Raw genomic sequence first — 72,089 nt, 5'->3', positions numbered from 1 at the left:
TGAACAACCTTATTTGAGGCATAAAGTGCAGAACAATTAAGCCCATGCAAAAGGTAGCGGTTATTTAAGGATTCGCGTTATAACCTTCTGACTCAGATACATAACTTAAGCGGGATTTAACCATGGACAAGTAAACGTTCATTCCCTTTACCATGTATTCAGGTACAATAGTTGTCAGCTAAGTGACAATACGTAACACTGTTCTAAACACTTTGTACTGGTACAACTGTTAACAGTTTTCCTGAACAAGTATGATTAGTTTGTTAATATTGCCTTATGTATACCTTTCGAAAACATGCACATTACAACAAATTGATTTTTCAATTTATCAAGATTCATATTAAATTATTAATAATGTCTAAATGTTAAGCCTCTTGGATTAGGAGAGGGGATTCAGGTCATCTTTCCCACAATAAGTGATCCTTTCAAACAAACAAACAAATATTACCTAGATGTAAACAGTGCTTATTTACATTGATTTTATATTCATTACAATGAACATAATTATTTGGCACATTTAATGCATCTTTATTACATTTATTATCATTTCGTTGACACTACTAAAATGAATTTCTTGACCGAGTCAATTACTCTACCTAATCTACAAGACATGACGCTACTAAGAACCAATTGATAAATGTCAAAACTTGTTGTGACTAGCAAGGGATATAATGTATACGCACCGGATTGAGAATCGACCAGACATAGCCATGAAATACCGGGGTATCCAGGCGCCTGAAACAGCCGATTGCCAAGGTTAATCGAAAAATGATTAACAAGTTAATTGTGATTGTATGACATAGTGCAATTAATGTTATCTAATATACCGTTGCTAGGTATGATGTTTTACCATCTCTAAACCGAAACTGTGAACTCGGTTGTGAATGAATTACGATTTAATAAGGGTGCTATATCACGACATTTAATTAATTAAATACGTCGGGTACATTTTCATTTTACCAACGTATTTTATTTATATTGGTTATGAGCTAATAACACTTTTTCATTAACATGCAATAAGTTATCTTAATAATTAAAAATAATGATTTGTGGAAACAGTAATGGATTAGGAATACTTACCTTTCATTGTAATCATAATTATTGATTTTTTTTTTTAAATCATGTTCGGAACATGTTTCTCAGTGGTTTGATGGCGTAAAGTGATTTATTTTAGTAAAACGTTGAACTGATGGGTTATCCTATTTAGGAGGCAGCGGTACTTTCGATATGCTGGAATCTGCATCATTCACTAGTGCTTAAGACATAATTCGTAATAAAGAGTCGTAACAATAAAGTCATGTTGAACGATTTTAGCGCAGTGGGAATCCATTTGAGTATTTAGAATACCCAGTTTTAGATTGCCCAGTTACAATCACGCTTTAAAATCCTTGTCGCAGAATTACAGGGTCAGAACTCGGTAACTAAATTGTTTGGGGAAGACATGATTGACTATCAATAAACATATATAATACAGTATTGCATTCAAGATGAGAAAACAAAACTAACGAAATAGTAGTGTCATGATAACAGGGAAATACATAGTTTAATTATTACTAAAACACGTGTTTAACGTATTCGATCAAGGCGTCTTGAAATCGTACCTAGAAATCTCAATATGCTATATATTAAGCTTTAAATAACGAACTTTTGCCTCAATTTGGAATCGAAAAGTTTTTTGCCTAGATGTTCCATTAACAATAAGAAATGAATTGTCTAAGACCTGCGTCAAGCAAAATGGGTCTTATGCCATGTGCGATCAGCCTAGCTATAGCCCAGCATGCAATCTCTCAGTCTGATCAGGAGATATATAACTAAGCCATATATACTTAGTGATCAGACACCGATTGCGAACATGCGCAAGCTGGGCTGAGAGCTACGCCGGCCGAAATACCATAATTACAATTGTCGTATGACACTGCTCTTTTCGCGTGATTTCAATTTGTCGAAATCAGCGTGTCAAATTTTACTATGCTATATAACGAGGAGATAAACCTTTGAAGAACAGATATGCTGTGATCTCCCGTAGAATACTTTTGTATCCACGAATATTATCGTGTGGTCTATATAAAACGTGCACTTAATGACACACATTTCATGCGGTGGGTACACGTCTTACAAGTGAAACGAAACAACAGCATTTACACATTTGTTTTCCAATCATTTATTTACAAACTTAAATTTTCAAACTGTATTTCAGGATAAACGTCGACTATACATTTTTAAAGATATATCTTGCTTCCAGTCAAAACAGGTATGTAAGGACTTATTCGATAATAACTTACTCTATACAAAAGGAAATAGTTAATTTTCTAACTGTACTTTAAAGTATATTCTTCCAAATTGCATACTTACTAACACATTGGACAGTTCATGAGTTTGAACTGACACTGCTCTATGTTCCTAATAGTATATGCTAAAACAAAGATCGCTCCAAAACTCTCGATATAAGTGTTGCTTTGTTCCTGAAATTCACAGAGCACACAAACTATTGTTATGGCATGCTTGCTGCTGTAAGATTTTCATAGAGGATTTGTGGGAACACCAGTATACCAAAAACGTCCCTGCATGAATCAAGATCGACACATCCTCTTTTTCTCGCGCCGGAAGGGAAAACTTCCGTAACGCTCTTCCGGTCCACAGGAGCCACTCTGAAGACTGTTCCAGACAACCTGAGAGAAAAGCAAGAAACTTAGGACGGACAGACAGACAGACAGACAGACAGACGGACGGACGGACGGACGGACGGACGGACGGACGGACGGACGGACGGACGGACAGACAGACAGACAGACAGACAGACAGACAGACAGACAGACAGACAGACAGACAGACAGACAGACAGACAGACAGACAGACAGACAGACAGACAGACAGACAGACAGACAGACAGACAGACAGACAGACAGACTGCGAAACACGCTGAGAAACATACATATAAACATTGACACAAAGACAGACACACAGACACACACTCAGTTTCTAGTACAGCCACATTACCGCATATCATACGTTACAATAAAAGACTATCGGATGGATTGAGAGTTTCTCATGTGATGATACCAATTAGTTGCAATATTCAAATAATAAGTAAATTCAAAACCAAGCGTTAATCATATCAGGTTTAATAATCTATATACAGGCACTTAAATTTGCGCTTTGAAATGAATGCAATATATCAATCGAGCATTTGAACTGTCATTGAAAGCCTTTCAAATGTGTGAAGTGCTTAGTTTATGTTACATCGTATTTTAAATTGATCAATATTACAATGCACCAACAAAGGCTATTGTTTAAAATTAAATTATTTAAATGAATGCAAGACCACAAGCGCGTTATTGTTCGATGTTGGATAGTTGCCGTGGCGGAGATATTTAGCCTCAAATGAAAAAAATGCACACAATACATAATTATATGTCCCTCTAAAACGTTAGAATTAGTACCCGAACAGTGTTACACCTTGTTATTTCAGCAAACGTTAAACGAAAAATACATAGCCATCATTTGCTAAAGGGATGGAAAGACTAATAACTATATGCTACATACTGCTAACAATTTCTGTTATTAAGTTTTAACGGTTAAAAGATGTATACATATACAGCTCCAAAGCTTTACATAGAGCTGTGTTTATATAATTTGCATTGTAGTATATGCATGCATTTATTTTGTTTTTAACCTAAAACAACCTGATTGTGTCGAAATAAGTACTTAACGTTTATCAAAGGAATCATATTGTTTAACACGTGTTCGGTCATTGTTTTCGCAGGCTTTCTCAACCGTTTTGCAAATTGTAAAGTAATTCGTTGTGACTCGTTCGTTTCCCGAAATTGTTACGTGCAAAATCAATGCGTTAAATAACTATTCCGGATTGCAATGTAATACGAAATCACGCTTACAGTCAATGGATAATTTGTTTATATGATGTCTTAGTCGTGTTTTCGACAATGAGCCCATTTGTGGTATTTAATAATTCATCAACAATGTTAACAAGGCCAAACCCGTTAAAAAAGAGAAGTGATATAATACGAAACTCAATTTCGAAATTTTTGCTGCACATATCAGATACAACATACGTTGCGCATAGTTTCTGCATATCCGAGTACACTTAACTACATCGTTGTCGTTCCAATGGCTGGGTTTAAATAAAATAGCTGCCCCTGCTGCTGATGATGATGTTATATTTACTTTCTAAGCATATGCCCACATTAATGATGAAGAGGTTAGCGCAGTACATACACTTTTATAATATTTGAATATTTAATTTGACATTTGTGATGAAAACCATGTCCGTGTCAAGTTATTGCAGGTAATAAGCATTGGTATCATAGGACGGGCGCGAGAACGCACTCTTTAATCGGATGCATGCACTCTAGGACGGCAGACACAAACATTCGTCGAAGCCTTTCGCAACCTGTACGAGCTTATCACCTTTCAGCTGAACACAAATGGGGGACATGTACAAATAATTAACGAACATGCCGTTAAATTTAAGTATCAGACTGTAATGCTTTTCACCTGCATTGTTCTTGTATTGCGTACCCGAGCTAAATACCATACTTAAAATGCACTACGGAACCTAGTGACATAGTTTTTAACCCGGCATGACCCATATTTAAACATGACCTAGATATTGTCTAGACACAAATTCTGACCAAGTTTGGTGAAGATCGGATGAAAACTGTTTGAATTAGAGAACGGACACTGCTGTGGACGCCGCCGCCCGCCCGCCGCCCGCCCGCCGCCCGCCGCCCGCCCGCCACCCGCCCGCCACCCGCCCGCCACTCGCCCGCCACCCGTCCGCCCGCCACTCGCCCGCAACCCATCCGCCGCTCACCCCCGCCCGCCCGCCGCCAGCCGCTCGCCCGCCGCCTGCCCGCCGTTTTCAAAAACGAGCGTATAAAAATGGTTACAATAAAACAGCATATTTATTTAAACTTAAATGTCTACATCAAAACAAAAAGTTAACATAGAACACAAATAAAATAATTTGATTCTACTTGGGCTCGAACCTTGGGCCCATCACATGTGAAGCCAGCGTGTAACCACTACACTACGGAACCGCTTGAAAAATCACTTTGTAACTAAGATTTTCAGGTAGTGGGAGCCTTATGGGTACTTTTCCTGAAACACTTTTTGTTATTATTTCCACATACTAAATTGTATATCACAACTAATTTAACATTTTTTTAACCATCCGGTTAACTTTTTATACTTGGTTGAAAACACCTACCCCTTGACTCGGTTGGACTTTTTCTATGGATTTACCCATTGTTGTAATGGGATTTACATTTATTTTAACAAATTAACTTAATAAACGAACTCGATTGGATTTTGTTAGTAGAGACAGAAATAAAAAAAGTGTCATTGAAAGAGAATTGTGCCTTTGATGTCCAATAATATATGCACTGATCTGGATAAAATGGCAAAAACGACAACAAATGGTTCAGTGACATGAAACTTAATTACGTATTTTGTCACTTTTTGCGTGATTAAATGCAGGAAGTTTTACCGTTTCTATCTCAAGAAATTTTACTTTGAGGATGCCTACCCCAATTCATTTTCACGCAATGAATATAAGTATAAATTTGTATATCATTTCTTTTTGGGGGTTTACTAGTTGCTTATTAAAAGATACAGTTATAAACAATGACATGTGAAGAAAATGACGGGTGCCACGTTCGGCTGCGAAAGCTTGTCAGAATTTTTTTTAGAGGTCACAGTGACTATGACCTTTAACCTAATGACCCAATATGCGAGTGGCGTGCAGAACTCATCAAGGTGCATCTACATATGAAGTTTCAAAGTTGTAGGTGGAAGTACTTTGATGTTATAGGCAAAGTTTAAGTTTTATATTAGAGGTCACAGTGACCTTGACTTTTTACCTAGTGACCAAAAATTGGGTGTGGTGTGTAGAACTCATCAAGTTGCATGTACATATGAAGTTTCAAAGTTGTAGGTGGAAGCACTATGATGTTAGAGGCAAAGGTAAACTTTTATATTATAGGTCACAGTGACCTTGCCCTTTGACCTCGTGACTCAAAAATGGGTTTGGCATGTAGAACTCATCAAGGTGCATATACATATAAAGTTTCAAAGTTGTAGGTGGAAAGACTATGATGTAAGAGGCAAAATAAAAGTTTTATATTAGAGGTCGTAGTGACCTTGACCTTTGACCTAGTGACCCAAAAATGAATGTGGCATGTAGAAATTATTAAGGTGCATGTACAAATGAAGTTTCAACGACGTTTGGGGAAGCACTTTAATTTTAGAGCCATTGTAAAGGTTTACGCGCGACGGCGGACGTCGGACGGCGGACGACGAAAACAGCCGAGCTAATAATACAATCTTAAGGTCACCTAAAGTCAAAAGGCAACATATGAATACAAGCGCAGTTCACCACAAAATGTCAAAGTTGTCACAATATTACGTTGCATAAAGATGTATAAGTTATCATGTTTCTTTAAACATGTGGCACAATAATATACAACTTATATTTTAATAAAAACAGCCAGATTAATGACAACTAAATGTACATAATTTACGTGATTTGCGTGATTTTGACTGGCCGCGTGTCATTTGAAAGCCATATTATCTCGTTCCGTCACGTTTCGTCACAGAAAAAACTGACCGATTTTAGGTACCACTTAAGATGAAATATTATTTTGCGTTTGTGACTTTTGGTAGTCCCTCATTGTTTTTAGCAATGAAAGTATCCCTAAAGTCATCCTCTCCGGAACTAGAAAATATGGCTTTCAAATAACACAAGGCCAGTCCATATCCCGCAATGTTTTTAGCTGTTGGTCGCTTTAGAGTTAATCTTTGCAACAGCACGTCTAACAATCTAATGTTCTTTGCCTTTAAGGCTTTTCATGACTTAAACAAACTGAATTATGAATTGCAGTAACAGTAAAAATGTGGGTCATATTGTCAGTACTTTTACATGTTTTAAGCAAAGATCCCAGTGCTTCAACATCATCAGGTGCACTGTGGGCGTTGCAGGTTGCCTGGAGAACAAGTTAACTAGATCTTCCTGTTTGTGCGACTGTCCAGGATTCGATTTTTGAAAACCGGCAAAGAGTCAACAGAACTGCTTACACAATTATAAAACGTTTCAAAACAGTGTGTGTTCAGTAATGCATTAACCAAAACCGATATTTCAAACCTGCGCCCATTATGAGCATTTAAAAAAGGCTCTGAGAAACTTTGCAAGCCACAACATACAATCATGTAGAGATTTTTTAATTGATACACTATGAACACGCATTATGCCATGATCATCAACAGAGATGCCAATCACTTTCTGAGCTTCTGAAGAAATTGGCACTGTTGTCTTCACATATGTTGAGAACTCAAAACCCGTCATCAAATGCGCAGCAGCAATCTGGGCATTTCTGCACCTCGAACTGAAATACAAAATTAAATTCACACAATGCTTATTTCATGAATTGTATAATTCCCTTTTAAATTTCATTCTGATGCCTTATATGATCTTTGGTTATGAGACAAATCAATTTTCAGCACAACAAGCACATTACATATTGAAAGTCGTTGAGCTCAAATGATCGCTTGTGAAAAGAATTCTCCATTTATATGAATAGGTCAGAATGTTTATATACCCATGCTCCTTCATAAGATATATTACTAAAAGTAATGAATTCCGTTTAAAACAAGAGATCTGTTTGTCAGAAACACAATGCCCCCTAATGCACCGCTTTTTTACATTTGACCTTGAAAGATGACCTTGACCTTGACCTTTCACCACTAAAAATGTGCAGCTCCATGAAATACAAATGCATTCCAAATATCAAAATGCTTTGTTAAATATTTCAAAAGTTATTGCAAATCTTTACTATATTAAAGTTTTAAATTTTCGACCTTTGACCTTGAAAGATGACCTTGATCTAACCTTTCACCACTGAAAATGTGAAGCTCAATGAGATACACATGCATGCAAAATATCAAGTTGCTATGTTCAATATTTCCAAAGTTATTGCAAAACTTTACAATATTAAAGGTTTAAATTTTTCACCTTTGACCTTGAAGGATGACCTTGACCTTCCACCACTCAAAATGTGCAGCTCCATGTGATACACATTCATGCCAAATATCAAGTTGCTATGTTCACTATTTCAAAAGTTATTGCAAAATTTTACTATATTAAAGTTTTAAATGTTTGACCTTTGACTTAGAAGGATGATCTTGACCTTGACCTATTACCACTCAAAATGTGTAGCTTTATGAGATACACATGCATGCCAAATATCAAGTTGCTATATTCAATATTTCAATAGTTATTGCAAAACTTTATTATAATAAACTTTTAAATGTTTAACCTTTGACCTTGAACTATGACCTTGACTTTGACCTTTCAACACTCAAAATGTGCAGCTCCATAAGATACACATGCATGCCAAATATCAAGTTGCTATGTTCAATATTTCAAAAGTTATTGCAAAACTTTACTGTAATATTAAAGTTTTGGGTCAGAATGACAGACAGACAGGCCAAAAACAATATATCCCCGACCTTTCGATCCGGGGGCATAAACAATGTAATATTTGGAATATCTTTTAATATTTATAATAACAATCACAAATATTTAAATAATGTGCCTGCCCTGGGGTTATAACCAAAAATCTTTTTAAAAATGTAATTTTTACAAACTATGAACACAGCGCCTTTAATAAAACAATTAATATTAATATGTTGCATGTTCATCTGGAATAGGAAATAAGAAGACAGTTGATGAGAAAAAATACAAACATTTGGCACCAGAATAGTCAATAACATTGTATTACAAGTTAGTTTTTACACTTACTCCATTTCTTTCACATAAGCATCAATGGCAGCCTTGTTAGACGACGCAGTTGAGATTTTCTTGATGGCCTCCCCAGCACGAGCCTCCATCTTCTTAAGATTTCTTTTTGCAATAAGCCTTACGTTTAGAGTGGTTAGCAAGTTATGTACCTTCACCGGCCTGCCCAAACTGACTTTCATTTCTGAAAAGAGAATTGAAAATGATATGAACATGAAAACGAAATAAGGCCGTAGTTATTTAATAATGCCGTCACAATTTATTTTCATATACACCTTTGGTATCATCATTACATTATTAAATAGCATGAATTAGCAATCAATTGGATTTGACAACACAAATGCGAAACTCAATTTGAAAACTGAATATGATGGACACCAGAATGTTTCCTTATATATAACACGATAAACAAATAGTCACTGGGAATAACACTTCGAATTTAAAGGGGTCTGAAAATGTGTACGAAGTCAAAAGATCAATGGCGATTGTACAATGATTAAACATTGATAGAAATGGAAGTTTGAAAAATGAAGACATGCATGCCTGTTCCAAGCTTGGTATTTACGTCAAAGCATGGCATTCCCCTGATCTTGAGATGGTGCTGCTTTCCATAAGCAACACGGATGACTTTTTTAGAGTCATGGTTTTCACATACAACGTACAAATAACCACTGAGGCCATTTTGTAGTTCGCCGGCAATGTTATATATTGTCAAAGGAATGAGACACAGATTACAAAACTGACCATGATGTAATTTGTTCAGCAAAACCTCCAGCTCAACGAGTCAATCAATCTTATTCCATCCCCCCACCAACTTCTGATTACTCTTCTCACGCCATTTAGAAAATGCGAATAGCTTTTACGTGAGTCATTTTCACACAAATCGCCATCGCAGAGCTCGGTAAATGAATAATTGTTATCGAACACAACGTCGTCGATCGGTGTTTGCTTCTTTTTTGATTTTGCCAATCGCTCGCTTTTATTTCGCACTTTCATTTTGCTAAGAAAATGTCAACAACCGTGACGTCATAAACACAAACATTTTTTATGAAACTCATTAATTTAACTTATAGTTGTATTGCATAGTTATTAAATCTTAAAGAGATAAGCAAATTTAACTCTTACATAAAAAACACAAATGTTTTTCGTGTATTTAGTATAATTTCCGGATTTTACCGTAGATATCGCTAATAGCCGAAACGTTTTCCGAATACGGCGATTTCGACCGACTATTCCCGATCTCACTAGGCACTTACTGCCTTAATAAATGACTGTAGTGTAACGGTTATCAATAAAGCAATTAACCGTGTAATCGCTGTCGTCTTGTAAAATTGAAGAAAATACGCGTTAACCAAAACTCGAACAGCAAAGGTCTGCGCTATTGTTAGAAAAACCACAAATACATATATTTTGATTATGTTGTGTTTTTATACAAACTTAAACCAGAAAATTTCGCGTATTTGCCCAGTCCCGGTGATCTTTCCCCTGTGATCAGTTACTAATTAAAACAATAAGCTTTGCATTATTGGCAATACATGTTGTAATAAATGTAATAGGCACAAATGCGGTACTTATTTGCACTAATTTACACAAAAAATCACCACTATGCAATATATTCTTAAAACATATATATTCATATATACATTGATCCGTAAAATAACTTCTCCTCCCATAATCGAAATAAAACGCATTACGTACTAGTCGCCGCACTCCAGTGCGAAGCCATTAATAACAAATGAAAGGCTTACTTGCGTATTGTCATGTCCTTATTAAAGACTCACTCCTCTACTTAGAAGTTCTATTGTCACGAAAAACACAATGCCAAAAATATTATTTGTTGTGAGGCTATATCATGACCGGAACATTGACCGAAATAAAGAAAAATAATAACTGACATTTTAACTTTTTGTACAAAACAGTTTACGTGATGTGGACAGCAAGAACGCCAGAACATATTGTTTATGCTTTCTCAAGGATTTGTACAATAAATAATATCATTAATATGAGTAATGTTGTGCTCGTTATCTGGTTATATTGTAATATTGAAACCTCAGATGCATTTCCTAAGGAAGAAAACCATCCTTTATGTTAAATGTACATGTGATTTCTAAATACGCATGCCGCCTTTACATATTATCAAACCCCAATTTGTTATAAAAGTAAAACCTGATTACGAGTTGTTGAAGTGCTCCTTTTAAACTGCATTTCGTCTGTTAGAAAGAACTCCAGAAAAAGTACAAGGGGATTAATTGTTGTTACAATAATTACCGACCACTGGAAAATATATAAATGCGAGTATTGTCAGTTTCAGATAATGTCCTTCATGCTGTATTATTAACGATTTTAGAATGCATATTTCGATAGTGTTTCGATTCACATTGTGAAATCATAAGCCAAGAATACGATTATTTCCACCATCGATCAATTTATTATAATAACCGCAAGGTGAATTTTTGTAAACCTGGGTAATAAACGATGTGTTTTGTTCTATCAGCTTAAGACTATAAATCCTGATTGATTTACCATACATTTGCTAGCTATTGTTGTTTTAGTAATTGAAGACGACTGTTCGCAATTTTGCTATAAGTTTTGGGGTACTTGAATATTAAGAAATTGTTTAACATGTCGAAAATATAAAGCATAGTAAAGTAAATTGTAAAAATATAAAAATTTGGTGATTAATCTTAAATCATATATCACAAGTGTAAACGTGCACGATTGTAACATTGAGTCCTCAAAATTAACTAAAGACTACTCATCTCTCTATGCGAAGTGTTGTAATTTAAGTTTAGACCACTCAACAAATGTAAAAATAAATCAGTATCAAATTGTACTTATTTTGTTTATTGGTCGTTTAAAAGCGGTCATCTAACATAATCTCTTAAAGTTCCGCCATATTATTTGAATTCCCTTCGAGCTTTATATTTATTGTAATAATTATGAAAATACTATACTTACCGGAATTCTGACTTCTTTAAACATGTCACACTCTGTTAACTTCAATCTAAAAATGTCGTTTTGTAATATTGTATTTAAAGTAATGTTATCATATAAGAAAATATTCCTTTATTGGATTTCAATTATATTTTTTGCTTGGGTGAAATGGTTCTGCGAAGGCTGTGTTTTAATTTACGTGACTACTATACAGTCTTCGACACATGGACATGCACATAGTACCATAGTCAATTTCAAGCTTCTACCTTATAGATTATAACGTTATAGAACGACGAACACATGGGCAGGTGCAATGTAGAGCTTCATGCACAAAGGTCCCACGCTGGGCGCCATTGTTGCCGGGTGGTGAAAAGTATGCAGCCAGTCCGGGATACGGACCCGAACATCCCGCCTTCAGTGCGAGTGCTCTAACGATTAAGCTAACAGGGCCGCTTACGCATATTATCGCGTAGTCTGCTTATATGCAATACGTTGACACAAGATATTACCTGAAACAAACATATACCTTACAATATGCACACCCGTTTTATAAACTGTACTGAAAGCATGATTATTTAATAACTTGTTATATTTTACATCGCTTAATGTCATAGTTTTTCCCCACCAAAACGAAACTGGGACATTACTTTATTATCCGTATATATAGAGTACTCGGTGCAGATACTTGCCCAACACATAGATAGATTAAAGAACCGTTTAATGTACAGACGGTCATTAAACATACAAGGCCTGGTAGTAATTGCAAATTATGATTACATTACGTCCTAAATATTGGGCGGATTTTATTTCGTAATTCGTTAATTCTAAATATGTATTAATTAACTGCATACTATTATACAATAAAATTTATTTCCATTTCTTATGAGCATGTCACAAATGATATTATTATAAATTCAACAAACTTTTAATGCGTAAAGCGTGTGTGTATAAGGCATCGATTGGCTTTTGAAATCGTTGAGTTTCTGTTCAGTTGAGTTCACTAGGATTGCTAAAAATGAGCACTTTGCAGTTTGATGAAAACACCTTGCGACGATGTCTAATGTAGTCAGAAACCCGGTGAATGGAATACTTGCGTAATTGTATATTTTAATTATTGTATTGAAGTCATATCTTATGAAGTATTTTCATAAGTCATTAACTATTTACGAACTACAACAACTAGGACATTAGTGCATTTGGTTTTAAGCAGTTGTGTTATATAGGTGAATTTTATGTACGTCAGTCTGCCACCTGCATGTAATTTGTAAGAAGGTACATCGATAATTTTAAATTGTATGAAATCTTATATATGGGCTATTTTATGTCACTGTCACCTTATATCTTAAATATATTTCCTATATTAACGACATGCGCGCGCTAACATTATATGTGTCGTATTCGATTCCGTTATCAATGTATTGTATAAAAATAATTATTCATTTTCTGACTGCGTTTGTGGATTTTCGTTGTTTGTGATATTAAAACCAACGCATCGGAACGAAAAAGAACGAGTTGCAGACTATGCGAACAGTACTATTATCAACCATAAATGTAAACATTTTTTGGATTGAAATGGGAATTATATTTATCACGCTTTGCTAATGCTGAAGTCGTGTTCTAAATATTTGTTATGGGCTTATTTAAGAAAACGAGTGTGCTAATTATCAAGATTTACAACGAAGATATCCGACAATATCCTTTTCAGTAAGCATGGAGTCGTGTTACTACGCAATCCTGATTAATTCGCCTTGATTTGACACGTACACTTTTTGTAAAAAGAACGAGTCTTTCTAAACTATTTTTAACCTGCCGATTTGTTAAGAAGGAAGCATCTGCTAGCCTACGAAATAAATACTAAAAACGCGTAAACAAAACTGATATTCAAAATGAACATGAAATTATTAATCTTGCAATAATCAACGTTATAATTCTTATTTTGCAAATATCAACTGGCTTTTAGTTAAGATTGAATAATATGAGAAATTATAATAAATACGTGCATTACAATTTAAACATAAAACTTATGATTTGATTTAAAGCGTAATTGTGGTGTACGTATATATATGTTAAACTGCATTATTTAATAACTGAATATGCATTTTGTAAACAAAAACGTGTTTGTCGAGCAACGTGTGCGAGTATAAAATTACAGCTTCTTCACATGGAATATTTGCTGATAGTTTACGATAAAACACAGTTTTGATACCAATTTAATCAATTTAGGGAGACCAATATGTATTGTTTGCAGGTTTTGAATGTAAAGCAAAATATCACAACCACCATCAAACTCCAAACCATGAACCCGCGCTTGGTCTTCCAATTCTGTTTTGTAAAGACATTTCAACAATAATGTTATTCGGTGAATTGCAAAATTGATCAATAACTAGAAATTTGAATACGCTGTGACTTTACAAGCATTTGAAGTGCTTTCAAGCGCAGTTTATTTGCTCAATCATTCTTTCAGCTGATAACGCAAAATTGACTTATTATCATTACGTTCGTAAATCTTAAATGATATCTGAGCTTTCCAAAGGCAAATAAAGGGATATTAGAACACCTGCGGTATCAACAAAGACATATCTCTTATATTTGCCCTTCAGTATATTTTATTATAACTGATAATACTTGAAACGCCATAATTGTGCCAGTGTGTCTGTCAGTTTGTCTATATGTATGTCTGTTTATGTTTCTTTCTGTCTGACATTCTGTCTGTCTGTCTAGACCAACAACGATCCGACTAAAGTCGGTATCTTCAAAGAGGCCGATATGGTGAAAATAGTACAGTGTTGTTCTTCTTGTGAGACTGTTGTGGTATTTGTGCGATTTATTTAGCGGTTTATACTGCAGTATAAGGATTTTACCAATTTCCTGTTTCTAAGGTCATTTGTGACACTGGCTTACACCAATTACTATTGATAACATTTTTTTACGGCTGACATTGTTACAAGCGGCCTTAAATAACGGATTATGATACTCGTCGTATAAACCTACCTAGCTTTAAATATATCGGGTTAAACCAGAACGATTCTTGAATTTGTTTAAGTATACGAATTAAGCAAATGATTCAATCAATATTATATTCAATGCATAGCACTATTTATGATTGGAAGTTGCATAAATGGGTTGTAGATAAAATGTCGAATAGTAAAACGACGGTGAAATGAACGGGCCGAAAGGTTAACATCTTACGCCCCTCTCATATCGAAAGTTGGGGCATATAAAAACGCTAAATATTATTTCTGCGATATACTGGTATTTTTCAATTGTTTCGATTGGTGCAAACAAATGTCAATCACATGCGATCTTATTAATGCTTAAATGTTTTCAGCTTATATTTCAGCCTGATACCCATGTATTCATATTTCGCATATATAATGTTATAGTCATATGTCCTTCAAACATATGTTTCAAGTACTGCTTACTGGATAATATGACCGTAACATGAGCATACACGCTTATATCGAATATTAAAGATTCTTAAATTTCACGCCAAGTAATTTATGAAACACATGCATGAACTGTATGATTTTACAAGATAGACAAAAACTATTATTTGTCACCAGGAGTGAATTGAACCGAACGTCCAGATATACAAATTCAAATCAAATAAATATGCACGTTGCATAATTATGTCAGTTGAACTTAAGTTCCCTAATGTTAGGGGTATTCTAATAAAGAGTTCCTGAATGGTCTATGTGTCTGTTTTGCATATTACAATAAATTGCCTAAACATTCCTTGGCGGCTTGTCAATATTTTTACTTCAAGAAAGACTGTAGCCATGTTAAACAATGTAGATGCATTGCAATTCCTGATAATAACACCATTGGCACATATCCGTGATTTAAGACTACCCCATACGTGGGCCTCATTTCAACGAGGATGACAGAGGGCGCCACGATTCACGTGAGGGGTACGACGGAGAAGCATCACAATGGGTAAATAGTTAGATCAGAAATGCAACAAAATTATTTGCAATTGTATTACACGAACATGATCATTATAAACTCAATAATCAGGTCATGAGCAAGCAACAATATATATGTGACCAATATTTAATGTTGAACATCATTCAATGTTGTCTGTAAATATTTTGAGACTGATGCAAAGTTATGTTCAGAATATTATTTTCCGGATCATTAAAGAACGTGCTAAAATCCTAACGTTAATTTGTATATTGTAATACTAATACTTAAGATTACCGACCCCAGATTTCTGTACCAATACCCAGGTTCCTGATCAGCCTTCAGTGTGGCGGTAGTACGGATCCCAGGAGCGACTGTGCACTGGCCTTCAACCCGCGCTTCAGCGAAAATCAAGTAAAGACGTGATTGTCTATTTCAGTTTTTGATCAACTTGTGGAGTATGTAATGGGACGAATCACTACGAATGTGGGACGTTTTGTCAGAATTGTATTTAATGTGCCTCCTGCAAATTCAAATTCATCTGTTTGCCTGTAAATTGATTGCAGTATATCTTTTAGAGCGAGTGTCCTGCATCCGAAATATCTTGTTTTAGTTCTCTTTATCAAACAAGACTTGATATATTGTAAAAGAACTTCATTACAAAGTAAATTACAATTGTTAACTGAATCTGATATGAAGACGCGTTGGAAATTAATCTGATGTGTGTGAGTCTACGTTCACGTTGAGTATGAATCAAAACAAAATAAAAGTGTCTGCTCTCTAACTTGTCAATTGGTTTAATGATTACGATGAATCGCACCAAGTATATTTACATACTTTAACTAAACATTTAAAATTCGGATCCGGTGCTGAGAGGGGCAATCATTTAATTGGAGAACAATATCAACTATTGAGACCTAAATTCTGCATTTAAATATTGACTTTTGTGATGAAAAGTATGATGACTAAAATATTATCAACGTTTTCAGCATAACTAAATTTCAATATAACAATATATATTGACGATGCATTTAAGCAAAAAGTTGCATGTGCTCTTATCGCGGTTATGTAACTATTCCTGAAAATAAAAACAGTATAATAATTGGTTAATTTGTGTTACTAAAATAAACAAATTTGGTGTTCCGAGTGTTTTGCTTTTCTTTCAGGTCATCAGAAATAGTCTTCAGAGCGGCTCCTGGGGACAGGAAGAGCGTCACGGAGGTTTCCCCTTCCGTAATGGCGAATACGTGGAGGTGTCGATCGTTGTCCATTCAGGAAATTGATCGGTATAGATATACACCTAAATACAATATTATCAATAATTTAAGATAGCATATGAATATGCAATAGTTTGTGCGCTTTTAACGTTGCATCATCATATCGATGGTTTACGCGTGAAACTATTAATCATATAGATAATTATAAAGCACCTGCAACAGTTGCACGTTAAACCAACGTGTCATGACATACATTTAACTTAAAGCTGTGGCCAATTTTGTTAAATGTTTGATTTTTAAGTATTCATATTTACAAAGAAAAAGTATTATACTTGTTTCGAAATATGACCGTGGTAAGTATAGAACACGGCCTCAAGTAGCTAGATAAACTGGAAAATATTTAACACTTGAGTACCTACATGTATCTAAAATTGGCATATATATTGCCAGCTACATACTATATGCTCTTACTGCTGAGCTTAATTGCATCTTCAGGTGAAAGTGGATGGACGCCCTTTCTGTGACTATAACCATCGCATCCCGCTACAACGCGTAAGCCACATCTCCGTCGAACAAGGTATTCGTATTCAAAAAACATATCGAACTTATTTTGTATCGTTTTAAAACGCCCTATCGTAACTTATTCCAAACTTCATCACATACGTTCTTAGCGACTGTTACTAATTAAAATTGACTGATATATGTCGTTTATGCATATTGTCTTATTATATATTAAATATTAAACCCTATTCGATAAACCTTACTAAGTTTTCTGTTTCAGGCCCCTGCATACCCAGGTATTCCAACTGGACTTGGCGGGTCAATCCTCAATCCGGTGCGTATATACTTATATATTTTTCATATCTCAGCACGGGTATCTATCGATTAGTTCATAGTAGCGCCATGTCAATAATAATACAAGTTACGTCTATGGTCTTGATGAGCCTTCAAGTGTATAAATGTAATGTAGACTCATAGAATTGGTCACATATGTGCATTTGAATGAAAACAACATTTATGATTATATACAAAGTGTTCATCTTAGTCATTACCATTATTGTAATTTTAAAAACCTTTTATATAAGTGCTTTTCTAATAAATATTGTATCATGTGCATCTCTTGGATATTTGTGAAATATGTTCATATATATTGCAGTCCATACCGCTCGTGTACAACATGGGATCCGTCCATGCTGGCAAAATGATCTTTATAAGCAGTATCCCTCATCCTAATCCCAGCAGGTTAATATGCAGTTTTCCTGACAATCGTTACAGTATTAACAGTATGATATTTATAAGCGGTACCCCTCATCCTAATCCAAGTCGGTTTATATGTATTCATTTTTAATAAATTTATATACATAACAAATACAAATCCAGGATTAACTTTACATCAGGTTCACCGTAAACTTCGAGAGCGCACCGAACGGGCCGGACATTGCCTTCCACTGCGACTTTCGGTTCAACTTCGGTGAGAACCATAACGTGGTCGTTCGCAACACCAAGACGAGCAATAGCTGGGGGAAAGAAAAGCGCTTATCAGTTATTTCCCCTTGGTTTCCAATACCGTTTTCGAGATGATATTCCTCGTGGAGAATCAAGGCTTTAAGGTGTGTGTTTGTTGCATATGGTTGCATTTTAATGTTTCAGGTACATGTAATTCAATATTTGTTATTCAATCGTTCAGTTGTCATTTTCCTTCATAAATAATGACAACAAAGAGACACCAGGAATGAAACCTTTGTCACCATTCGATATTGATGTGTTTAAGAAAAGTAACATATCACTCACCGAGACTTTAAAATATACATACAAAGACATCTTTACTATTCATAAACAATTATTAAACAAAAACACGCAGTCATGGCACCGAAAAAGATACCATCTGGAAGAAGCCGCGCTACATGGTGCAGAACAGTTCTCACTTGTGTTCATTGAAATTAAAAACATATGTTAAAATACGTGTATAAAACAGTGTCACTAAACAAACATAAACATGGCCTAAATTGTATATGCGATATGTCCATAGTATGTATGGCATTTGTTTAAACACTTGTTTAATAACAACCACAACTATTAATATTGAATTGGTTTAAATTAATTGTAGTGACGATGAAAGAGCCAATTGAGTTTAGCCCGAGTCTTCTAGAAGAAAAATAATTTGCTTTGTTGGCTAAACAAATTTTTGCTTAAGTAACAATAAATGAGTTAGTAGCATACGCATTATTGTTGTTGTTTTATTTCAATTTTGATAATTAATAAACAAACATGTATTTTGTATATTTGTACAAAAGATGTTAATTTGCTTGTTTGAACATTACATACAATGTACTATATCATTTCTTGACCAAACAATGAACGAGTCTCTTGAAATAAATTAAATATCAGTGGATGGCGATAAAACAAAACATATTTTCTGATAATGCTTCTTGGATATCATTATTCGTTTAACAGGTTATGCAGATAATGTTAAACATTATAGCATCTAAGATTTTGTACAGGTTTCATTTGCTTTTTCCTCAAATAAATAACTTTGGATATTATGTAATTCTGTACTGCTAAGAGCGTTGACAAACATGTATTCATATCCCTTGTTTTGCAGGTTGCAGTGAACAACAACCATCTTCTTGAATACAAACACAGGATGCAACCACTGAGCAAGTTAACATGGCTGAGAATAGACGGTGACGTCAGAATCACGCACGTGCGCTTTCAATGATATCTTTATATCATAGCATTCAACTGAACATCCAAAATCTATGGAAAACATTTCAGTGAACTACTTAAAATGTCGTTATTAAGAATGACTTTGAAAAAAGTTCATTATTGAATGTAATATTTGTGTACCATTAGTGTGTTTAATATAGACTTTTGTGTTTTATTGATATACGAGTAGTTCATCCGCAGAATATGTGAACTGTACGTTTATTGTTTCGGAAGCGATAGAGGTAATCATTTGTTTGGTTTGATTTCTTTTGTTACAAATGCCAACAGGAAATGTTCTAGTTTTAATGTAACGCCGAATATCGTGTTGTACATATTTAATTTTTCATTTGAACACACGTGCCTTTGTTACACTACCAAAACATATGATCATCAGAATATGGACGTCAATGTTGGTATGGCATTTGTTCTCAATATAAATTATGCCACATTAAACACGTTTTCTGTTTGCAATAAGAGCAATATTTTTCACGCAAATCATAACCCGTTTCCTCGTATACATTATTGCCAATGATTTAGAATTTAGTGATAAGGCTAACATAATTTCTTACTACGTTATTTATTAAACATGACGCTGATTCCTTTTGCACGTACAATTCATCAAATAAGCAATAGGTGCGCACACTTAGCGTAGTTTACATAAATTGCGTATTCCGTTTCTCCGTTTTTTGTCGGACCATGTTTCGGCGATAAACGCAATCTGATTGGTTACTGTGATTGACAGTTGGCGATTAATCAATTCCGAACGGAAATTCGACCTGAACATGTATGATGCCATAAGGCGGTTTCGCTTTTTCATGCTTACGTTATCATTTTGCTCATGTCATATAAACCAGCATCTGATCAAATAATCTCTACTTTCTGCATTTCATATTAAACATGTGACAGTATTAAAACGACATTAAAGTGGTCATACGATTGCTCATAAATATCATAAAACACGAAGTTGTATTATTCGGTGTAAACGCAGTATTTAATTGAGTGGCAGTGGAAGCCTGTGCGTTTAGACTAGTCGTTGACCCAAATTGCACTGTTTTTTTAACAGCGCTTTGATGAGGACACACGTCACGTGTTGTTCTTTAAATTGTTCAAATGAAACTTCGTGTTTTTGACTACGATTATAAAGCGGCTTTTATACAACCATGCATATTTCGTTTATTCACATACGTATGAATAAAACGATCGCATCTGTCTCGTTTTAAAGTTTGAGGAATACGGCTTAAAATCAAAATGTTCGCCAGGACCACATTTATACTATTTTGTATTAGCTGATAACAATGGACGCATATATCTTATTTTCAAGATAATACCATATACTTGCGTCATATTTATCATCATCTTACTACAAAATAAGACAGCAAAGTGTAAATATAGAATTCCATTTTTTTCAAACGTGTGCGCGATTCATTCTTATGTTTTTGTCAAATAACGTTAGGCACGATCGTAGCTGCCTGTCAAAAACGGAAAACACTTCCTACAATAATAGACTACATGATACTAGTATAATAACAATATCCAAAAGCATAAATTTTATTAAGAAAATAAATACTTTTCGTATTTCAGTCAAAATTCCATCCTTCACAGAAATAACACTGTTTAATGAGGACAAACGTTCTTTCAGTTACATATATTCCTTAAAGTTGTGTTCACCCCTACTTGAAACGGAAGACTCGAGCGATAGAAAAGCCACTGTCAAAATAATATTTGCATTAATACAACATATATAGCAATACAGGTAATTGTTTTTTAAATAATTAAATAAATGGCCGTATACACTATACATTCATTGTAGTCTAGCACAACGTGTACGTGTGTATAATTTATATTCCGCCACTTTTTCCAAGTATATTTACGGTATTGAAAATATCTTCAATAAGGCGATAAAACTGTTGGCACAATTATTATTTTCCTTTATCAGTGTCCTGTTTCAATTTTTGATTAGCACTAAAAAAATAAAATATAACAAAATCTATATTATATGTGTTTATTTTAATAATGATTGTAGACATGGTTCGTTTTTCAATATGCAAGCCCAGTTTGATAGTTAAATCTTATGTTTCGAAACAGATTGGGCATCTCAAAATAATCTATATTAAATTAAAACAAGATCAATGTTTGTGAAACACAATGCCCCCTAGTGCGCCGCTTTGAAGCCGCATGACAGCTATTTTAGAAAAAAAATTACCCTTAACCTTGAAGGATGACCTTGACCTTGACCTTTCAACACTAAAAATTAGCAGCTCCATGCGATCTATTTTCAATATTTCAAAACTTATGACCAATGTTTAAGTTTTGGGACAGACAGACAGACACACACAATGACAGACAGACAGGCAAAACACAATATACCCCCGATCATACAATCTGGGGCATACAAAACAAGAGTCAAGCAACGGATATTGAAACTCGTATATTTATAACTTGATACAATTTTACTATGTTGTCTGTGTTGTTTACGTTTTGTTTTAACATTACATTAATGTAGATATTTTCATATTATAGCTTAATTTCATTGTAGACTAACAGCAAAGAAAATATGTGTGCAAACATATCGCAAAACATCCTAATGTTTTATTTCTGGTTGATATTGGTTCTTAAAACATATTTTACACTGTTGTTTATTTGATGACAAAGAAAATAATGAGACAACAAGAAACGACCTGTGAATCTCAACTCAAATTTAGTGTGCAGATAAGCTTATCTACTTACACACTCAAGATATATAGAGCAAGGTGGGTTTCCTTGCAACAGTGACTCCGACCTATATCCGACTGGGCCTGTAAAAGTCAGAAGCTAGGCCTTTACATAAGCATAAGATTCATTGCAATCTATCAAGTCAAACCCAAGTTATTAAGTGGTAAAATGTTTGTTCTAATATTTTAAGTTACAGTGACCTTGACATATTAAGCCTAAATGTTATGTTCAGAAGCACGGCGGTTAGCTTGTTAGTACAGTCCCCGGTCATACCTATATATATGGGCAGAATCGTAAAACAATATAGCGATTATTGTTTTGGGGTCGAGTACGGTAAAGTACGAAAACAACCTTATATTCATTATTCGACTGACTGTTTAATTCAAACATAAACAAACAAAAAGGCGGATACGGGGGAATTTAGCGGAGAGAAGGTAAGAACACATGCAAATACATCTGTAACAGACGGAAACTTAGTTGCAACTCTGCGTTTTTGCTAAATCTATGTATTTATATTCCATATGCTAGTATTGCTATTAATAGCATTATAATTCACATACCTCGCGACGCTACAATGATTTTCGCCTATTGCATGTATTTATGATCATTTATATATTATTTTATCGATTCAAAACCGATTTGACCATGTGTTCAATATAAACCGTGAGAAAAATATGTTTCAATGAATTTATGTAAAGTTTATTTCTCGATATAGTATCTATATGCGAAATAACTATCTATTCCGCAAACTGTGGCTTTCAGCTTAAACAAACAAAATAAATCTATATGCACAAAGTTGTATGTGAGTGGCGTATACAGCTATGTCCGTTCTATCACAGGCTATATACTGTTAAAGATATAAACCTGGTAGTGATATGCACTTTGATAGTGTACCATTTGGTTTGAAATTAGAATACATTGTATATCGAATTACACGATCACACACTACATGTACAAAATGGATATTATATATATATATATATATATATATAATATATATATATAACTTTTAACACGTGCATATGCAGTCGGACTGTGCCTTATTGCTGAACATTTCGTAAGGATTAAGAAAACTCGCAGTTTTCTATGCGTCTGTTCGTGTCGTTAATGTTGTCACTGAATTGTTTAAGTGTATAACGTTAAGTGGACAGTTTTTAATAAGTAATGATTAATATATGTGTGTTGTGTTAAATATGATTTTCTATCCGTCACTCAATTTTCAATTTGTGGTTAAATAATGTATCATTATTTTATTAGGTAAAAGAAGAAAACTATAAAGCTGTTCGCAGATGTATCGAGAATGTTAAAATGCATTTCAAAGATGCTCGAAATTAAGAAGAGCGTTCATATTGGAGAGAAAACAAGTCCCGACAACGATTTATACTTAACACACAGCCAATATTTGGATTTACCACAAGTTTGGCGCCTCTGAACTAATATCAGTCCATATGAAGGTCAATGTCACAATGTGGTTTTAGTGAGGCGTTTAGTGGTTTAGGTGTTCAAAGTCAAAATCTATGCACGTATCAAAGCTGTGTATGAAGTAGTTTAATGCACTACGGAACGTAATAGTTTTGGTAATTCTCGATAATCGACGGGCGAACGAACGCACGAAAACATAAATAGAAGGACTGACTTGCAAGTTACTGTATACCTCCCGGATTGGTATATGTTCGAGAATTAAATTAACAAATATATTTTTACATTCGACAGTTATGGACTGGAAATTGTAAAGTCAGCAGAAACAAAACTGATTAGAATTGTACTAAATTCAAATAATATAATCTAATAAAATATTAACTTGTGAGTATAATGATTACAATTTAAAGTTATATTATGTGCGTTTTTAACTGTTGAATTGAGCTGAAAAGATTTAACAGGTCAAAATAGTTAAACTGTGGTTACTGACCAATTATCTGCAACTCATCTTGCTACCAGTTGTTTATAAAAATATATTTTATATTCGATATTTTACGTGACTGGTGAGTCCTGTAATCCGAAATGATCCGTAAAACAAAAGTGTGTCTTTGTGTCGTATGAACGAATCTGCACTAAAACTAAATTTAGTATCACATTGTACATGCATGATCAGCTGTCAAACGAAAGTACGGTTGATATTCAAATGCATTACTTTTCTCTTTCCGGGATATTGTTTTCGTATGTTGATGCAGCATTAACAAATATAAGAGTATATGAAGTAAAAACACCAAAACTAAACAACGTTTGCGATAGACGCCTATAAACTGTTAGATGTCCATAATATCACTTTAACCCAAATGAAAATGCAAGTAGCTGTTTTTTATTCAGTGTAATGTCATTCGATTCTTCAGGATAGAAATATTGTTGCATATCAGAGTCCTACCCAGTTAAGTCCAAGAAGAGTAGAAATAAAATTGCAAAACCAGCATCAAAGTTCAATGAAGTTATAACAAGAGATGTGTTCGTCAGAAACACAATGCCCCCTATTACGCCGCTTTGAAATAAATTTGTTTACCTTTCACCTTAAAGGATGACCTTGACCTTAAACTTCCATCAGTCAAAATGTGCAGCTTTTTATTGCGCCGCTTTGAAATTAAAAAAAATGACCTTGAAGGATGACCTTGACCTTGAACTTCAACCACTAAAAATGTGCAGCTTTTTATTGCTTCGCTTGGAATTTTTTTTTTTACCTTTGACCTTGAAGAATGACCTTGACCTTGAACTTCTACCACTAAAAATGTCCAGTTTCATGAGAACGCCGCTTTGAAATTAAAAAAAATACCTTTTACCTTGAAGGATGACCTTGAAATTGACCTTGAAGGATCACTTGACCTTGAACTTCCACAACTCACAATGTGCAGCTTCATGAGAACGCCGCTTTGAATATTTTGTTTACCTTAGACCTTGAAGGATTACCTTGACCTTGAAGGATGACCTTGACCTTGAACTTCCACCACTCACAATGTTCAGCTTCATGAGAACGCCGCTTTGAATTTATTTATTTTGATTTTTGACCTTGAAGGATGACATTGACCTTGAACATCCACCACTCAAAATGTGCAGCTTCATGAGATACACATGCATGCCAAATATCAAGACTATCCGGTGAGAGACTATCATATACGCTAAATATTACGTTCACTACCACGGCTCTCTTTCCGTTAAAGCGTCGACGCAAAGTGGTACCTCAGAGATGAGTGAGCAGATGCATTATCAGGTTGTTTTAATTAAATTGATGACCGCCTGGAATCCCATACAGTTTGAACAATATTTTCAATGAAAATGTTTAGAAGCAATATGACATTATGACTGGCAAATATATATATTAACGATCAAGATGCGTGCTTGTCGCTGCTATTGGTGTCTCCTTGATGAGAGAACAAATCATTTTGACGTATAAAACACTTTACACAATATATCAGGTTATGACAATATTGTGAGATCCACACTTTCAGGAGCTCGTTCCGAACAGGAATTTCAACCATTGTTTAATAACAATAAAACAAAAAAAATGTTATACTTGTAATTTGATTTAAATTAGTAACATTCTTAATGAGTTAAACCTGTTTTAAATAATAAAACATTGCTAGTCACGAAAGGCAAAATCGATATGTCCGTATCAATTACATAAATCGCATGTTAGGACTCATTGAACTTGGCTCCTACACATGTTAAACAAAATACATCGGTTCAAAGAAAACATATCGAACTTATTTTGTATCGTTTTAAAACGCCCTATCGTAACTTATTCCAAACTTCATCACATACGTTCTTAGCGACTGTTACTAATTAAAATTGACTGAAATATGTCGTTTATGCATATTGTCTTATTATATATTAAATATTAAACCCTATTCGATAAACCTTACTAAGTTTTCTGTTTCAGGCCCCTGCATACCCAGGTATTCCAACTGGACTTGGCGGGTCAATCCTCAATCCGGTGCGTATATACTTATATATTTTTCATATCTCAGCACGGGTATCTATCGATTAGTTCATAGTAGCGCCATGTCAATAATAATACAAGTTACGTCTATGGTCTTGATGAGCCTTCAAGTGTATAAATGTAATGTAGACTCATAGAATTGGTCACATATGTGCATTTGAATGAAAACAACCTTTATGATTATATACAAAGTGTTCATCTTAGTCATTACCATTATTGTAATTTTAAAAACCTTTTATATAAGTGCTTTTCTAATAAATATTGTATCATGTGCATCTCTTGGATATTTGTGAAATATGTTCATATATATTGCAGTCCATACCGCTCGTGTACAACATGGGATCCGTCCATGCTGGCAAAATGATCTTTATAAGCAGTATCCCTCATCCTAATCCCAGCAGGTTAATATGTAGTTTTCCTGACAATCGTTACAGTATTAACAGTATGATATTTATAAGCGGTACCCCTCATCCTAATCCAAGTCGGTTTATATGTATTCATTTTTAATAAATTTATATACATAACAAATACAAATCCAGGATTAACTTTACATCAGGTTCACCGTAAACTTCGAGAGCGCACCGAACGGGCCGGACATTGCCTTCCACTGCGACTTTCGGTTCAACTTCGGTGAGAACCATAACGTGGTCGTTCGCAACACCAAGACGAGCAATAGCTGGGGGAAAGAAAAGCGCTTATCAGTTATTTCCCCTTGGTTTCCAATACCGTTTTCGAGATGATATTCCTCGTGGAGAATCAAGGCTATAAGGTGTGTGTTTGTTGCATATGGTTGCATTTAAATGTTTCAGGTACATGTAATTCAATATTTGTTATTCAATCGTTCAGTTGTCATTTTCCTTCATAAATAATGACAACAAATAGACACCAGGAATGAAACCTTTGTCACCATTCGATATTGATGTGTTTAAGAAAAGTAACATATCACTCACCGATACTTTAAAATATACATACAAAGACATCTTTTCTATTCATAAACAATTATTAAACAAAAACACGCAGTCATGGCACCGAAAAAGATATCATCTGGAAGAAGCCGCGCTACATGGTGCAGAACAGTTCTCACTTGTGTTCATTGAAATTAAAAACATATGTTAAAATACGTGTATAAAACAGTGTCACTAAACAAACATAAACATGGCCTAAATTGTATATGCGATATGTCCATAGTATGTATGGCATTTGTTTAAACACTTGTTTAATAACTACCACAACTATTAATATTGAATTGGTTTAAATTGATTGTAGTGACGATGAAAGAGCCAATTGAGTTTAGCCCGAGTCTTCTAGAAGAAAAATAATTTGCTTTGTTGGCTAAACAAATTTTTGCTTAAGTAACAATAAATGAGTTAGTAGCATACGCATTATTGTTGTTGTTTTATTTCAATTTTGATAATTAATAAACAAACATGTATTTTGTATATTTGTACAAAAGATGTTAATTTGCTTGTTTGAACATTACATACAATGTACTATATCATTTCTTGACCAACAATGAACGAGTCTCTTGAAATAAATTAAATATCAGTGGATGGCGATAAAACAAAACATATTTTCTGATAATGCTTCTTGGATATCATTATTCGTTTAACAGGTTATGCAGATAATGTTAAACATTATAGCATTTAAGATTTTGTACAGGTTTCATTTGCTTTTTCCTCAAATAAATAACTTTGGATATTATGTAATTCTGTACTGCTAAGAGCGTTGACAAACATGTATTCATATCCCTTGTTTTGCAGGTTGCAGTGAACAACAACCATCTTCTTGAATACAAACACAGGATGCAACCACTGAGCAAGTTAACATGGCTGAGAATAGACGGTGACGTCAGAATCACGCACGTGCGCTTTCAATGATATCTTTATATCATAGCATTCAACTGAACATCCAAAATCTATGGAAAACATTTCAGTGAACTACTTAAAATGTCGTTATTAAGAATGACTTTGAAAAAAGTTCATTATTGAATGTAATATTTGTGTACCATTAGTGTGTTTAATATAGACTTTTGTGTTTTATTGATATACGAGTAGTTCATCCGCAGAATATGTGAACTGTACGTTTATTGTTTCGGAAGCGATAGAGGTAATCATTTGTTTGGTTTGATTTCTTTTGTTACAAATGCCAACAGGAAATGTTCTAGTTTTAATGTAACGCCGAATATCGTGTTGTACATATTTAATTTTTCATTTGAACACACGTGCCTTTGTTACACTACCAAAACATATGATCATCAGAATATGGACGTCAATGTTGGTATGGCATTTGTTCTCAATATAAATTATGCCACATTAAACACGTTTTCTGTTTGCAATAAGAGCAATATTTTTCACGCAAATCATAACCCGTTTCCTCTTATACATTATTGCCAATGATTTAGAATTTAGTGATAAGGCTAACATAATTTCTTACTACGTTATTTATTAAACATGACGCTGATTCCTTTTGCACGTACAATTCATCAAATAAGCAATAGGTGCGCACACTTAGCGTAGTTTACATAAATTGCGTATTCCGTTTCTCCGTTTTTTGTCGGACCATGTTTCGGCGATAAACGCAATCTGATTGGTTACTGTGATTGACAGTTGGCGATTAATCAATTCCGAACGGAAATTCGACCTGAACATGTATGATGCCATAAGGCGGTTTCGCTTTTTCATGCTTACGTTTTCATTTTGCTCATGTCATATAAACCAGCATCTGATCAAATAATCTCTACTTTCTGCATTTCATATTAAACATGTGACAGTATTAAAACGACATTAAAGTGGTCATACGATTGCTCATAAATATCATAAAACACGAAGTTGTATTATTCGGTGTAAACACAGTATTTAATTGAGTGGCAGTGGAAGCCTGTGCGTTTAGACTAGTCGTTGACCCAAATTGCACTGTTTTTTTAACAGCGCTTTGATGAGGACACACGTCACGTGTTGTTCTTTAAATTGTTCAAATGAAACTTCGTGTTTTTGACTACGATTATAAAACGGCTTTTATACAACCATGCATATTTCGTTTATTCACATACGTATGAATAAAACGATCGCATCTGTCTCGTTTTAAAGTTTGAGGAATACGGCTTAAAATCAAAATGTTCGCCAGGACCACATTTATACTATTTTGTATTAGCTGATAACAATGGACGCATATATCTTATTTTCAAGATAATACCATATACTTGCGTCATATTTATCATCATCTTACTACAAAATAAGACAGCAAAGTGTAAATATAGAATTCCATTTTTTTCAAACGTGTGCGCGATTCATTCTTATGTTTTTGTCAAATAACGTTAGGCACGATCGTAGCTGCCTGTCAAAAACGGAAAACACTTCCTACAATAATAGACTACATGATACTAGTATAATAACAATATCCAAAAGCATAAATTTTATTAAGAAAATAAATACTTTTCGTATTTCAGTCAAAATTCCATCCTTCACAGAAATAACACTGTTTAATGAGGACAAACGTTCTTTCAGTTACATATATTCCTTAAAGTTGTGTTCACCCCTACTTGAAACGGAAGACTCGAGCGATAGAAAAGCCACTGTCAAAATAATATTTGCATTAATACAACATATATAGCAATACAGGTAATTGTTTTTTAAATAATTAAATAAATGGCCGTATACACTATACATTCATTGTAGTCTAGCACAACGTGTACGTGTGTATAATTTATATTCCGCCACTTTTTCCAAGTATATTTACGGTATTGAAAATATCTTCAATAAGGCGATAAAACTGTTGGCACAATTATTATTTTCCTTTATCAGTGTCCTGTTTCAATTTTTGATTAGCACTAAAAAAATAAAATATAACAAAATCTATATTATATGTGTTTATTTTAATAATAATTGTAGACACGGTTCGTTTTTCAATATGCAAGCCCAGTTTGATAGTTAAATCTTATGTTTCGAAACAGATTGGGCATCTCAAAATAATCTATATTAAATTAAAACAAGATCAATGTTTGTGAAACACAATGCCCCCTAGTGCGCCGCTTTGAAGCCGCATGACAGCTATTTTAGAAAAAAAATTACCCTTAACCTTGAAGGATGACCTTGACCTTGACCTTTCAACACTAAAAATTAGCAGCTCCATGCGATCTATTTTCAATATTTCAAAACTTATGACCAATGTTTAAGTTTTGGGACAGACAGACAGACACACACAATGACAGACAGACAGGCAAAACACAATATACCCCCGATCATACAATCTGGGGCATACAAAACAAGAGTGAAGCAACGGATATTGAAACTCGTATATTTATAACTTGATACAATTTTACTATGTTGTCTGTGTTGTTTACGTTTTGTTTTTACATTACATTAATGTAGATATTTTCATATTATAGCTTAATTTCATTGTAGACTAACAGCAAAGAAAATATGTGTGCAAACATATCGCAAAACATCCTAATGTTTTATTTCTGGTTGATATTGGTTCTTAAAACATATTTTACACTGTTGTTTATTTGATGACAAAGAAAATAATGAGACAACAAGAAACGACCTGTGAATCTCAACTCAAATTTAGTGTGCAGATAAGCTTATCTACTTACACACTCAAGATATATAGAGCAAGGTGGGTTTCCTTGCAACAGTGACTCCGACCTATATCCGACTGAGCCTGTAAAAGTCAGAAGCTAGGCCTTTACATAAGCATAAGATTCATTGCAATCTATCAAGTCAAACCCAAGTTATTAAGTGGTAAAATGTTTGTTCTAATATTTTAAGTTACAGTGACCTTGACATATTAAGCCTAAATGTTATGTTCAGAAGCACGGCGGTTAGCTTGTTAGTACAGTCCCCGGTCATACCTATATATATGGGCAGAATCGTAAAACAATATAGCGATTATTGTTTTGGGGTCGAGTACGGTAAAGTACGAAAACAACCTTATATTCATTATTCGACTGACTGTTTAATTCAAACATAAACAAACAAAAAGGCGGATACGGGGGAATTTAGCGGAGAGAAGGTAAGAACACATGCAAATACATCTGTAACAGACGGAAACTTAGTTGCAACTCTGCGTTTTTGCTAAATCTATGTATTTATCTTCCATATGCTAGTATTGCTATTAATAGCATTATAATTCACATACCTCGCGACGCTACAATGATTTTCGCCTATTGCATGTATTTATGATCATTTATATATTATTTTATCGATTCAAAACCGATTTGACCATGTGTTCAATATAAACCGTGAGAAAAATATGTTTCAATGAATTTATGTAAAGCTTATTTCTCGCTATAGTATCTTTATGCGAAATAACTATCTATTCCGCAAACTGTGGCTTTCAGCTTAAACAAACAAAATAAATCTATATGCACAAAGTTGTATGTGAGTGGCGTATACAGCTATGTCCGTTCTATCACAGGCTATATACTGTTAAAGATATAAACCTGGTAGTGATATGCACTTTGATAGTGTACCATTTGGTTTGAAATTAGAATACATTGTATATCGAATTACACGATCACACACTACATGTACAAAATGGATATTATATATATATATATATATATATATATATATATATATATATATATATATATATAACTTTTAACACGTGCATATGCAGTCGGACTGTGCCTTATTGCTGAACATTTCGTAAGGATTAAGAAAACTCGCAGTTTTCTATGCGTCTGTTCGTGTCGTTAATGGTGTCACTGAATTGTTCAAGTGTATAACGTTAAGTGGACAGTTTTTAATAAGTAATGATTAATATATGTGTGTTGTGTTAAATATGATTTTCTATCCGTCACTCAATTTTCAATTTGTGGTTAAATAATGTATCATTATTTTATTAGGTAAAAGAAGAAAACTATAAAGCTGTTCGCAGATGTATCGAGAATGTTAAAATGCATTTCAAAGATGCTCAAAATTAAGAAGAGCGTTCATATTGGAGAGAAAACAAGTTCCGACAACGATTTATACTTAACACACAGCCAGTATTTGGATTTACCACAAGTTTGGCGCTTCTGAACTAATATCAGTCCATATGAAGGTCAATGTCACAATGTGGTTTTAGTGAGGCGTTTAGTGGTTTAGGTGTTCAAAGTCAAAATCTATGCACGTATCAAAGCTGTGTATGAAGTAGTTTAATGCACTACGGAACGTAATAGTTTTGGTAATTCTCGATAATCGACGGGCGAACGAACGCACGAAAACATAAATAGAAGGACTGACTTGCAAGTTACTGTATACCTCCCGGATTGGTATATGTTCGAGAATTAAATTAACAAATATATTTTTACATTCGACAGTTATGGACTGGAAATTGTAAAGTCAGCAGAAACAAAACTGATTAGAATTGTACTAAATTCAAATAATATAATCTAATAAAATATTAACTTGTGAGTATAATGATTACAATTTAAAGTTATATTATGGGCATTTTTAACTGTTGAATTGAGCTGAAAAGATTTAACAGGTCAAAATAGTTAAACTGTGGTTACTGACCAATTATCTGCAACTCATCTTGCTACCAGTTGTTTATAAAAATATATTTTATATTCGATATTTTACGTGACTGGTGAGTCCTGTAATCCGAAATGATCCGTAAAACAAAAGTGTGTCTTTGTGTCGTATGAACGAATCTGCACTAAAACTAAATTTAGTATCACATTGTACATGCATGATCAGCTGTCAAACGAAAGTACGGTTGATATTCAAATGCATTACTTTTCTCTTTCCGGGATATTGTTTTCGTATGTTGATGCAGCATTAACAAATATAAGAGTATATGAAGTAAAAACACCAAAACTAAACAACGTTTGCGATAGACGCCTATAAACTGTTAGATGTCCATAATATCACTTTAACCCAAATGAAAATGCAAGTAGCTGTTTTTTATTCAGTGTAATGTCATTCGATTCTTCAGGATAGAAATATTGTTGCATATCAGAGTCCTACCCAGTTAAGTCCAAGAAGAGTAGAAATAAAATTGCAAAACCAGCATCAAAGTTCAATGAAGTTATAACAAGAGATGTGTTCGTCAGAAACACAATGCCCCCTATTGCGCCGCTTTGAAATAAATTTGTTTACCTTTCACCTTAAAGGATGACCTTGACCATAAACTTCCATCAGTCAAAATGTGCAGCTTTTTATTGCGCCGCTTTGAAATTTAAAAAAATGACCTTGAAGGATGACCTTGACCTTGAACTTCAACCACTAAAAATGTGCAGCTTTTTATTGCTTCGCTTGGAATTTTTTTTTTTACCTTTGACCTTGAAGAATGACCGTGACCTTGAACTTCTACCACTAAAAATGTCCAGTTTCATGAGAACGCCGCTTTGAAATTAAAAAAAATACCTTTGACCTTGAAGGATGACCTTGAAATTGACCTTGAAGGATCACTTGACCTTGAACTTCCACAACTCACAATGTGCAGCTTCATGAGAACGCCGCTTTGAATATTTTGTTTACCTTAGACCTTGAAGGATTACCTTGACCTTGAAGGATGACATTGACCTTGAACTTCCACCACTCACAATGTTCAGCTTCATGAGAACGCCGCTTTGAATTTATTTATTTTGATTTTTGACCTTGAAGGATGACATTGACCTTGAACATCCACCACTCAAAATGTGCAGCTTCATGAGATACACATGCATGCCAAATATCAAGTTGCTATCTTTTTTATTGAAAATGTTATGGCCAATGTTAAAGTTTTCGGACGGACAGACGCCATATATTTGTCATTTGACCTTGAAGGTGACCTTGACTTTCACCTTTTACCACTCAAAATGTGCAGCTCCATGAGATACACATGCATGCCAATTATCAAGTTGCTATCTTCAATTATGTGAAAAAGTTATGGCCAATGTTAAAGCTTTTTGACGAACGGACAGACGCCATATATTTGACATTTGACCTTGAAGGATGACCTTGACATTCACTTTTTACCACTCAAAATGTGCAGCTCCGTGAGATGCACATGCATGCTAAATATCAAGTTGCTATCTTTAATATTGAAAAAGTTATGGCCAATGTCAAAGTTTTTGGACGGACGGACAGACGCCTTATATTAGACGTTTGACCTTGAAGGTGACCTTCACCATCATCTTTCACCACTCAAAATGTGCAGCTCCGTGAGATGTACATGCATGCCAAATATCAAGTTGCTATCTTCAATATTAAACAAGTTAAGGCCATTAAAGTTTTCGGACGGACGGACGGACGGACTGACTGACATACACACATACACACATACTAACATACTGACACACTGACGGACGTTCAACTGCTATATGCCACCCAACTGGGGGCATAAAAACAGCAGGCATAACGTTAAAAAACATTCATCAAATAGCCTGTATACATGAGGTTAATATTGACTAACATTACTATAACTTGATTTGTGTCACTTAACTTATAATTTAGGAAGTCGTTTTAAATGAAAACAGTTTTTACAACTAAGTCAATCAACTTAGGAAACAGGCAGCTATTTAACAACTTTATAATGCCTCCGCCCCCCCCCCCCCCTCAACAAATATACCCAAAATTGTAATCATATAGACTTGTCCGCAAATGTTCTTACTTTTTAAAATTTCATTAAACCTGGGTTTTTTTTCACATGTATGTTTTTGGGTATTGTTTGGACAGGTGGTGATTGCTCAACAAAAACATTTAAACAGTATGACGATTATGTTTTAGACGACGCCTACACTTACTATTATTTTAAAAGTAAGCTAAATTTTTCGTTTTTAATTAGGTAATAAAAAGTGTGTGACCAATGTGGCCCTTACACAAATTTAAAACTAAGCCATTAAAATTCCTAAAACTGTTGAATGTTTAAATCTGACGTTTTTCTTCTTGCTAGTGTGAAATATTGCGTATGACCAATTCAACAATAATATGTCTAATATTGTTATAAAATGACATCAAGAAAGTAACTATCCCTTAATAATACTTTGATTTTGCGCAACATTAACATAAAGGAATTTCATGTTTGCATGTGGTATCAAATAACAAGATAAATACAATGACATAAACATTCTATATGGGTTCCTAATCAATGATCGTATAAATCACAAAGTTTGAGGATTATCTACATATATATTGAAACACCAATATCGATTACACAATTTTATCAAAACTCAACATTTATGTGTTAACATATATTGTTTTTAAAAGACAATTATTCTAAATATGTATAATTAAACTCATTCGCTGAATTATTTACAATCGCTCCGGTATGTTCAGCGGAATCTTCTGACATGATATGAAAGTGGTCACTGGTAGCGCACTTGCGTGATTCTAACGTCACCATCTATTCTCAGAAACGTGAACTTGCTCAGTGGTTGCAGCCTATGTTTGTATTCCAGCAGATGGACGTTGTTCACTGCAACCTGCAAAATACGGGGTATTAACGTTTTACCGCAATTTGCCTGAACACAATATAAATAAAAAACTATTCAATTTAGACGGCATAAAACAATCGAACGCGTGTTACATATATTTTCTACATTTTTTAACATTACCTGCATACATTTATATACCAATTAAAAGACGGCAGAGGTTATATCAGAGGAAAAAAGTGTAATCGCCTTTTAATATTGTATTTTAAAGGTCTTGTGCATAGTTTTGCAAAATAACAATTTTTAAAAAATGTCGCATATTCAAAAATATTGTATACATCATATTCAAAGAAGCAAAATAACATCCGTATCTAAAAATGTTAAAAATATTCGTTTATTGGTAATCATTATTGAAAAAATAAGAATAAGCGTTTGAAACGCTTTTCATCGATAATTAAACAATACGGATATATGCGACAAGGTGTTTGTTCATTTCAACATTCAACATTTAGAAGACTTCGTTGTTTAATGGTAGCACATATACTTTTGCTTCTTAATATCATGGATTTAACCGTTAGTGCTAATTGTATTATATTTTCGTGTTATATGCTATTTAAACATAACAGTTTTGGAAGGTTTTTAATAAAATCAATATTTAACAAATGCGAAGTCCCTAACATAGTTTGAAAGCTATTTATATTATCTCGATTGCATCGACAGCCTCAGGCTTATTGAAACTTTATCGAGTCAATTTCCGGAGCAAAACACCCAGTCCTTAGTGTCTTTCGGGAGATCTAACAGTTAGGATCGAACCCGTGACCACACGGTCGCTAGGCGGAACAATATCCGTTACGCTATGGCGACTTTTAAACTACCTTAAATAGCAGGGGACACATTGCCTTTACGAAACAAGCTGGGTTCACAGCTTTTGAACGGTCGAATGATATCATTGGGTATGTATGATTTATGACAAATAACAAAGTATATATACATGTACATTTCTTTATTCGTCAAATAATTGGCAAACGAAATCATGGTCAAACATGTTCAATCAGGCCACCGCTTCATGCAAAAAAGATTTCCAAATGAGCATTCATCGGACGTTTTTGTTAGATTAAAAGCTCAAGATGTAGGTCTTGTTAATATGTTGTTTTATCTTGCAAATTGCTTGAACAACCTTATTTGAAGCATATGAATACAGTGCAGAACCATTAAGCTCAAGGGTAAAAAAAGGGTGCTGTTTATTAAGGATTCGCGTTATAACCTTCCGAATCAGATGCATAGCTCGTACGGGAATAACGATGAACAAGGAGACGTTCATTCAATTTACTGTGTTTCTAGGCATGGTAGTTGTCTGTTGAGTGACATCTACTCACACTGTTGTATAAACTTTGTACTGGTACAACTATTTTCATAAACAAGAAGGAGATTTGTTAATCTTGCCTTTACCATTATGTATTATTCTTCCTGTTTATTATCATTGTCAATGCAAGGCGTTGTATCGTCTTTGTATAAGTGTTTATGTGTACAAGTGGCGTATTTGGCGGGAATTTGTTAGACCAGTGCAAGTCAATCAGTCATTTGTCTTCAACAATGGACTATAGAGGAGTGACACCAGTTTTCATCCTGTAGTTTCTCTTGAATGTCAATATTTTTCTAAAATTATTGACCACTAGACTATTTTTAAATGAATGTAAAATTATTTCAAACCATTTTATTTAACAAAACTTTAACAAAATCCAAAAACACATACCTTAAAGCAATGCTGCTCCACGAGGAATATCATCTCAAAAAAGACATTCGGGAGCAAGGGGAAGTTACTGACAGGGCGCTCTTCTGGTCCCCACTTATTGTTCGTCTGCGTGTTGCGCACGATCACGTTATGATTCTCACCGAAGTTGAAACGGAAGTCGCAGTGGAAGGCAATGTCCGGCCCGTTCGGCTTGCTCTCAAAGTTGACAGTGAACCTGATTTTGAGGTAATTCTAGATTTGTATTTGTCTTGGTCTCCATTTGTCGACGATGTCTACATTTCATCTACATTCATGTTATAACTTATTTTTTAATGTTTCAAGATTTATATCAATTTGGTAATTATTTAAATATATTAACCTGCTGGGATAAGGATGTGGGATACCGCTGATGAAAATCATCCTTCCCGGATAGACGGACCCCAAGTTGTGTACGAACGGAACGGGCTGAACGATTTATGAAAATATTTGGCACATATAAAATACTTAATTATTTCTCTGTAAAATATAAGAAAATAGATACATATAATGATCATAGTTTTGAAAAAAGTGATTACATACATGTAGATGTAATCCGTGAATATTAACAAAAAAAAAAAGTTTTACTTCAATGCATTTATGAGTAAAATGTAATGCATCAACATTAAACTTATTATCATTTGAATGTCACTACTTCACGGCATGCCTAGACCGTATACATAAGTGTAATTATTATCCGTAACGTAATACTACACACACCATTCAATAACGTCCTAATATGATACGTGTTCTGATAAGAAAGAGATAAACGTGTCTACGCACCGGATGGAGAATCGAACCGACAGGCCCAGACGATCCGGTTGGAATACCGGGGTATCCGGGCGCCTGAAATAGAAGATGTCCGTGGCTAATAGAACAACCGTTACTAAAATCAATACAAAATGCGTACGCCACGTAGTACAGTCAATGTTACATATCCTGCAGTGGTTATGCTTGCTTTGCTACTATTTTTAAACCAAAACTGAAAATTGATTTATGAATAACTCGAGCTTTTATGAGGGCTCTATGTAATTACGCAGATTTTATTCAACAAATTCGCGACATTTGTGTTGTTAAAAACACATGTTCTCAAAAATGTACACACGTTCTTAATGTGCGGTAAGTGGTCTTGATATGCATTTTTTTGTGCCAGCCAATTATTTTAATAAACACTGACCTTTGAGGCTTATTAAGAATGCTGATTGAAAAAAATAAAGGTAAACAAACTTTTTATATATACTTAATCATATAACATCTATTTAAATCCCTGTTCGGAACAGGTGTATCAATGTTTGGATCGCGTAAAGATGTCGTAACGGGATATAGTGTAGTTATAATTCGAAATGGTAAATGATTGAGTCTTATTTAAAAGACATCGATACTTTCAAAATGCACGTATCTACCTCATTCAATTTTACAGGAGACATACATCGACATTTCAAGTCATAATGTATAACTAATTTATAACGATTTCAACAACAACAGTGTTCTTAAATAGTGCGGAACTCCATACGCTTACTCCGGATTTGATCATTTTTCTTCTTACTCATTTCTGAGCTGCTACTATGATTCCACGCTTATGCGGAATGGAAACAGTCGAAGACACATTATTTAACGTGTCCTTTACAGTCTCTCACCGGATGGGGGTATCCCGTTGATGTCTCAAAGACGATCTCCCGGATACGGATCCCCTGTTCCACGGAGATGTGGCTCACCCGGGGTAGCGGGATGCGGTGGTTGTAGTCGCAGAAGTGGCGGCCGTTCACCATCACCTTAGGATGCAATACAGATCACCGGAAATGTCATACATAGGGAACCTGGCGGTATGGTAATTTTAGATACGTACTTAATAACTTTTTTTTCAAGTTAACCTAGCTACTTTAGGACTTTTGCCATATAGCTCTAAAAACGGAAGAATGGGAGATACATGTTCTTACAAAATGTATAAAAAAGAAGACATTGTACTAGGTTTAACATAAACATGACCATTTGATTCATATTATAACAAAGTTTCGCCTTCAAGCCCCAGATATAATAGTTGTTTCGTTTCTTAACTGCAAAACGCACGTACCGGTATACTTTGATTATTAGCACGATTGGTTTTTATCATTGCTAATCCGGTACTTATGTGTATGCCTTTACCGAATAATATCCTGCATGAACCACGATCGACACGTCAACATTTTCGCCCTGAAAGGGGAAACTTCCGTGACGCTCTTCCACTCCCCAAGAGCCGCTTTGCAGACTGTTTCGGACGACCTGAAAGAAAACAAAAATCTTGATAAACCAAATGTGTTGACTGAAGTGCACACTAATAAAAGTATGAAAAGTATTTTTGATAATTTTTACCTTCACCTCAACCGCAGCGTATGCACCGATTAAACACGTATACAAGATGTATCGTTTTAATTAGTTTGGATTTAATGAACGAAAACCAAAAGATGACGGACGCAGGAAAAATCGCAAAAAACACGATATATGCAATTCAATAATCGGAACTATAAAACAGATCATTTTATATTGCATGAAGCGCGTTCAATGTCTACAAACGTTACACAGCATCCGTAGAAGAAAACATTACCTCGTCTAATAACTACGAACGTTCAAAAGCTCATGATTATATAAATGATACATGAACAATGATATATACAACCACGTCATCACCTGGTGTTCGTTGAAACGCGGATTGAAGGCCAGTGCACAATCACTCCTTGGGTCCGTACTTCCACCACACTGAAGGCTGATTAGGAACCTGGGGAACGGTCGTGATATTTTGGGACATTATTCTCAAACATTTAAATATACACGTTTACTTGAGGATTGTTAACAACCTATTTACGAACAAGGAATCTAGTGTTTGTTACAGAATTGTAGTGTCATTAAAAAACATCAAAACACAAGAACAGCTCTGTTTAATTTCGCTATATAATGTTGGTTAATCAAAACCCTAGTGTATGAACATATATAGATCCTTGTTTGAAATATAATTGGAATTAATTTTGGTTTCAAAATCTGATATGCATAGTTTTTACCCTGAGTGGTGACTCTCGTAGGTGCCTCTCACGTGGATAGTGGCACCCTCTGTCATTCCCACGGGAATAAGGCCCACGTACGGGGTTGTCTTAAATCACGAATATAAAGCGATGCAATAATGTTGAGGAAAAGATGTTCTTATGAGTAAAATGAGCCTATGAAAATGCTTAATAAAGCTTTTTTTCACAGGGTTTTTGAAACCAAGAACTGCATTAAACATTAAACTTAGAAGCAGTCTTGTTGAATAAATCAAACTAAATGTGAATTCATTTAGATCTGCCGTTGTGTTTCATAAACGTATTGTATTGCATTTGACGAAGATTTCATTTGCCTTGAAAGACTTCACAAAGGGTTAAACTATGCCGTGTTACAAAATTCAATGATCTTTTATATCTTGATGGACAATCTATTACATATAGGAAAACACAAGTTTTTTAATTAATATCTCTGTATTATGGTTTCTATGGCAATATGATAAATACATGTGAATATGAGTTATGGTATATAATGATAAATTGCAACAGTATATATATACGTCATATGTCATCATTAAAAATTAAATAAATGTATATGAGTATTTAAAACGAACACACATGTTGTGAAACAGCAACACTTTTTTGGTTGGTTGTCATGGTTACGAGTAAAACATTTTAACACTTTTTTCCAAGAATTCAAATAGAAAAAAGTTTAATGTATTATACACTGCATCATTTGCCTAAGGCATTCTTAATAAAAAAGAGAGCGGATTATATGCTATTATGATATCATTAAAAAAATGTAAAATTTCAATAGCCGTTTCCATGAAAACGATACTATAGGTATATGATATGATAAGTCATTTCGAAAAGCATAAATCGATCGGCACAAGATTACAACTTAAAAACAATATCTCAATTATATGAATTTGTACAATTTAGCACTATAACAATTAAAGTGGGTATGCACGATTTGGTCAAATATGCATGAATCTATATAAAATGTGTAAACACTTATTATAAATAAATTTCAATATAAATTAAAATAACAGATAAAAAGAACATGTGTCGAAAAATGCGAAATAAGCCATATATTTTATTCTTAAATCGAAGATATCTGTACAGTCGAATTCGCCAGCATGCATATCATGCATGTACGATGTGAATCTATAAGTTAAATTTTACAGATCATATTAATTTCCTGAACGATATCTATTCATACGACACACAAATCTAACTCCGATCCTAATAAAAAGACGAATGCTTCGGTTATGGTAGGAAAATATGTACGAAAATATCTTCGTCACAATCGGCTCGGGGCGATTATTTGTCTCTGCTGCATTTTATGAAATTCGTCTTGAATGTGTAGATTTTTTTGCCTATTGTGTGTCATTGTAACATATTTTTATCAATATATTACAATTTAACACATATAAAAATATTCATACCCACTTAAAATATAATATTTATATTGTATATGTTACTATGGTTGCGAATTTTAAATATAGATTTAAATTTGCAAAGAACAAAAACATAGACGAAATACTAAATACTCGCTTAAAGGCTCTATAAAGGTCACAAATCCAATTATTATGCATATCAACTGGTCTAATTTTTACCGGCTTTCAGTCTTGCATAAAAACTGCTTATAACACAGCTTAGGTACAACGTTGTCAAGAATTGTGGAAGATAAACCCGTTTCATAAATGGAAGAAATGTTTACATTTTTGCAACTAACGTGATGTGTAGCCTCAGAGCGTTGACATATGCTAAAAATAGCCGAAAGAAAAATTCAATTTTAATTCTATTTTAACAACTTTTTACCAGCAGAAAGTAACTTATTAGATCACTACAAACGTTTTAACCATTAAGAAAAGACCTACTTTGAAAGTGATACCGAAAAACGTTAAAAGTCATCGTTATATTTTGGGTGACCTGAGTCACTTTCACTTTCTCTTTCGCGAAAAAACAGCAATGTAAATAAACTGATTGTTTGTAAACACAATTGACTTGGAGGACACTTTATTTTGAGCTCAAAACAAGTTGTATTGCTCATTTATTATGTCCAATATGATATATATATTGTTTTTGATAACCTTTATAAATAAAATATGAAAAAAGTATTTAAAAATCTGTAAATAATTACGTATCTTCACCTTTATAGAGCCTTCAATATCAAGTTTTTGATTGAAAATGAAAACTAATTATCCAGTATCACATTATGATAATAATTGCTTTGACAAAATATCAAACCCCAGGTTTCTTGCAAATAAAACAATATGCATGGTTTTTATCGCCAAGCTTTTAAAAGCGTGGGGATATTGTAGTGATCACCGCGTTCTGTCAGTCCGTCCTGGCCACCAACTCCTCCTACAATATTAGCACTAGAACATTGAAACCTACACACATGGTAGCTATTAGCATATGTGCGACGGTGACGGCGACGGAATTTTGATCTGACCCCTGGGTCAAAAGTTATGGGTAAATAAATGGGTATATTGTTAAACAAACTCATTTTAATAACAACATGCGACGCACATGATAATAACTTTTGACCCAGGGGTCAGATCAAAATTCAAAATAGGGAATCGTCGCACATTTGCTCATAGTTACATTGTTTTTGAGTTTCACGGTTCTAGTGCTTATAGTGTAGGAGGAGATAGTGGAGAACCATGCCCACACAAAATGTTGTTTTAACATAACTTCTTCATTTATTCACCAATTTTACTTCTAAGTAATACTGCACATCTTTTATGACAACACGCTCTTTGGGAGCAATGGTCTAATGGTAGGGTGCTGGCTTAGGGATCGAGAGGTCCCGTGTTCGAATCCCGCCATGACCACTGGAATTTCCTTGAGCAAGAAGTTTTTCCCACATCTGCTCCTCTCCACCCAAGTGTATAAAAGGGTGCAGGTGAGGGAAATAAGCCAATGTGCCTTGGCTGCATACTGCCCCAAGATGTTAACGGACGACTTATGACTCAGTGATCAGGGACAAAATGTAAAGCGCCTTTGAACGCACATCTCGAGTATGAAAAGGGCGCTTTATAAATGTGGTATTAAAAAAATCTCGACCATCCATGTCCACATTACCCAGCCAGGGCAATTTCTTTAAAGGTAACGGCAGTTTGGTTCCCGTCCTCTTTGAAATTTATCGAGAGGTCCACGGGTACTACTTACCCGTACCCACAAAAAAAATTTCGTACCCAAAATTTTTCGTAACCAACTTTTTTTCGTACCCATCGTTTTTTCGTACCCAAATTTTTTTCGTGCCCAATTTTTGTTTCGTACCAAAAATTTTTATCGTACCCAAATTGTTTTCGTACCCACTATTTTTCGTAGGCAAATTAGTTTTCGTACCAAAATGTTTTTCGTACTCCAATTTGTTGTGTTTGTAAACAAATTAATTTTGGTATCCAATGTTTTTTCGTACACAAATCTTCTTTGGCATAATTATTTCGTACCCAATTTTTTTTCCTACCCATTTTTTTGTGTATACTTTTTTTTCTGTTTTAACATAACTTCTTTATTTAATCACCAATTGACTTCAAATTAATACTAAACATCTCTTATGACAACAAAGTCTATCTCGACCATCCATGTCCATATAACCCACACGGGGCCCCACCAACATAGGCCTTGCCCACTCAAAATTGCATTTTAATATAACATCTATGCGGCGTGGAGACACGCGTCAGCATATGCCGCGCCATTCTTACAGTTGATTTTATTTGTATACCCAATGTAATTGAAGGAGGATAATTCTGGAGAACATTTTTCGACGGCGGCGAACTTGTAGGGGCACAAGGAGGTTGTTTTGATGAAGTGTAGAACTGTGAACTAATTTTCTAACGATGTTAAAGGACATTTTAACCTGCTTGGTAAACCTTACCCTGTGTTTGTTTACAACACGTGAACACATTTTTTGGTCATAGTGGTATGGTTTACATGCACATCTTTTTCAAATAATTAAAATAATACGATGCATAAATTTTAAAAATGTACGAGACAGAAACCTAACGTATGGGTTTAAGATAACCATGTCATGCCTCCTTGTACCAGGGATAACATACCAAGTAAAAGCCCCTATTTCCAGTTTGACACTTGATAGTAAGTGACATGACATTAAGAGGCCACACAAATTTGGGCATAATTTAACAAATAATATTTGTCATAATATATTACAAAACATTGTACTCTGACATGAATTTAACTCATACAGCATACGAAATATAGCAAGCAAATGAAATGACAAGAGTTTAAAGAGAATTCAAAGCACAAACGTAATTATCAAACAATCAAAGGTTCAGTATAAATATAGGATGATAACAAGTAGATAAATAGACCATACAGAAGATTTCATTACTTTAATAAACATACATACTGAAATGTGACTTAGTGTGGTCAACAATGTTCACTGAAAAACAGTACGTTGATAAACTAGGGCGTCTGAAAACGAATGCCTTAAAATGGTGCTTGATGGTTTAATTGCAATTCTAAAATTTGTCAAACCTTCTTTCTGGAAGGGTCTTATGAATCACAGGAGGGAATGCTGTATTATATATATATATATATATATATATATATATATATATATATATATATATATATATATATATATATATATATATATATATATATGTGTGTGTGTGTGTGTGTGTGTGTGTGTATGTCTCGCTCTGCACCGTAGCTAGGCGCACACGCCGAAGTCTCAAATGGGAATATGTATGTCTGTTTGTATGTCTGTGTATCTGGTTGTTCACACACCTTTCTCCCTATATATATATGCTATAAAAGAAACAAGTAGTGCAGCTTCATTTGCCGTAAAACTACACCATCTGTACTGTAAACCATGTAAGTCGAACATTTTTTTAACGAATCAACTACACACCGGTTGTTTTCGAAAGCTAATAACATAATTTATCAGCAACAATTTACATCAGTTCCATTTATCCAGCAGTTTAAAAACAAAATATTAAAAGGTAGCTTAATTCCAACCAGATTTGAACACGGTTGTGTAATAGTAATAACACAAATAACTGTGCTTAATATATGCTTTGTATTACTTTTTGTCGCTTATTAGGAAGTATATTACCGATTGTTGGTAATTTATTGTATAAGCAACTGCTAACTTAAATACTTAAATTAAACAAGAGTATGTCACAGTAGTGACGAAGAAAAAAACGCACGACGCCACATAATATAATTTGACAATGAAATATTTCAAAAAAATAAATATGTGTGGACAAATAAAAATTCAATGCTCTGTGCTATGTAGTTTCAGAGGACAATAGTGAACAATTTATTTGCTATTAAATGCGATATTATCTCCACACTCTTTCTAAAAAAAATATCGTACAATTGATGAGCACATCAATTTCGAATTTTAATTCAAAACTAAGCCGAATTAGCCTTTGCATTGATATAAACAGGTGTATTCAAATATCTGTTTAATTAAATACTGCACAATATTTATTATCTAAATAACGTTCGGGTTTAAACAGATTATTCATAATGATCATATTGACTCTATTGTACAATAACTGTAGAGTTGCATTCAGAGATTAAGTTTTGATAAGTGGATGTATTGTTTTGTTTTTATCGCGAAAATATAACTTGGTATCTGCATGTCGTAATAGCTTTAAGCGGTTAAAAAATAGATTAAGACTTTCGTCAGTATTTTACATTTCGTTCATCAATTTACAGTACATACTGCTCGCACAAATACAGTTTTTCAAAATATCAATTGTTTAACGAAATACACTAAAAGTTCATAATGTTACGATGATTCCACTACCGTATGAAATTAAACTATTTAAATTAAAAAACAACTTAACTTCGACCTTAATTAGCAAATAAAAAAACAAGAGCAACATTCTTACAGAAAGTCAAACTTAAACGTGGGGGAAATTACAGAATAAAAAATACGATAATTAAAAACATTTATGTATGAGATACGACGATTACGTAGGCGGCTACACCCAATAAAGATAAATAGTAAGGAACAGTGTTTAAATGTTTATGCCTTACCCACATGCTTTACGACCAAATAATTTCAGTCAAACTCTAACTTTTTCAAATCTTTATTATTAAATGTGATATCAATTACACCTATTACAAGAATTATATGATCACGTACGTAACCAAGGTAACCGGTCATACATAACTTTACTTTTTTACAGGTATAATATATACTTTATGTACGTGCATTGTGACATTTTCGAAATTTTCCTCAAACATTTTTAGTGGTTTTTTAAGCTAATCGGTAAATTGACGTGTTACAATAATATGTTAGCCGGATATTGTTCTTGCAACCCGTTGCATTTATAAAAAATCAAATAAAACAATCAATGCCTGCATAAATGTTGTACATGCAGTTGAACTTATCGGTTCAATTTGTGGGTCTTTAGACACGCAGGCAAGAAATCAGGTAGGCAGCCAAGCAGCCAGGCAGGTATGCAGACATGTTAGAACTCGGACAAGACTGACGGATGGACCGCCGGACGGACCGACGGACTGACGCGTTGACAGACAGACACAGAGACACACATTAAATGCATACCGGGGGTTACAATAAGAGACTATCGAGTGAATTAAGAGTTTATCTTATGTTAATAGCTCAAGTGTTTCAATACTTCTATAATTAAATATTCCAAACCCAGCGAGAATCAGGTCAGATTTACAAATGCAACAATAAGCAGTCACAATTGCAGTTTGAACTGAATGCAGTATGTAAATCGAGCAAGTAAATGTCCTTGGAAGCATTTCAAATGTTTGTTGTGCTCAACTTAGGTTGCAGAGTATTCGAATTTTATGTAATCGATCAATTTTGCAATTCACCGAAAATGTCTTTTGTTCAAATTCTTTTCATGAACGCAATACCAGACGAGAATTCATGGTTCGAATATGAATAGTGGTCGTGGCGGTGCTTGTGGGCTAATATTAAAAAACCTGCAAACAATACACAATCATATGTCTCAGTCTCTTAAACGTTATAATTATTACCCGAACATAATTATACCATCTTATTTTAGCAAACGTTAAATGGAACTATTCATAATTTGCTATCAAGAACAAATGATGAAGAACTATAGGATACTTTCTGCATTCTTTTTCTACTATAATGTTATACAGTATAACAGACGTATGTATATCCAGCAAAGATGCTTTAAATTAAGCTATGTATATAATATTTGCAGTGTAGTATATGCATTTATTTTATTGTTTTACCATTCTTAAGCTTAAATAAAACAGGTTGATTAACTCAAAATTAGGATACACAGTTGACATATAGAATAACAATTTTAACCCTTGTTAAGTCTTTGTTTTCGCATTCACGGATACACTCCTTACGTTTCAGTTTGGCACAGGTTATAGTAGGTCGCTGTGACTCGTTCGTTTTACGAAATTGTTGCGTGCACAATCGATGCGTTAAACTTCTATTCGGATTGCATTGTAATACGACACCACGTTTATGCTCAAAAGATATAGAGAATACTAGGTCGGTGCCGAATAAAGCAAAGTTTATTTTGCGAGGCTTAGAAAATCTGAACCACGAGCCTTGGCGAGTGGTTCAGATTTTCGTGCCGAGCAAGATAAACTTTGCTTTATTCGGCACCGACCTAGTATTCGATTTATCCCATCAATTTTCTTAGTCGTAAATTATTTCTTTAAACATAGAATAGGAAAATCGAACTAGACGGAAAATCCCAAAGATATTTTAAGCAAACATTGTTTCATTATTTTAATCGTGTCGAGCCTAATACATTACAAAAAGATCAGTAACCAACCTGTTTTTCGTTTATCATACCTCTACGTCCCCGATTTTTAAGAAATAATGGAAAAAAAAGACACTAAACAACTGCATCTTTAGCGTGAAACAACATGCATTGTGTCGTATGACGTATTAATAATTACGTCACGAGTACGCGCACTTAATATTTGCAAATAATGTTTATTTGCTTTTTGAGTTGTATTATGTTTAAAAACTATATTACATCTTGGTATCAAATTGTTTGTTTTGTTAAATCTGATTCGATTTTACTAAAAATGATTACTTTATAGTTGATTCCGAGAAATATGAACATTCTTCGCCGCGCGTGACAGCTATATTTCAGCACTGCTGAAATAAAGGTAAATTTATTCCACAGTGGTTTATTTCGACAATGCACGTCTGATGATGGGATAAAAATCATGTATCCGATGTCTTAGTTGTGGGCTTTGACAGTTATCACAATAGTCGAATTCGATATTTTTTCTTTAACAGTGTCAGCAAAAAGGTCCGCACCACAGCATAGCAAGAATACGAAGTTCAAATGCACAATATGTGTCTGTTTGTATTACATAATACAGACAATACATACTATACGTGCTATATGTGTATATCTGCATGTATGCGACTGCATCTTTGTCGGTCCGATGCCTGGGTTTTAATATAATAGCAAACACTTAAACTTCATTCTAAAGGACGTTATTTCTTGTATACACCTTTTTATAACATGTAAAATATAGTCGAATAATACACACATACTATAAAGGTACTATTGCTGAAAGAAAAGCTAGTTAATCTAGTTAAACAATTAATTATTAATTTAACGACGTATCTAACGAAATACGTCAATTAAACTTGGAGTACGAAAGATCGTAAATGCGTTTCACCTGTACAACACAAACTAGCTCTACAGCTTGCAGCCACGAGCACGAACGACCATAGGTTGAGCATATTTATAAAGATTTGACGACGTTTGTAAATCATAAAGACAAATTAATTTCGCAACAAAAACATAATAAAATACGAATTCCAAAATAGTTAATAGAACGGTAAGCAATTACATAAATATTCTACTCACCGGATTTTTAATTACATAAGCCATCGTCACAAGGTGTTCAAGTTTAAAATAGTTATATTTGTTTACAAAGCTTGTGAAGTCGACTGAACAGAAGCGCAACGATTTTAGAGTGCGTAGCGAGCGCAAATGCACACGCGCTTTACGCAAGGATAGGTTGTTGAATTTATACTAAAACAAATGTTTACATATTTTAATAACAAATGGAATATAATAAGACTATAAGTTCAATTTTACAATAGTCTTCAGTAAGTTCAGTAATTATCCTACATTTGATAATAAAAACTGCAATACAGGAAAACACACATACACTAAATAAATTTTTTGTGAAGAATTCGCGCATGTTTTTTCGTGAATCACTCTTCATCTATATAAAGAACTCTCATATTTTAATACCAACAATGCAACATATCAGGTAAATTTGCTCAAAACCCTGCATGCGCAAGCAATACGGATTTTCACTTAAACCTGCTCAAGCAGTAACGCGTACAGTAGTAATCTATGAGCAAAACTCACGCGGTTCATCAAAGACTGTCATGAAGCAAAACACGAATTTAAAACTGCTCGAAACGCCGTTGACCGCAATAAATCCAACGAAACCAGAGTACATTGTTTCATAACGGTGAATATATAATAAAAAAATAGGAAATCCGTAAAAATGAAATATACAATAACCAAGGTATTACACTTTAAAACATCTCAAATTCACAACCTAGAAAATTCTAGAAAACTTGAAAAATATAATTATAGAAATAAACAAATAAGCAATTTACAAAAAAAAAAAATTCCATTTGGTCACTTTTATTCCCGTCTAAAAGGATATCCAACTTCAAATGAGAGCATTCATGGTAAAAAAGCTGAAAGCGAGGCAACAACCGATCAATATTTAGCTTGTGAAATAACGTTTAACGATATGCAGTAGGCAGTTTTTAAACAAAATAATAACAAGGGACAAAATTGTCACAAAACCAGGTTTTCATTGTGAAAAAAAATCTGATTAAGGGAGACAACTCAAACTGAACTTTTGAAATGAACAAACAAAATTAACCCCCTTGTAAGTTTGTTTCAAAATAAATCTATTTTAAGTTGTGGTGACCTTGACATTGGAGATATTGACGTGATTCTTTCGTGCGACACACCGTCCCATGATGGTGAACAAATGTGGCAAATAATTGTAAAATCTCACAATAAATGACATAGTTATGGCCCAGACAAGCTCATTTATTGCCAATTTTGACCTTTGAACTCAAAGTGTGACCTTGACCTTGGAGGTATCGACGTAATTATTTCGCGCGACACACCGTCCAATGATGGTGAACAAATGTGCCAAATGATTTTAAAATATGACAATAGACGACATAGTTATGGCCCGGACAAGCTTGTTCCGCCCGCCCGCCATCCCACCAGCCCGCCAGCCAGCCAGCCAGCCAGCCAGCCCGCCCGCATTCGCCAATCTAATAACCAGTTTTTTCCTTCGGAAAACCTGGTTAAAAACGCACGTGTGCTTGATGGTGCAACCGCAGAATACATAAAACATTGCCTTTGATGTCAACATGCATTACATACAAACACTATATAACAAACTGTTTCACAATGCTGTATAACCTGACAGCTGGGGATGGGTTACATTGCACCAATTTTTAAAGGGGGTGATCCAAACCTATTACAAAATACCTGTGGGATAACACTCAATAATATACTTAGTCTAGCTTACATTTATTCACATATTCTATGCACTCGTCTCTCAATATGGACAGAAAATAATGAATCGATAACTCAGTTTGGATATCAAAAGGGTTAAAGCACTGCTGATTGCATTTTATCATTACAGGCAAAGACCTATAGATAACATGTATTCTATAGGTCTTTGTTACAGGCTATCATATCTAAAGTAATTCACAGCGGAAAAAAGTGTACAGCGCATTTATAGAATATAAAAATGCTATGACATAATAGCTATGTTTGGGCGAAAAACTTGTCTAACAAAAAATAAAACACAAAAATAATTAAAACTATTAAAGCGATGTATTCCACTGTCAAATCAGTAATAAAACATAATAATTAAATATCAGACATCATATACTCTTATCAAGGAGTAAATTAGGGTGACTGAGGTTCATTATTAAAATATATTTTGAATACTATCAACTTGAATATTAACGATTTATTTTTAATCTTTGAACTTATTTTTTTTTTATTTGTTGTGTCTTTATTCGGACGATCAGGTTTTATTCGAAACATCACAGGCCGCTTTAAAAGTGGCCTAGTTGATGTTGATATATTTTCCCATTTTTGTTATGTGTCGCAAAAAAGTGATTATGAGTCAAAATGTGATGTTATGTATGTCAGATGTTCAAAAAATTTGGTAAAATCTGTCAAGAAATGCCCAAATTCAGTACAATGATACGGCTTTTCATTTTCTGTGCATGCACAGATGTGATCTAAATTTAAAAGACGCGCGCGTCACATGTAAAGCCACGTGACCATTGCATCATTGTTTACATAGAGAATAATAGGTTAGTGTTGATTATAGATCAGGTTTATCATGCGAGGCTTAGAAAACAAAAAGCACGAGCCTTGGCGAGTGCTTTTTCGTTTTCGTGCCGAGCATTATAAACCTGATCTATAATCAACACTAACCTATTATTCTATTTATCCCACTTTTTATTCAGTAAACTATTTTTATTTAAACAAAATAAGTTTTCATGAGTGTTTGTCGTACTTTGATAATGACTGTAGTGTAACCAAGGTCAGTGTATTACTCCGCGTTCCAAAAATAACCGCTGATCAAATAATCATTTTTTTTTAAATCAGAATATCGTTCTGTAACAAAGTGTCGAGCGTTATTTATTACAATTTTAATCATATTGAATTGCAAATCTTTAAGTTTTATGATATCAATATGGCATTAAGTTGTTATATACAAGGAACTACATTTGTTTACAACGTAGCCTAACACCACACACAATTCACTTTCGATATCAAACTATCGAGTCGATCACGAGGTGCACAATATTTCCTTCTTTGTTATAATATGTGGTTATTTCGTGACAAAATAACAAAGATTACTTGAATTTAAGCTAATTTTATACATTAACATTTTGAATGTTGAAAGTGGCACCAAAGAATTGTGAGGCAAAGTTGTTCGAACTAGAGAAAGACATTTGCAAGTGAAGTGACTGGGTGGGGCGAACATCAAGATCAACTTGTTCGACGGTAGACATCGGTTGTCTAGGCTGCATTTCGGCCATAGTTTCAGTGCGTGAAGGTGAACAAGAGGAATCTGTTGGATTGTTACATTTACTGGACTGAGCAAGAATGAACACTTTTGCAGCTGTTCAACAGATATGTTGGAATAATTGGTTATGGACTGGACATTTTTGTGCCCTGTTATGGCCATGGTTTCAGTGGGTGGAATGTTTGCATTTCGAAGTTTTTGGACCAGGAATTTGCGAACTGAGTGGTTCGTTATTCTCTTGTGCTTGAGAAAGCCGGCGTCTTTTGCCATGGCCTTCAGCATCTGACCTAACTTGTTGACACCCAATTGTTGACGCAAGAATCACCGGGATGCAGTGTCATTTGTGCGTATTGCCAGGTAGAAAAGATGCTTTAAAGAAAAATCAGATGGACGCATATCCAAGTACATCTTGTAAATGAACACAGGATTTCTTGGTCCAGACGATTGTTTTCTACGGTCAAAGGGGAGCAACTCGAACTGACTTCTTCAAAGGGGAGCAACAACAACAGAACCTATTTGCATAGTGTTAAATTTACCTAATACTAGGTTTTAATGACAATAAATGACAAAAAACTCGTTTTTTGCTACTTTCCTTTGTTTTAAGGTCATTAAGATTGACAAACATTTGAGATTGTTTTTATTATTGATGCACTTGGCAAATACAGGTGACGAGGTGCGTGGGAAAAAGTAGTCCCGGTTCGGCAGTTGATGACGTCATTTCGTGCCATTGATTATAGCCTTGCCGTTGATTATAGATGAAATTTAATCAACGGGGCTTTAATCAACCGATTTCGCTGTAAAAGTGGGATAAAACGCCATTTGCAATGGAGAAACCGCGTATAGGTAGGCCTCCGACATTAACGCAATCAGCTCGTAAACGACAAAGAAAAGCATCATGCGACAAAAAGAAGGCCAGAACTATCGATCTGGGAGATTCGCTTGAGGCATGAACTCGCCTGAAGAATGAAAATAAATGCACGGACTCGGAGTTGGTGAAAATGCTCATCGCATCACAATCAAAAACAACCGTCTCGGCCAAAGAAAAGTACGTATAGATCTAGGTCTAATATGATTATAGGTGCTACCTAATTTACGGGCAAAAGCTTTTTAAGTTTTTTTGATAACTATGTATTTTTAATAAATATATTGACATGATTGTGTTCAAAATATTATAATTGTTGCAATAATTAAGTAATGCATCCAAAAAAAATCAATCTTAAAACAAGTTACATGTTCCAAGCTTAAAGATCTAGCATCTCATATATTTTTTGTTTTCTAGCCACAGGAATTTATAGCTGGTTAGGTGTCTGGTATAGTGGATGGGGTGTCTGCTAACTGGCTTAGTCACTAGGAGGTCTCTGTATTGATCTCTTAAGTGGGAGCATTCTTTAGATAACCCTAAAGACATACTATGGCGTACCATTTGGGTTGAAAGTCAAGAAGACCTTCAAGTTAAAAAGAGAAATGTACGTCAAAGTACAATAATTGTACGTCGACATAAATATATAATACACTTCGAAGTATATATTTGTTCGTCAAAGTACAATTTGTACTTCGACATACATGTTTGTACTTCGACGTACACATTTTTTGAACAGCCAATCAAAACACTAGTCTCTTGAGCCGCTTTTCCTTCAGATTTATTCATAATAAATGTTTAAAATCTCTTTTTTAATTGAGGACAAAATGAATAAAAATATCAGAATGGCAAAAAAACAACACATAGAAGTTTCAAGTATTTAATGCATTGAAATAGATTATATACAAATTTGAAGAAGATTCAATTGTTACCTTTTTAAAATTCAAATTATTCAGCATATTGTGATTATTTATTGATCATGCGGGGCGGAGTATCAAGACCGTCCAGTGCATTACTGTGTAGGAAATTCTCAACGGTAACCAAACAGTTACCAAGCATTAACAGTATAATGTATTATAACCTCTCCGTTGGTCGTATTTTGTGATAACCATAACTTGCATAAGTCAGAGGTTAATTCCGCCACGCCAGGTCAATAAATACGCACAATATCTATGAGTTAGCGGTCGATAGTCGCATAATATGGTATAAATTATAATAATAATAATGTTTAATAAATACGCACAATATCTATGAGTAAGCGGTCGATAGTCGCATAATTTGGTATAAATAATAATAATACTTATGTTCAATGTCAAATATCTCTAAAAGCAACAGATGTAAGGTGTCTTCTGATTGGCTAACACTCAAGGGTCGGTGAAAACTGTACGTCGAAGTACATTTCTCGTTCTACCTAGTAGGTCTTGTAGACTTTCGACGTCATGGTACGTCATATAGACACTAAGTACTGGTCCTACCCAGGAACCAGTTTGTTTCATCAAATGTCTCAATTCAACTTGACAGCTTGCTAAAGCAGTTGCATTTACATGTAGCATACAGTACATGTGATGTGTCAAATCAATTTTGATTGACAAATTTGACAGGATTTTTTTTAGTCCAATAAGTTTTAGACTGCCAAATAACACACACTACGTATTGAAAGCCATACCTGGAGCTTTCGTCTGTATACCACTGACTTCATAAGAAGAATGATTTCTACTGTTGGGAAACGTTAACACCACTTATTGTCTTCTTATTTATTATCAATGTATAATTATGTGTATCAGCATAACAACATACTTGTTTCGCAATTAAAATATTTAATAAATACAGGTATCTTGCAGGTTTCTAATTTTCTTTCGCAAACTATTGTTGAATAGTTTAAATTGTGTCGCCACTAAAAAACTAGCCATTTTGTAGCAATTCTAAAATCACAGTCTAAACTGCATTCACTTAGCTTTACAGTTACAATTTGAATGCAAATATTAGAATGCATCATGTTATATCATCCATATTTTTTTATTTAAACATTCAAATAACACATAATACAGTACATATATAAAAAGATATGTGGTATTGAGTGGATATACAAAACACTTCACATCATTTATTTGCACATAAAATAAGAGTTACAAAATAAGTAAAACTCATCAACCTACATTTCAAGAATATTTACATATATGAAAATACAAAGTGGTGTTATTGTATTACCTTTTACAAAATTAACATTGCTGGTTTTGCACTAGCCATAAAACATTTATCATGGATTAGCAAGTAACAACCAATTTATTAATTACACAATAGAACGGAAATCATATTAATTGCATTATGCATTTACTAAACAAGCCCAGGCCTTGACACTTACTTTTTTGACAGGGTACCCGGAGGGAACCCTACTTTCAACTTTTGGTGGCCCTCACCCAAACTAGGGGGTCCTCTTGTTTAAACACACAGCTACTCTCGGCGTAAGGGCAAATAAGTAGAAGAAACATACTAGTACACATTTTTATTTCCTATATTCAATTTTGTTGCAATTTAAAGCAGACCCATTAAAAGCTCATAACCTTGTCTTGTAAACTTTTGATATCATGTATTTCATCAATATCATCAGCATCGTCATCCTTGTCATAATCATCTTCAGCATTGCCCTTCGCCGCCAGAACTTAGCGTTTCGGAAGTTCTTTTTATAAACTTTTAAGAAATAAAAGGTAATTACGCGTATTCAGGGGTTTCACTGGCTCAACAAAACTTGTTGCAACTTTTTCGCGCCGTGAAAACTGTCGATTATTCCAACCTTATTAATAAGAACAATCATTTAAAGAAACCTTACTACATTAATGTCATTGCCTATATTATCACTTTAAAAAGTATATTATTACATAAAAATCAATAAGTACCTTCATAAGTCATACCTTCATAAGTCTTAATTAATTATTTAATCATAAAATCACACCAATGTACATCATTTGAAAGGGAAAAAGAAACATAAAACATCAGAAAATAAATCATCTCACTTAATTTGTTAAACAGTTATATATGGTCATTTGGACATGTCATACATCAGCTTCTGCTGTTAAATCGTTTTCTGTTAGTGGTGGATGATTTCCAGGATCAATTAAATTATAGTTGATCACGCCTATTTCCTGACAGAAAGGCCCAGATAATTACCACCATCTATTCTAGTTGCCTGAAATAACATAAAGCATATTTTTTTTACAAACTATCAACAAAAAACAAACACATACATGTCACTATCTTTAAATGTCCGAATTTTATCATATCCGAAATATAGTAAACCAAGTGAACGATATAATTTTTCATTTCAGGAATTGTTGGTATCTTAATCAAATTATATCCTTCCAAGGTCATAATAATAATGGAACTATTAAACAGAAATGCTCACAAATACCTGTAGAAAAAAGTGTATACCGGCATGTGTTTTTGTGGAGAAATTAAATGCTTTTGCCAGCCCGATTTTTGGTTTTGATTAAAGAAATAGCGGCCCTAATAATTATAATAATTACTGATCGTCGTGACAGTTTGTCCAAATGTTACTTTTTTGGGGGCTCAATATCATAAAGGAGCCATTAATAATCCGATAATCCGATAAGAACCCCCATAAAACTTGACAATAGCAGTAACAAGAAATATCTTTAAAAAAGATATACGGCGTAAATAGTTTAATGAATGAGATCAAGGATAGCGAATGTCTTTTTCTGTGCAGTTCTTAGCTGCATCACACGCAGTACGGGATGTTACGGGGAGTTTTCGCGGCTTATTTTACATTATAACATATTGCTGGTCATAAACCTATAGATACAAAACAGAAAACCAAAAGAAGAATGGAAGTGAAATTTAAACATATGAGTCAACCGGCCACACGAGAACAAACCTGTTTTAGTGGTCTGTCGGGCATTGCTATTTGATTCGATTATTAACAGTATCGAGAATCATCGTGCTCATGCTTAAAGTGATATTATGGGCATTTTGCACTGTTGAATTGAGCTGAAAAGAATTAACAGGTCAAAATAGTTAGTTAAAATGTGGTTACTGATCAATTATCTGCAACTCACCTTGCTACCAGTTGTTTTTAAAAATATATTTTATATTCGATATTCTTACGTGACCCACCCAGTCCTGTAAGCCGAAATGATCCGTAAAACAATATTGTGTCTTTGTGTCGTATGAACAAATCTGCACTAAAACTAAATTTAGGTTCAACTCGTAAACGCATGATCAGTTGTCAAACGAAAGTACGGTTAATATTCAAATGCATTATTTTTCTCTTTCTGGTATATTGTTTTAGTATGTTGATGCTGCATTAATTACTATAAGTGTATATGAAGTAGAAACATCAAAAATAATCAACGGTTGCGATAGACACCTATAAACTGTTACATGCTCATAATATCACTTTAGTACATTAGGCAATATGGTGGAATAATTATTGTTAAATTTATTAAAAATAATATTTATCATTGTATTGTTGAAAACACATTAAGAATCTATTATTGACATACCATAATTATATTGCTGAATATCTTCTTTTAACATATTTCTGGTCTAAAGAAAATTCCAGGTCACCTAGTTCACGGATAGCGTCTTTATTATATAACGATTATTTTACTGACCGCGAACTCCGGTGATGACCTGTATATAAACTCTGAATGTCCGCGACTTGACCCGAAACCTCGCGGGTTGAAATGCAATTCTTTAAAGTGAGGCCTCGCTTCCACTGCTCTTTATACTTTTACATGTTAACATGTTGACAGGAATATGGAAGTAAGTACTAAATATGAGAACATAGCCTTTTAAGTATAAACGCTTTTGCGCTGGTAATACTCTGAAAATAAAAGGTGTACGCACAAACTGTATTGATGTCGAGAATTGAGTGTAAAACTGTTCTATCTATTAAGCCTTTTCATTAGAGATACAATTGTTTCATACAGTAAAACAGTGTTACAAAGACGCGGATATGTTTCCAATGTTCTGGTGGTATACTCAAATCAGCCAATGGAATAAATGAAGTGTATTCATTCGTACCTAGCCGCGGGAAATTTTATTTGAATTTTATTGGACACTTACAAAGGTCAAGTCAGGGTGAAAAGCTGGCTTATGCAGCTTACGCCGAAAAACACCGTTTGTAACACTTACACGCTTCAGTGATTTCAATATACTCTCTGCACTGTAGGTCGCTTACATCGTCGAAAATCAATATTTACAACTGACAGACGCTGGCCGCTAATGCTGGTCGCGTGCTTTCGATTCGCAGTACATTTTCGGATAAGATTTTACAGATTTTTTTTTATACGCCGCTCTTTAAAAATTGGAGGCACTTTTAAAAATTCAAATGGTCAATCAAGACAAAGTGGTTCTTTAAATTTAGGGTTCCCGGAGGACCACCCAGCTTGAAAGAACTGGTGGTCCTCGCCAAAATCTGGGGGCCTCGGGTCCCCGGACCACCGTCAGTGTCGAGGCCTGCAAGCTATTTGCTACTGTTTAGAATTACACTATCTTACTAAAAATGATCACTGGTACTTAGTGCTTTTACATAGTTGTGGTAAGTTTTGTATTACTAGTTTGACAATAATCGGCAGACACTTGTCGATATACAGACAAAATTTGCATGGAAACTTTTTCATATTTATTCAGCATAATTGCCTTCAAATTGTTAATTTAACAACCCTTTGACATTGTTTGCACATCTGATCTTATTATACCATAGCTGATTTTTGTTTATAGATAGACATATATAGACTTTTCAAAGTTCTATAAAAGTTCACACATGTTCCATCCAAGTAATCAATCAGAACCAATAAAGATCACCACAGATAGTAAATGTGTGTATAGCTTGGAAATTTTGATAGTTCGGGAATCCCTCCTCTGTTGATTTCTGTAAACCAAAACTGTCAGTTTTGCTGGATATAATCATAATAATGGCTTGTATAATGCCCAGCTCTTGCCTTGGCAGAACAGCTTCTAAAAACGGAAAACCAACAAATATCTTAAAATTTGATCAATAATGCAGACAATTTAAAAATGTCTTTTTTTGTTGATTTCGAATCTGGAAGATTTTTTACGTAAGATTGTGGTACGAAAATTCCAACGGTATCGGATTTCGTGGTTTTAGGCCTAAACTATTTATAGTGATATGTAACCTTTTGGGATATCGGTAAAGTGCGAGCAGACGAGGTAAAAATTCTTTAAAAATTAAAGCTAAAAGACTAAAAAGTTAGATCTGAATATCTTAAAAATTTGTGAATAAATGTGTTTCTGTTGGGTAACAACGACAACTTACTAGAATATTGCTCATGATCAAACGTAAAACTTCTTTCTGAGAGCGAATGGAAAATGCGTCACAAATTCTGATACATAAACAGTAGGGTGTCGTTATTGAAATACCGCGAGAATACTTGAAGAATAGAGATGCCAACTATAGTGTTTAAAACAAATAATTTTTTAACAAGCGTTTGTGATTTGTCAGGATAATAATAACAATAAGATATCGAAAAGATCAAAGCAAATAAATTCGACAGAAATCGGAGATTCGGCAATATATTAAAGACGGGTTATGTTCCCCTAAATTGTGTTCGGTGAAGACTGTTACTATATGTAGTGAACCAGGTTTCGGCTTATACCCACTAAAGAAGAGCATTCAGGGGAGATAATTGAGTAATGACCTAATTCTGGAACGGTTGCGAAGAAAAACAAATAATGCGAGAATATTTAGTGCGATTCGCTACACAATTATGATGTCATTGATATAACTTTTTCTAAGGTATGTATTTACATGTGATTTAGCATATGTCAAAGTGTTTTTGATTTGTTCAAGTTCTTAAATAGCATCGCGAAAATATATGTCGCGTGGCAAATTTTTTTGAGACGTATCCATATGTGGTATTCTTATGTAATTTTATGTCTAAATTCCCATATGTATGAACGGTCAACGCCCGCTTCGCGGGCTTTTGCCCGTATAAACGATTTAAATTTTAACGTAGTTTTGTTTATCTAATTTTACTTCTTAATGAATTCGAGAATTTGATAATAAGCAAGCAACTTGGTTTCCGATTGTTCTTACATCGAACATTACTGGTGCAGTACTTAAATTCGGACAGTATAATGTCCGAATTTATTGATCACTCATTTAGCTATGGAGCCAGATAAATGTATCAAGTTATCAAATTGTTTTCTTAACATTTAGTTTCACAAAATTAACATGTAAACAAACTTTGTCACAAATATACGTGTAGATTACATTTGCACTGTTTTTAATATGAATATAAAACATTGCCACATAATTGTGTTAATAAATGCCCGTAAGCAGTCCTTACCTTTTAATACTGGTCATTCATCTTAATACTTATGTAAACTCTGCTCTTCACATAAATGAAACCATCATAACGCTTATAAGAGTTTTCAACTTATTTTTTTTCTTTTTATAAGTTATACATTATCCTATGTGTATCTAGTATATCACGGTAAGAAATGTATTTCACATATTGCCTTCATTTAAGACATTCTGAGTTAGAGGAAAGTTCAACTTCAACACACTCAAAAAGAAGAAAGCTGTCTACACCAAAGTCAAAGCTTGTGGAACAACCACACTGGTCAAGTGAATTGTCAGATGTTGCACATGCAAGTGGCAGGTATATTTATAAAAATGATAGATATTGAATTTTAATGGCATGGTGCAGAGTTCTCTTACACAGTGTGCGAAATTCGCACTAGCCCGCAGGGTTTTTGCTAGTGAAAATCCATTCGGGCTTGTGGGAATTAAACAATTTATATAGTCGGGCTAGGAAGAAATTTTTCTTTTTATATATGTGTATTAGAATTTGGGCTATTACTTTAAAATCTCAATTTTGCGCACTGCTAACACGAATTTTATCAAGTGAACATGCTGCTTTTGTTACTTCGCACTGCTAACATGAATTTTATCAAGTGAACATGCTGCTTTTGTTACTTTTATAAATATCTGCAATTATGATTACAGTTCATGAATATCTGGCGTCCAGGAGATGTCGGACTTCACAGACATGGACCATGATAGGTGAGATTTGATAAAAAATATTAATTATGGAATTACAAACTTGTCTTATCACCACATAGCTCAGTTGGTAAGAGCTTCGTTTTATTTTTCCAGGGGTTTTGGGTATGACACTCTACCCAGCGCCACACACAAGTGGTGATTGGTCTTCAGGGAATTTAACTTTTTTTCTACTTGTAAAGCATTGCGAGCAGCTTTAATACTAACTCGCAAAATCAAAAACATTCTCGCAAATTTTAGTTTTATATTAAGTTCTTTTTTCCACTTGTAATTTCTGTTGTTGTTTTTTTAACTCAACGGTTAACTTTGCTTTATCTTCCGTATTGTTTTTTCCGTCTGTGGGCAACAAGAAACTAGGAATTTTTCACTTCGACGCCATGCCTGTTCAAGTTCTATAAACACGTGTGAGTAATAGACTGTTTCACGTTCTCTGTACCAATACCATCTGCGTACCTGTATTATAAGTATACCAGTCTACATACAAGGTGAGCGCTTAAGCATACGGGTATTCAGACGTTCTATAAATTGACCTACAGTTTAGCGTTCACGACGTCGAGCGCATTAAGTAATATTACTCTTTTTTCGGCGTAGCTGTATTAAGCCAGCTTTTCACCTTACCTGACCTGTGTAAGTGTCCAATAATTCAAATAATATTTCCCGCGGCTAGGTACGTATGAATACACTTCATTTATTCCATTGGCTGATTTGAGTATACCACCAGAACATTGGAAACATATCCGCGTCTTTGTAACACTGTTCTACTGCATGAAACAATTTTATCTCTAATGAAAAGGCTTAATAGATAGAACTGTTTTACACTCAATCCTCGACATCAATACAGCTTGTGCGTGCATCTTTTATTTTCATAGAATTACCATTGCAAAAGCGTTTATACTTAAAGGCTATGTTCTCATATTTAGTGCTTACTTCCATATTCTGTCAACATGTAAACATGTAAAAGTATAAAGAGCAGTGGAAGCAAGGCCTCACTTTAATGGATTGCATTTCAACCCGCGAGGTATCGAGTTTATATACAGGTCATCACCGGAGTTCGCGGCCAGTAAAATAATTGTTATATAATATAGGCGCTATCCGTGAACTAGGTGACCTGGAATTTTCTTTAGACCAGAAATTATTCCAACATATTGACTAATGTATTAAGCATGAGTGCGATGATTCTCGATATTGTTAATAATCGAATCAAATGGCAATGCCCAACAAACCTCTAAAACAGGTTTGTTCGAAGAACGCGCCTATAAATACGGATACTTCGCGTGTGGCCAGTTGACTCATATGTTTTAATTTCACTTCCATTCTCTTTTGGTTTTCTCTTTTGTTTCTATAGGTTTATGACTAGCAATATGTAATAATGTAAAATAAGCCGGGAAAACTCCGCGTAACATCCCGTACTGCGGGTGATGCATCTAAGAACTGCACAGAAAGACATTCGCTATCCTTGATCTCATTCATTAAACTATCAACGCCGTATATCTTTTTTAAAGATATGTCTTGTTTCACTATTTCTTTACTCGCAAAAAAATACTAGTGGCTTAAAACTTAACTCGCAATCGGTATTTTTCACTTGCATTTTGCGAGTGTGCAAGTGTTAATTTCGAGTCCTGGGTCTAAAAACTATTTATATTGCCATTTGCCCATAGTAGGCACTACCTCTGAATAATGATCTAAGTAGGGCAGCAGTAAGTTTCTTGTATGAGTATGTGTGTGTGGTACTTGTAAACTGCTTAGATAGGCTAATAGCTTTGCCAGGACTTGTGTGCAACACCATTGACTTACAGTGGTGATGTGACCGAACTACAAGCTAGCAAGTTTTCTGGATTCTACCATGACTATCAACGATCATTGAAAGTGTCTGACAATCTGCTCATTTAAGTCATTGATGATGAATGTTGATTGTCAATTTTTCAGACTAGTGCATAATGCCTCAAGCGTAACATATCATAGAGAAAGTTTTGTTCCAGTAGATATAAACCAGAACACCCTTGCACTCCAGATTAATAGGCCATCTACCAATTACTCAGCTTACTGTACCAGCTAAATTGCATATATGTTACAATTCTGTGTTACTGTTTATGTTGAAATACATTCTTTTTCAGTCCGAACAGAAGTGGGGAAAGAGCTTTCATAAGATATGTGATAATTCAAAAAATATAAATATATAAACATTAAAGCGGGTATATACGATCTTGTCAAATATTTGTTAATAAATATAAAATGTGTAAAAAACTTGTTATACATATATTTCAATATAAACTAAAATAAAAGTAAAGAAGAACATGTGTCGAAAAATGCTAAATAAGCCAGATATTTAATTCTGAAATCGAAAAAGGCTGTACAGCCGAATTCGCCAGCATGTATATCATGCATGTACGATGTGAATCTAAATTTAGTTTAACGGTTCATTTGAAATTCCTGCAGCTATATCGATTCATACGACACACGAACACTTACTAAAAAGACGAATGCATCGGTTATTGTAGGAAAATAATTACGAATTATCTTCGTCACAACCGGCTCGGGGCGCTAATTTGTATTTGCTGTATTTTATGAAATTCGTCTTAAATGTATCATTTTTCTTGCATATTGTGTGTTATTATAACATATTTGTATCAATATTTTACAATTCAGCACATATAAAAATCGTATATACCCGCTTTAACCTTGTTCATGTGCTTCAGGCTTTACCCAAAAACAAAACAGAAATCATACTTTTATCATATTATCATGTAAATTGAAATATTTGGACATGTATAGAAATAAGTGCTTTAAGTTTTTTTTCTGCCATTTTGCCAGAGTGAATAATCCAGATACCCCGTCCAGTCCAGATGCAGGTGCCATCCGTGATAGTAAGGACGCAACTTTCCAACTTGAGGAAGAGCTTGACATTTCCTTTTCACATATGTAAGCATAATATAACATAGTTTGTTGCAAATTAGCTGAAAGTATAGATAGAATTTTCTCTTTTAAAAGTTGAATTGAATAGTTGTGCTTCCTTTTTTGACTCAGCACTAGTTGATGTGATATGTTTCTTTTTCATAATAAACATCACAGGCTCTATTTAAGATGAGAATAAATCATCATAAATAGTAGAACAAAAAAGAGTTATTGGTCAAATCTGCATAAAGGGTGCATCTGCAACTAGATACACATACACTTTCCTATGACTACTTAGGGATGAACATTGTCAACCTCATCAGTATCTTTTGGTGTATATAATCACATGTCTTGTTTTGTTAATTTTACCTTAGTATATTATAAACGCTTTACTTGACATAACAGGGAATGAGACATTGAGGTGAGCAACGTGCCAGATGTAGGGCCGATCGAAGCTGGAGACTTTGGTGATGAAGAGAATGATGACGATGAAGAGGACAATTGTTCCCCCAAGCTTCAGAAATTGAAAAGCATCACTGAGGAACACTGCAAGCAGCCCATGTACCTACTCACAGATTCTTGTTTGGTTTCACTGCTGGCTGACATCCCAGTATCCTGTAGATGTGGGGAAAAACCAAAGCCGACAAAAAAGAGAGTTGGGTCGGCTGTCACAGTAAACTGGGTAGGATATGTGACAAAATGTAAATGTATGTTAACTAAAATAAAAATAACTGAATAGTATGAGATTTTCCTAAGAAAAAATCAGTAGTGGTAGAAGTAGTAGTAGAAGTAGGAATAGTAGTAGTAGTGGTGGTAATGGTAGTAGTAGTAGCAGTAGTACTAGCAGTATTGGTTGTAGCAGTAGTAGTAGCAGTAGTGGTAGCAGTAGTAGTAGTAGTGGAAGTGGTGGTGGTGGTGGTAGTAGTAGTAGGAGTAGTAGTAGTGGTAGTGGTTATGGTAGTAGTAGTAGCAGAAGAACTTGTAGTATTGGTTGTAGGAGTAGTGGTAGCAGTAGTAGTAGTAGTAGTGGTGGTGGTAGTGGTGGTGGTGGTAGTAGTAGTAGTTGTTGTTGTTGATGTTGTTGTTGATGTTGTAGTGTTTGTTCTTGTTGTATTACTAATAGTCGTATTTGTGAAAGTAGTAGTAGGAGTAGTAGTTATTATTGTTGTAGTAGTAATGGTAGTAGTAGTTGCAGTCATGGTAGTAGTTGTTGTAGTCGTAGTAGTGATAGTAGTGCTTGAAGTAGTTATCTATTTAGTGGAGTAGTATTAGCAGGAATGGTGGTTGTAGTGGTGGAAGTAGCTGTAGTGTATTAATATAATAACCTTATTATACTCTTTCTTCTTACAGTAATAAATAATAATAATAAATGATGGTTTGTTTTTCTTCAGATTTGTGATTGTGGGAAGACGGTGAAGTCTTTGGCAAGCCAGCTTGCATTGCGTTACGGCTCTTTTCTGGGCAATTTTATGCTCATGGCATCAACAATTTTGTCTGGCAACAACTATCAAAAGGTTGCACTGCTGGCCAAGTTCATAAATCTTGGTCTCCCTCATAGAACAACCTTCCAAAAGATCCAGGGATATTTTGTCGCTCCTACAGTTGAGCAGTACTGGAGTAATATTCAAGCCTCAGCCATTGAAGAGACCAGAGCAACAAATGTAGTCATTTCAGGTGTGTTACTTTTTTTCATGTCACTGTGTTTTTAATTTGTATTAAATAATGTTTAGAAATACAATAATGCCGAGTTATATGAACACTTAAAATGATCAAAGCGCTGAAGGCACTGTAGGTGTTCGCTGTTGTATAAGTTAAGACGCAACTCAGTTTAAAAAATTATGTAATAGCTTTTTATATTGCAAGTTTTAAATGGACACAACCCATAAAAATTTATAAAGAGTGTGTCTTTAAGCAAAGGTCCAGATGTTGTTGTTTTTTAATCAATAATAAAAAATATAATTTAAGCTTCATTTTGGGTAAACAGGGCTTAATGCATATGCATTAATTGTCATCCCAGTACCAGAGACTCTTTAAACGAAAAACATTATCAAATCAGAAATGTCGCCCTTGATTAGCTTGCGCGCATTGCAAATCATTGTGCACAGGCTAATATTATTTGACATGCATTAAGCCCCGTTTACCCTGAAAACAGCCAATATGTACAGATTTCAATGATAAACACTTAGACTGGCCAATGTTGTCTTACAAGCTGTTAAACACTATTAGTCATATACACCCACTGCAGTGAACAGGCAGATGTGGTGGTTATCTTTCCCAGCACACGCTTCTAGCATACATTAGTCGTCTGCTAATTTTACTGAAACAGGCAGTGGTTGTCTTTCCATAGCGTAGTTAAGCAGTTAAGCGCATACTGATTTGCAAAATTTGCTCTGTAACATTAGTGTGAGCTAACGCTTACACTAAAAACTGATAGATGCCTTAACCTAGTGATCAATATGAATTGCATAATTTACATTGTGTACATTTGTAATTAAAGGTGATGGAGCATGTACAAAACCCAACCTGATCTGAAAACATCAAATTGCTGAGCATATTCTACACATGCTGGCAGTGATATTCTTAAAATAGTTAAGGGTTATCAATTTTTTGTCGAGACCGCTTGCGGTGACCTCGAAATAGTTGTCACAATGGCGGTTCAGTGTAGGTGCGTTCGTCCGTCTGGCTGGGCGTCCGTCCGGATTATGCTTGTCCGAGCGTAACTCAGTCATTAATAGGCGGAATTTTAAATAACTTACCATAAATGTTCACAATAATGAGACAGCCTGTTATGCGCAAAAACTGTGTGGCTATGAAAAAGGTATAGGTCACAGTTTGAGGTCAAAATTAGGTAATATTTTGTTGTCCAGCTCGTAACTTTGACATACCTTGGTTGATTTTGATATTACTTGGCACAAATGTGAAGCACAGTAAGAGGAAGTGTCAGGAATGAGACCCAGGTATCTATCTGAAAGGTAAAGGTCACACTTAGCCTTTCAAGGTCATATTTCAATATTGTGTTTTAATAGGCTTGTCCCGTCCATATCTTTGTTATAAATGGATGGATAAGTAGCGGGGTAGAAATATGATGATTAAATCAGTAAATTGTGGCAATTATGCGAAAATCATGCAAAGTTTCTGATGGGTTGTGCATATTTACACATTTGCTAACACTAATATATATTTTCTATTCCTATACCACATGGAATGTTTGTTAAAGTGTTTTAGCTTATTTTTTACAGTATGTCTATTTGTTTTAGCTACAAAAGGAAGTTTTCCAAGAGAGGGAACAAGTGGACAGTGTACCCAGTGAAGGTGACGAAGGCCTTCAGCTACATTGAAAAGCTGGTGGTTGCAGCAGTCAACGAGTACTGCACAGGCAAGAAACGAATCTACCATCCAATCAAAAGACAGGCTGGCGATTCCAGAAACATTGCTTCCACCATTGCTTCCATCGAACTGCAGAACTTCTCTCAAAGGAAGTCAAGATTGGCAAAATGGAGGAAGAATCTGAACTAGGCAGATTATCTGCAAACATTCAAAGACACTGATGTCTATTGTGTTGGAATTATTGATGTTTTTGTTTTATATTTGTCAAAAAGATTCACAGGCAATCTAAATCATAATACTTTCAAGCATTAACACAGTATTATTAGCTCGGCTGTTTTTGGAGGTATTGTCATAGCCTCCTCGTCGTCCCCCGTCGTGCTAAAACCTTTACATTGGCTCTAAAATTAAAGTGCTTCCACCTACAACTTAGAAACTTCATATGTACATGCACCTTGATGAGTTCTACACGCCACACCCATGTTTGGGTCACTAGGTCAAAGGTCAAGGTCACTGTGACCTCTAATATAAAAATTTAACTTTGCCTCTAACATCACAGTGCTTCCACCTACAACTTTGAAACTTCATATGTAAATGCACCTTGATGAGTTCTACACGCCACACCCATATTTGGTTCACAAGGTCAAGGACACTGTAACCTCTTAAAAATTTTAAAAAAACCTGTCAAGCTTTCGCAGCCGAGCGTGGCACCCGTTATGCGGTGCTCTTGTTCTCATCAAATTTTTATCAAATGTTCATCTCAACAGTGCTGTGAAGAAATTATGCCACCCTTGTGCTAGCTCCTCAATGCCAAGGTCTACTGAAGGAGTTTTTCAAATGCCTGTTTTAAAAACAACGGGACGTATTATAGTTTCACCTTGGCGGCGGGCGGGCGGCGTACACAGCAGTGTCCGCCTTCTAATTCAAATAGTTTTCATCCGATCTTCACCAAACTTGGTCAGAAGTTTTATCTAGACAATATCTAGGTCAAGTTCGAATATGAGATATGCCGGGTCAAAAACAGGTCACAGAGTCACTAAGTGCATTTCCAGCATTTAGCATGGTGTCCGCTCTCTCATTGAAGTAGTTTTCATCCGATCTTCACCAAATTTGGTCAGAAGTTGTGTCTAGATGATATGTAGGTCCAGTTCAAATGTGGATCATGGGAAAGGTATACAGTTGTCCAAAACCTTCAAACGGGCGTATCTTGTGACAGTTTGGCACTCTTGTTCACTCCTGAAGCAAAGCTGTAGCTGTTTGTGTCCCCCACTCTGTACTGGGGGACATATTGTTTTTGCCCTGTCTGTTGGTTTGTTTGCTAGTGTGCGTCAAACTTTAACATTGGCCATAACTTTTGCAATATTGAAGATAGCTACTTGATATTCGGCATGCATGTGTATCTCACAGAGCTGCACATTTTGAGTGGTGAAAGGTCAAGGTCATCCTTCATGGTCAAATATATGGGGGATATAGTGTTTCACAAACATTTTTTTTCTTTCAAACATAACATTTTCTTCTGTCTTCTTATTATTCTTGACAAGTATTATGTAATAAACAACAGTTGCATGATTGCAAATTTACACATGGAATGATGGTGGTTATACTGCCACCACATGAAGCTCAGCTACGTTGTCGAATGAAACGTAAAAATGGGTGGAGCTTTGAATACACAGTTAATATTGTTGTCTGCAAACAAAATAGCGGCCGGTCGCAAATGTCGTATTATAAGATTAAACAAGGGACAAAATTGTCACAAAACCAGGTTTTCATTGTGAAAAAAAAATCTGATAAAGGGAGAAAACTCAAACTGAACTTTTGAAATGACCAAAAAAAATTAACCCCCTTTGTAAGTTTTTTTTTTTTTTTTTTAATCTATTTTTAGTCGTGGCGACCTTGACATTGGAGATATTGATGCGATTCTTTCGTGGGACACACCGTCCCATGATGATGAACAAATGTGCCAAATGATTTTAAAATCTCACAATGAATGACATAGTTATGGCCAGGACAAGCTCATTTATGGCCATTTTTAACCTTTGAACTCAAAGTGTGACCTTGACCTTGGAGATATCGACGTAATTATTTCGCGCGACACACCGTCCGATGATGGTGAACAAATGTGCCAAATGATTTTAAAATCTGACGATGAACGACCTAGTTATGGCTCGGACAAGCTCATTTATGGCCATTTTTGACCTTTGAACTCAAAGTGTGACCTTGACCTGGAGATATCGACGTAATTATTTCGCGCGACACACCGTCCAATGATGGTGAACAAATGTGCCAAATGATTTTAAAATCTGACAATGAACGACATAGTTATGGCCCGGACAAGCTTATTCCGCCAGCCAGCCAGCCCGCCCGCATTCGCCAATCTAATAACCAGTTTTTTCCTTCGGAAAACCTGGTTAAAAATGAAAATAAGCGTGACAATATTTTGATTATTTCCAAGCTGACTATCGATCTAAATAAAAGAGTGATAATTAAATAATTAGTTCTTTGTCGTTGATGTTACAACTTTCTGCCGATTTACGATTGAAATGAAAAGGTGAAAATTAATTAATTTGATCGTTTTACTTACACACTATGCTAACTAACAACGGCGTATTTTAATCAAAGGAAAACGTGAAAAACACGTGCGGTTTAATTGCAATTAAAGTTTAATTAAAGGTACGAATTTGTCACGCATAGGAAGGGTAAATTTTTTATTTATTTTTTTTTATTCAATATAATAGGGTAATTCATGCCGTCTACTATATAAATGGAAGTAACCACTTTGTCCGTACAGTCGCTAACATGACTTCTTTAACTTTAAAGCATCCTTTGGACGAAAATGAGTCTGAACAAACAAAAAAAAAAAAAAAAAAACAAAAAAATAGAGATGTATATTATGACATGTGCTTGTTGTCATTAAAAGAAATATGAAAAATCTATAGTATATATTGTTATTTGAAACAAACGAAAACTGGTTGGCAATAGGCCCAAAACGCACCACAGACAATCTAGGATCCAAAAAATTTCCGGGGGGGCATGCCCCCTGAATCTCGGTGGCTCAAAGATATTTTGGGTCAGCGCTATCCCTGAGCTGGGAGTGGTTGGAGCTTTACTGGAATCACTGTCCTGTCAATCGATATCCAATGTGTCTGCTAAATAAATCCTATACCCCTAAAAGGATTTTCATCAAACTTTGTTCAATGTTCACCTCCACAAGGTATGTGCATAAGTTATGCCACCTTTTTAATTGATTCAATGTCAAGGTCCCTTGAGGGTCAAAGGTCAGACAGCCAGTATTTCTTGTTATGTCCATACCCATTAAATGATTTTTTCCCACTAGGCTCAATGTTAACCTCGGCATGGCAATGTGCATAACATATTTGGAAGTTAAGTCAGCTAAAGGTCAAGTTTATAATTTATGGTTACGTGACAAACGGTCAAATTTTTAGACAGTCATATCTGCACTATAAATCAAATACCCATTGATGTATTTTTCAAACTTTGTAAAATGTTCTCATAGATAGAAAATGTACATATTTTTGTCTTATATTTTATTCTTATGCCTCATACACATTTGTGTCTAGTCAAGAGTTAAATATGGTAGAAACTGAGGTAACAACGGTTGATTATTATGAAATTATATAATACATCCTTAAAATAACAATGCTGCAAATTACCTTTTGTTTTCAAATTTAAAAAGAGCATATTGTTTCCTAAAATAATTCTACAATTTCATTTCTGGTTGCCATTGTTATTGCTGTTTTCCAGCAATATATATATATATATTATGATATAATAAATATCAAAAAATCAGATGAGTTTTGTCAATTAAGCCTACATCCTATATTTTTTAATTCATTATAGTGTTTTGGATTCAGAAGATAACTGGTAAATTTTAAATACTGATGTTCATTTGCAACTTGCCAAGACTCGCAGCTTCCTAAACTTTGGTTAATTCAATCCATTTAAGGTACATAAAATGTGCTGAAGTATTTGAAATTTGAAAAAAAAAGTATTTTAGTGATTTTATAATCACTAATCTGTTTCATGCTGATGGATATACCATACATGTTGCTCAAAGTTATTCAATGCAAGCAAAACTGTTGAGACACTTTTATCTATCCTCACTATTTAAACATAAATCTCAGCATGCATTCCAGCCATTTCTGTTACTTTGTTTACATTTTAAACTTAATGATTTATTAAAATCATTATAATAACCTATTTAAGCAAAAACTACTGGCACATTTGCCAACGCATAGTGTATTTATTATACAAAATAGCAATGAATAAACACATTATAAAAATGCAATAAACTGGTCTTTCACCAAGAAGGTTCATATGGAACATAGAATCCATCTGGATCAGGGAAGGTGTCTTGTATGGCCCAGGTGCAGCAGGAAGGCACTGGTCGCCTCACGCCCAGTCCCAGCCAGCCATGGTGAATAAGGATGTACTGGCGATAGCCAGCATGTCGATACGACTTGTTAACATCCTTTTCTGATGCTGCATGTCTAGCAAAAACATCGTTCCTGTACAGCATCTGGGTGCGCAGGACACCAGCATC

The 72,089-nt window shown here is 34.5% G+C and overlaps 2 protein-coding genes, 2 long non-coding RNA genes and 1 pseudogene across 9 annotated transcripts in view; 3 read left to right on the top strand and 2 right to left on the bottom strand.

Annotated features, from left to right (window-relative positions):
* Nucleotides 1-12,790: 12,790 nt before the first annotated feature.
* LOC127880573 (galectin-4-like) lies at nucleotides 12,791-18,465 on the top strand (annotated as a pseudogene).
* A 7,626-nt stretch (nucleotides 18,466-26,091) lies between these two features.
* Nucleotides 26,092-30,417, top strand: LOC127880577 (uncharacterized). The gene is made up of 4 exons (XR_008049631.1): nucleotides 26,092-26,203; nucleotides 26,525-26,610; nucleotides 26,766-26,978; nucleotides 27,970-30,417. It is a non-coding gene; the product is annotated as an uncharacterized LOC127880577 (long non-coding RNA).
* A 4,907-nt stretch (nucleotides 30,418-35,324) lies between these two features.
* LOC127880571 (galectin-9-like) lies at nucleotides 35,325-49,274 on the bottom strand. Its single transcript, XM_052427884.1, has 9 exons — nucleotides 49,175-49,274; nucleotides 40,350-40,438; nucleotides 39,982-40,069; nucleotides 39,460-39,576; nucleotides 38,955-39,089; nucleotides 38,101-38,163; nucleotides 37,661-37,746; nucleotides 37,303-37,516; nucleotides 35,325-35,600 (listed from the first exon to the last, which is right to left on the bottom strand). The coding sequence occupies exons 1-9, from the start codon at nucleotides 49,196-49,198 to the stop codon at nucleotides 35,484-35,486; spliced, it is 933 nt and encodes a 310-aa protein (XP_052283844.1). The 5' UTR covers nucleotides 49,199-49,274; the 3' UTR covers nucleotides 35,325-35,483.
* A 2,515-nt stretch (nucleotides 49,275-51,789) lies between these two features.
* Nucleotides 51,790-69,259, top strand: LOC127880578 (uncharacterized). The gene is made up of 7 exons (XR_008049633.1): nucleotides 51,790-53,454; nucleotides 60,780-60,911; nucleotides 61,259-61,315; nucleotides 64,124-64,231; nucleotides 64,610-64,886; nucleotides 65,596-65,878; nucleotides 67,462-69,259. It is a non-coding gene; the product is annotated as an uncharacterized LOC127880578 (long non-coding RNA).
* A 2,507-nt stretch (nucleotides 69,260-71,766) lies between these two features.
* LOC127880572 (P2X purinoceptor 7-like) overlaps nucleotides 71,767-72,089 on the bottom strand; it is a 15,011-nt gene continuing 14,688 nt past the window's right edge. For all 6 annotated transcript variants that reach the window (XR_008049588.1, XM_052427886.1, XM_052427890.1 and 3 more), the window contains one exon: nucleotides 71,767-72,089. This exon is cut by the window's right edge and continues 21 nt beyond it. Coding sequence is in view for 5 of the 6 variants with exons in the window: in XM_052427886.1 (XP_052283846.1) it covers nucleotides 71,847-72,089 (243 nt within the window). In the remaining variant the exon portion in view is untranslated.

Source organism: Dreissena polymorpha, chromosome 5 (genome assembly GCF_020536995.1).
Source record: "Dreissena polymorpha isolate Duluth1 chromosome 5, UMN_Dpol_1.0, whole genome shotgun sequence".
Lineage (NCBI taxonomy): Eukaryota > Metazoa > Mollusca > Bivalvia > Myida > Dreissenidae > Dreissena > Dreissena polymorpha.
The sequence above is the reverse complement of the archived record's forward strand: the minus strand, read 5'-3'. Positions and strand labels throughout refer to the sequence as shown.

Coding starts and splice junctions, on each gene's coding strand:
- LOC127880571 (XM_052427884.1), bottom strand. CDS start 49,198: ATGGCTTATGTAATTAAAAATCCG. Junction 37,517..37,660: donor CCACATCCTTATCCCAGCAG/GTTAATATATTT, acceptor CCTCAAAATCAG/GTTCACTGTCAACTTTGAGA. Junction 35,601..37,302: donor TGGAGCAGCATTGCTTTAAG/GTATGTGTTTTT, acceptor CGTATTTTGCAG/GTTGCAGTGAACAACGTCCA.